At 42.0% G+C, this 72,089-nt stretch overlaps 1 protein-coding gene across 2 annotated transcripts; it reads right to left on the reverse strand.

Annotated features, from left to right (window-relative positions):
• Nucleotides 1–30,871: 30,871 nt before the first annotated feature.
• ISL1 (ISL LIM homeobox 1) lies at nt 30,872–44,444 on the reverse strand. 2 transcript variants are annotated; one of them, XM_074856611.1, is made up of 7 exons: nt 44,040–44,444; nt 43,819–43,927; nt 42,799–42,988; nt 39,534–39,793; nt 37,271–37,557; nt 35,682–35,849; nt 30,872–33,425 (listed from the first exon to the last, which is right to left on the reverse strand). In XM_074856611.1, exons 2-7 carry the CDS (start codon nt 43,844–43,846, stop codon nt 33,309–33,311), a joined length of 1,050 nt encoding a protein of 349 aa, XP_074712712.1. In that variant the 5' UTR covers nt 43,847–43,927; nt 44,040–44,444; the 3' UTR covers nt 30,872–33,308. The 2 variants fall into 2 exon arrangements, with proteins under 2 accessions (XP_074712712.1, XP_074712713.1); XM_074856612.1 differs by having other exon boundaries at nt 37,271–37,554; nt 43,819–44,444.
• Nucleotides 44,445–72,089: the final 27,645 nt, after the last annotated feature.

Here is a 72,089-nt window from a genome sequence, read left to right on the forward strand (position 1 = left end):
GGTGGATAAGGGAAGAGTAACCGGCATCATCTACTTGGACATGTGCAAAGCATTTGACGCTGTCCCACATGACATTCTTGTCTCTATATTGGAGACACGTGGGTTGGACCACTTGGTGAATAAGAAATTGGCTCGATGTTCGCACTCAAATAGTTGTAAGCAACAGCTCGCTGTCCAAGTGGAGAACAGTGATGAGTGGTGTTCCTCAGGGGTCAATGTTGGGATCAGTGCTGTTTATCATCTTTGCTGGTGACATGGATGGTGGGATTGAGTGCACCCTCAGCAAGTCTGCCCAACACCACCAAGCTGTGTGGTGGAGTCAACACACTGGAGGGAAGCGATGTGCGCCCAGAGGGATCTGGACAGTCTGGAGAGGTGGGCCTGTGCAAACCTCATGAAGTCCAACAGGGCCAAGTGCAAGATCCTGCACATGGGTCAAGGCAATCCCAGGCACAAATACAGGCTGGGTGATGAGTGGATTGAGAGCAGCCCTGTGGAGAAGGACTTGGGGGCATTAGTGGATGGAAAACTAAATATGAGACAGCAATGTGCACTCACAGCCCAGAAAGCCAACCATATCCTGGGCTGCATCAAGAGAAGTGTGGCCAGCAGGTCAAGGGAGGTGATTCTCCCCCTCTACTTCACTCTTGTAAGACCCCACCTGGAGTGCTGTGTTCAGCTCTGGGGACCCCAGCATAAAAAGGACATGGACCTGCTCAAGCAGGTCCAGAGGAGGCCACGAAGATCATCAGGTGGCTGGAGCACCTCTCCCATGAGGACAGGCTGAGAGTTGGGGTTGTTCAGCCTGCAGAAGAGAAGGCTCCAGGGAGACCTTATAGTGGCCTTGCAGTACTTAAAAGGGGGCTACAGGAAAGATGGGGAGGGACTCTTTATCGAGGAGTGTAGTGATAGGATGAGTGGTAACGGTTTTAAATGGAAAGAGGGCAGATTTAAATTAGACATCAGAAGAAATTCTTTACTGTGAGACACTGACACAGTTTTCCCAGAGAAGCTGTGGCTGCTCCCTCCCTGGCAGTGTCCAAGGCCACGTTGGACGGGACTTTGAGCAACCTGGTCTAGTGGAAGGTGTCTCTGCCCATGACAGGGGGATTGGAACTAGATGATCTTTAAGTTCCCTTCCAGCCCAAACCATTCTATGATTCTATGAAATATAAACTACATTTCACTTAGTTATGATATTCCTGTGGTAAATAATAGTTAGGATATATACTACTAAAAGACTTATTACTTCTATGCCCTTTCCTTTTCTTCAGTTTTTTTTCCCAAATAAATCCATGATGCCTTATAAGAACCCATCTGTGGCCCATAAAGTTCAGTTTAATATTTTAAAACATTTTACTGGTGGAAACACTAAAATTAGCCAAGCTTAAATTGTTCCGCTATAGATATCTAGGAAAACTTACCTTCAAACTTCATTTCAAAAGATGCTGGAACCTGTAAATTGACCTCACTAAATATTTTTTCTGAATACCTGAAACAAGACCATTTTTATTTAGGCACCTAAATGAAGATTTAAGCATCTCATTTGTGGCTCCTAATTTAAAATGTTAGCGTAAGTCACTTTACCTGTCTGAGACTTCACAGTACCAGCTGATCCTAACTAAAATTGGGGAACCATGAGTTTAATTTATTAACTGTGCTGCTCTGTGACTGGTAATGCCTAACCTGTACAAAAGTACCCAGCTGAAAACAGTGACAGATTTGGTTTGTTTCTGTTACCTCTGGCCTATATTTTTTTATGATAAAGCCAGAGAGATAGTGTTGCTTGCACCCAATCTGATACACAAGATATCTTCAGATCAAAACCAGTTTGATTACCATGTGTTTAATTTGCCTGCATACAAAAATGACAATGGGATAATTTTTACATGCCATGTTAATTTGTCATGTTAATTCAATGTTGGCACTAGTCATTACTTTTAAGTGACCTCAAGCCACAGTTTACACAGCATGGAGTAATATCTGAGGCTGAAACCATATTTAGGACAGAAGCTAGAATCTCAGTACTCTGTGTATAAACTGTGTTCAGATAACCATAAAATCAAAACTGGGTATCATTTATACAGATGCTGAGCAGGTATCTCCAGAAATCTGAGTTCATTCAAGTTGTGGACCCTGCATCAGTTTGGACCTTCTCTACAACATCTCAATTCCACATATTCTCTTCATACTCTAACTAATGTGCATAAGGATTTAGTACCAACAGCCAGTTTGTTGTTTATATCCCCTCATCTAAAATTTACCTGAGCATGGAAAAGTGAAGAAGAGTCTGACTAAACTCAAGTGAGCTTAACTTATATGGACTTACACATCACCTGCACGTTTGGCACCATCTCCTAGCACGATGCCAGAAAATGAGTCAAAAAGAATTCATGTCACTTTTGATGTTACAGGACATTTACTGGGTGTTACTTTTAACATTGTCTCCAAAACAACCAGAGGGCATGGAAGATCCAGGATATTCTCCTACCAACAGGTCTTTAAATATTCTTAAAGTGCTGTTCAGTTCTGAAAGGGAGTGATGTAAAAATGACACCTTCTTATTCTGCACATCCATTCCTTGTACACATTCAGCATTAGAGTCATATCTGCTCCCTGCAGAAACAAAATTTAAGCTCTACTGTGTTTTCCTTCTTTTAGTCTTACAGGGCATGCACTGCAGAAAGCAAGCGGGATCACCCTTCCTTTCCACATTTCTAACTATAGGCAAGTTCTGTGTGAGTCTGCATACACGTCACCAAATTCACAAACCAAGAATACTGTAAAGTATTGATATGATTGAGATCATAATTTTACCACCAAAACTGGAAGCATTTCTAATGAAATGTGATGCAGAAAGTATAAACTAGCTTGAGAACTACACATATTGTTCTATATAATAGTGGAAAACACTGTACAGAAAATATAGAATTGGAGGAATAATTCATAACCACCCATTTAAAAATTACATTAAATTACATTAATCCTGCCTGATGTGAGAGGAACAGTTTTATGTTCCAGGACAGCTGTGTGCATCTGAAAGTGTTCTGCCCATAGAAGTCAATGCTAGATATAGATTCCAAGTGTAAATAGCTAATTGGTCTTGTTCACTTTTTGGTTTTCTCTTTCTTTTTGTATTCCATTAAGAAGCTTATTAACAGAAACAAGCAGCTTTTCTTCATGCTAGGCAAGTCACTGAAAAGTGTTTTCATCAATTACACAAACATACACACAAAATCTGCAGTTAAGTCTAATTAGTTCATGTTCTGTTACAGGCTTAGTAATTATTAGCTCCTTTTTTGATTGATATTTTCAAGATCATTGCAATAATCATTATACAGAGCTTTTAAGGTAGTATTTAAGAATACAAATCCAACACAGACAATGTATTCCCACTGGTATTTAGGCTTGTTGCCAATTTGCATCCCTTCTACGATGCTGGCTTTGCACCAACAGAAAAGAAAAAAAAAAAAAAAGTTGATGCTTCAAAACCAAAATATAAGTAATATCCAGTATTTTATGCAAAAGTCATTGAAAGAATATTTGTAGTAACTTGTGATTTTTAAAATACAAGGAATTCAAGTACCTGCAGGTGATTTTTGACATTAAATATCATTCATCTTTTTAATAATACATTTAAAATATAGAGTGCACAGTCAGATAAACATTCTCTTAACATAATATTGCTACTTTAAACTGTGATTAACACAACAAAGATACTGAACAAAGACTTATGGAGAAAAAGACATAGAAACTAGTTTTAATAATTGCAACGCTATCTGGGCTTTGGAAAGTCTTTTGGCCTATTACCCTTGTTTCCTTACCTGTAACCCATCATTATCGCAAGGAGGTTCAAACAATGTAAGCTTTTATTGAAGAACAAGTGTTTTAAATAAAATTAAAGCAACTTGGGCTAAAACCTACAGCCATGAACTTCAGTTCCAGCCTTGTCTCCTTTGTTCACCAGCCAAAGAACCTTCGCTACCCAACATGACGCAGAGACATCTGGTGGCTGATGGACACACTGCAGAGAGGCTTTCCAGTCGGGAGAGCCAGAGGAAGCCCAGCAGTGACTCCCCTGGAGACAAACCTTCCGGATTCTCCTTTAAGCTTCGATGCTATGTGCCGTTGACCTGCCTGTACGTGGAGTCTACCAGCTATGTATGGCTGTCCAGGAGTCAGTGGTTTTCCTTTGGGTCCCCTTTGTCTAACAACCATCAATAAAATTGGTTGCGGTCACTCTCAGTTTCCTGTAAAGCTCACTAAGTAGAAAATGAGTCAAAACTCTCTCTAAACCAGCACCCAACAGGATCCATTTGAAGGCATCACAGTTTATTCCACATGCATATATCTTCCACTAGCATAAGTCCTTCTCTTAAAACATGTTGGGATAGCAGGTCATTCATGACTAATCTCCACAGACTCCTTCATCTCTGGAGTGGGTGTCTACGAGTTAAGCCAAAGGCATCAAGCATCAAATATCCACAGGAGCAAGAAAGAAGAAGCCAGACTTCAAAGAAAAATATGCACCTTCTCTCTCTCTCTGAATACACCCCTAGACCAACTCTGGTCCACCATGCTTTAATGCCTCAGTTCAGCCAATAAAATCATACTTGCCAGAAATGTAAACATGCTAAAAGACGTAACACCAGAATCTTTGGGGAAGCAAAATAGCATTTTTTAATTTGCAGAATGTCAAACTTACTTTGTTTTAAAGTAAAATAATTTTAAAATATGTTTATTCCAAATAAAATACAAACATTCCCATTTTTACTGTAAATGTAAAGTAGAGATTCTTAATGCAATCCCATACTCCACTGGACATAAAATCCATAGAGGTCTGTTTTCTTGCACACAGACCTTTGCTTTTGAAGTCTGTGTAAATGAATCATCAGTGCTAGCAGCCACGACAGTGCAGCACGAGGAGCTACCACAAACCCAACAGTTTTGAAAATTCAAGGGGTCTGACCACATTCTAACATGTCTTTAGTAAAGTATAGGGTCATCCTTCTCTGAAGTTTAACAAGACAAGACAAAATCCAAATGACCAGATTACCCCATCAAACTAATTGTTGCCTCTTGGGTGTTCTAAAGCTCTTTGGTTTTTTTTAGTTCTCTGTGTACAGTAAATGGATTGTAAAAACATAATTATCTTCTGTGAAACTAAATAAGTGACCTTTACTACGAAGGACTGCATATCTTTGTCCATTTTCTTAACAGCCAGACTATTAATGGTTCTTCTTGTAACAGACTTGTAACAACTCTGCTTTACACAGCATCAGGGTGAGGACAGTAAAGCAGAGACCCACTTATAGAGATGGCACAAAAACATGACTGAGCCACTCTTCCCAAGATCACAATGGGAATGTCAGCAATGGCTTCCCCACCAGCTTCCCACAGGGCCTAGGCAGACTTGACCCAGAATTACGGGAAACATTGTATTTCATAATATTGTCCTGCAGAAGACAGTGAAACTCCAGTACTTTCAGACAGTGATGCCTGGATCCCAAGCAATCCCTGGGAAAGAGAGGTGATTTGTGGGGAGCTGTCAGACCACAGGGCTCACCTCATCTCTAACCACAAACATAAAGAGGTATTCACATACTGTATTGAACAGAAATGGAACCACTCAAGCTCTTCATTATTATTTTTCAAGTTTGAAACCTTGATTTGATGAACCAAGGTTTCATCAGAAGGTACTCATCAATTTGATGAGTGCTGAATATGGAATCCTTCAGGCTCCAGGAAGGAAATACGCCTGACAAACCCCTTACCCCCATTCAGCCTTGCCCTGGAATAATCTTAGTAAAAGCATAAAAATACAATAACGGTGCTAAGAACCTTGTTTTTCATACAAAATTATTATTTATTCCCTTTTTTGTCCTGGTTTTAAGCCTTTAAGTTGTCTCCTGTGCATTAGCCAGTTCTCATTACTTACATTTCTTGCATGGCCTCCACAGGCTATTCAAAGTAATGGAACAAGGTCTGCTTCTTCCTCTTCATCACGCTATTCCCCAGCCAGTTCTCACCAGTGTGGGCAGAAGTCAGAAGGTAATAGGTGCAGTGTGTACACAGCCTTTCAGAGTGGCCTATCAGCTGCATATCCTGACTATGTAAAAATAAAAGGCTGCAAACACAGACATTTCATGGGAGAGAGGAATTTAGTTTTAAGAAACAGAGTCTACAGGTAGGAGCTTTTAGATTATTTATGCTCAGGACAGATTGTTCATTTGTTTGTAATCTATATATTCATATTTTGCAATTACTTTCTGCTGTTTCCTGGATGCTTCTTAATTTACTAGTGAATCACTGCCAATGATTCCCTTGTGCTGGGTACCTGGTAAGCCTCTTCATTTCTGTATTGAGCTTAAGCCTGTGGGGCTCCCTGGAAGAAAGCTTAACAGACAACATAGAGACTTTGTTCCTGAAAATCTGCATTTACACCTCATTTGGGAGATAGTTTGAGCTTGTATATATAGTGTTTTAGTATTGTAGGACTAGATTTTGACTCTCCAAAATTTTACATATCAATCTCTCTTCAGTATCTGAGTTTGTCTTATCTTTAGAGGACTGCCTAGATGGAAAAGATCTGTACAGGTAGAACTGTTTGGGGGCACAGGAAGGTTTGGTTCTTTCTGTATGACAAGCTGTTACAGAATAAGGGAGAGTGTGAGTCTGCAGTCACCACAGTCCTATGCTACTGCAGGTCCTTCTTATGCAGGCAACCCTTAGGGATATGGGTCAAATTCCTTTTGCTTTTTTTCTTTGTTTTTTTTCTATGATCAAGAAGATCTGATCACTGAGCTCTTCCAGTCTTACTTGTGCATGTGTTTTCCTGTGGTTACAAGTATCTTTGTTTAGGGAGGGGTCCTGAGTTTTTCAGTACCAATAGCTTTTTATAGTTTTATTTTCTGTTAGAGTAATGAAGACCAGTTCACTGAGAACCAGTTTGATTGTTATAACTTACTATATGTCTATTACATACAAGCAAGGTGGCATAGTGTTTAACAAAATATGAACCAAGATGTATCTCCATCCTGTCACAAGACTGATGGATATGGGGGATCTTTCCCGTGAGTCTCTACACCTACAGTTATCTCCAAAACAGAAAACAGCATACCAACCTCTTCTAATAACTAGAATCATTATTATCAATGAGCATTTGTTGTACATTTCTATCTCCTTTCAATCTTCTAGTTTTGTTTAAAACCATGGACACATCAAGCTGTGAACCTTGGTTTGAGAATTGCTTAATTTAGTTTGAATGAGATCACCTTGATGAAAATTGCTTCAGGTTTAGAAGAATTTTCGTTAATCACAGAAGTTGTAAGTTCCAATGGTAGCTATATGCACATCATTAATTTTGGGTTTGCATTCTTTTAAAGCTGACCTAATTGCTTCCTACTTCCACTGCAAATTGTGAAAGTATCATAACAAAAAGAAAGAGAGCTGTTACTCTGGACTCCAGGAGGCTTCAGTATGAATGGAAGTCTCAGCCAGATGAATTCACTATCTTCTACATCAGTATTGATACTCCAGAGTACTGCAGTCTTTTAGGCTTTTTGTATTCATATGTGAACCAAAGACCTCTGTAAACTCTTACGCAAGTGTGTAACATGCGCGCTGCAGCTGACTCACGTCATGTATTTCTGTGGCTTTTCCAACTTTCAGACTCACTAAAATCTAATGACCTCTAGCTCTTTTGATTGCAGAGGCAAAACATTCTTTGCTGGAAGTGATGGCCACCTGAGTCTGAAGATAACCTGAAATGGTGGCTCAGAGATGTGACTTTTACTAGCTTTGAGGTGGTTTTTACTAGCCTTGAGACATAACCATTACACTTCAGTGTCACCATAATTGTTGAATGACTGTTCATTTTTTGTCTAGACTGTCCTGGGAGTAAATTCTTGTTGAAGAATTAAAAATTTTTACATGGAGGGATTTTTTTTTTTTTTTTTTTCAGAAAAGGACACTCACAAAATCATGGAAGGAAAAGAAGGAGAGGGTACAAAAGAAAAAAAAAATAAAAGGCCCCAAACAAAGTTTTCTCTTTTTTTAGGAAAAAAAAAAACCAAAGAGATAAATTGCATTTGAATTTACTGATTTTAAAAAGAAAACCACATCTCAAATTACAATATCAAGTAGTAAACTTCTGACTTGTGAACTGAATCTAACCAGTTTATACAGACTGTGGTTCTTCCCTTGGCACCTTCTTTCACAGCATGTCCTGGGTGTCCACATTCTGTTGGTTTTGCTCCTAGTGGTTTACATATCTTTCTTCTGTCAAATGACTGGAGTTACATCCATCACATAACCAAATACAAGTATCCCTGTATTTGTGATTGTGATTATTATTACAAAACAGACATGTCTCTAGTCACAGGCTAGGGGCAATATGTCCATATAAGAGGTCAGAGCCCAACCAAAATAGTGCCTTTGTACTATAAAAAGTGGGTAGTTATTTCCCCATGTGGGTATTGCCTTAAGCAGCACATGGCAGCTGTAGAGCCCTGGATTTCTGCCATAACCAAGGCATAACCATTCAGCGTAGAATCTGACAGTTTCTTCTAAATTAGTCTAACCTTCCCCTGTTTTAAAATTCAGACATCATGAGACAGTAATAGGCTGTTCATTTCACTTGCTGTGCTGATAATTCATACATAATATAGCTGTTAATTTGGCGAGCTGAAGCATCAGTCATGCTGATATTGTGCACCAACCTCTTCATCTCCTTTGGTTATTTTGTGTTCCATCATCACTGAATATTTTTTTCCAACTCCATGTTTCATAATAGGAAGAAAGTGAGCTGAAGAGCTACAATGATTTCCATCTAAACTGCTCTTTTTTTGTCTGCACTACAAAAACTAATATCCCTTTGCCAACATTCGCTTAGACATTTTTCAAATCATAAGAAAGGAAATTATGGGAGTGAGAATACAAAAATGGAGCAAAATCCTCTTTTTACCATAAAGTGTGCATTGGAAATGAGTGAGTTTCCAACTGTTCAGAACATACATGTGAACAGTAGGAGACAATGAATGCTCTAAGCACTGTCTCCTGCCTGCTGACACAGTAGAGCAATCAGAAAAGAGAAGGCTGTTTGCCTTGTAAAAAAAAAAAAAAAAAAAAAATCAGTCTTTTTTGAGAGCCAGTAGCAGAGTTCTTTATTTTCATCTCTCCTGTGATGCTTCATAAACTCACTGCACTTTTAAAGTTACATACATCTACCTTTTCCTCTGTGTTTTCTGATCCTGGGATTTTCCCTGGAATAGATAAAATTCCCAAAGCTGAAGCCTTTAATGATGTCATTACTTGCACAAAGAAACATGCAAGGAGTTCTGTCAGCTCTGTTACATTTGAAAAAAAAAAAAAAAAGTTTCATTTTCTTTACAGATTTGGGTTTTTTTAACTACACACAGTATTTGCTAATAGGAGTTTTGTGAAGAACAAAACAAAGAGGAAGGGAGGTAGGTATATGGGAGAGAACACTGATACAACCTGCTCACAACAGAACAAGTAGTGTGTTCTGTATAAGTTGACATTACTCAAGAACTCAGATACGCAAAATATCAACTTCTGGAGTGCATTTATCTGAAGTTTAATCCAGGATACAATTAATGTTTAACCTAATCCAATTCCAAACCTTCAGAAAGCATGAGTCTAAGTGTCTCAAGTCTTGAGCTTACCATTAAAAATAACCTTTTGTTTTTTAGTGAATTTTTTTTTACTTTCTTTCTGTTCACCTTCTGGTTTCTAAATCATTAAGCCATTTCCATATCACATGTTGGTTTGTTTTGTTTTTTTCTACAGCCATAAGTACTAGAAACTGAAAGGTTTTATGACTATTTGCTCAGCTGATTGACTGGTTGAATGATAAATACTCTAGGGAAATTGTATAAAGCAGCTGGAGATTTAAGAAAAAACTTTGAATCTTGCAAGACGTGATATCACTGTAAGATTAGTGAAACTTCCTAAAGTTCCTAAAACTTCCATTCACTCAAGTGCTGCATTTTATTGTCCTAACTGACAGCATTTTAAACTGACAAAATATTAAAATTTGGCTGATAGTCCTTTGATGATCAAGTAATGGTAAACATGCCAGTCTTCAAGACAAAGTCAGCACATTCTGCAGAGACTGGAAAGAGTTCCAATGATATAAGTGGGCCGGGGTGAATCTAATACAAAAAGTGGCTTCTCCAGCCCAGGGCTCAGGTATTTTGCAGACTCTGTGTATGTCACCACTGAGGTACTGTCCTTCATACACAGTTGCTGAAGCCTTGAGTGAAATTCCATTTCAAGCAAAGAAATGTCACAAGACCTACCTGGCTTTGGCCTTGTGCAAGGGTTAAATGTAACACCTTGAACAAATCTCCCAGAGAGATAAATTCCTCCTTAGAAAAATTAGTGAGATAAGATAGACAGGGAGTCCTTTTTTAAGGAAAAAAAAGAAAACAAACAACAGAGGAACCAAAGAAACCAAATGAAGAAATACCTCCAAATGTATTCGAATACAGAAGTTCCTTTTCTTTCACAGATTGATTCTTCACTAAGGTAACCTGTCATAACCTCATCTTTACACAAGTTCTTTATGGTGATTTGTGTAATGAAGTAAATGTTATTTTAAAAAAAAAAAAAATAAGAGGGAAGGAAAATAATCCCTTAATCTAATAAAATTAAAATCTAAAAAAAAAAACTTTCTACAGTGCAAAAGTGAAGCCAGCAAATAATCTTGGCATACTTTTTCTAAAAGGGATGGTTGGTCAGTTAACTTTTCTCAGTTTCTTTGCCTTTAATTCACCTTAAATTCAGGAAGAAAAAAATGTGGCAAAAGTATAACCAAGGTTTCCTTATTCTCCAGTCTTGCCACATTCAGAAATAGATTCAACAGATTTAGTAAAAGAAAAAAGAAGAAAAAGGGATCAAAAGTTCTCCCCTGAGCCTAAACATCTTGGTGGGCCACAGCAGGTAAGGGCAATTTCTGTAGCAAATGGAAGAGAAACAAATTAAATAACTGGCATTGCGCTCAATCACCTCTGATTCACCAACAAAACAGTTCTTTATGAAGGGATCAGCTGGGAAAAGCAAGTGGAAGGAAGGTGGGGTGAAATCTGAGTTCCTGCCTCTGAACCACGCAGGTCCTGTTCTCCATCATGCACTCTCATCACAAGGGAATATTTAAATCTTTTTGCAATCTTATGCATATTCATACTTTTATGCTGATACCTATTTATTGGTGTATTCAACCCTAGTTATGGGGTCACTGCCACTTTAAAAAGATTCTCCAGTCCTCAGTCCAGGTGTATTTTGCCTTAAATTTTCTATCAAATATTTGCTTGTAAACAATCTGTATACAAAAATAAATGTACAGATTTAATGTTCAGTTGCAAAAAAGCAGGTGCATAAGAAAACCCACCCATCATGATGCGTTTCATTTTCATTATGCTTTTGTAGCCTGAAGCAGACAGTTTGAACTCATATTCAGTCATCCTGTTGTAATTCTGGTCATCTTTTGGTACTAAAATGAATAAGGTATCTAAATCACATGAAAATTAAATCTCTTACAAGTTATTTAAACATTCTTTTTGTTTATCTTTTTCAATAATGTTATTTTAAGCAAGGTTGAACAAAAGAAATTTGTTTTCTCCACCGGATTCAAACACCTAATTATGTGTAAATCTCAACTGAATTAAAATCTGATGTCATGGTTGGTATGGTCAGAACAGCTTATATGATTCATATTTTTGCAAAAACATAGAAAAGAGGACTAGAAAATTAGTACATCTAATAGCTGGGAGACAGCAAGCTGCCTTGGAGCCACTGTGGGCTTGGCAGCAGTGAAGGCCAGCAGCATCCTCTGGTGCATCAGCAAGAGAATCACCAGATCAACGGCTAAGATTATTATACTCCACTCAGTACTTATTAGGCCACACCTGGAAAAGTCTTCAGCTTTCATTCCCACATTTAGGAGAGACATTGAAAAAAAATGAAGGGGTCCAGTGGAGGACCACCAACATAGTTACAGAATTGGAGAATTTGACATATGAAAAGATGTTGATGGAATTGAATTTGTTCAACCTAGAGGAGAGAAAGTTCAGGGGGAATTTAATCACACTCCAGCAATACCTTAAGTATATTTATAGAGAAGATGGAGGTACTCTCTTTACAAGTGAGCATGGTGACAAGACAATGGGAACAAGCTGCTTTGGGAGAAATTCTCTTTGGATATAAGAAAAATATTCCTCACTGTGAGAACAATTAAACATTGGAGTAGGCTGCCCAAAGAAATGGTGGAAGCTCCCTTGCCCAAAGTACTGAAGACCTTGCTTAACAGGACCCTGGAAAACCTAATCTAAAGCTCTACTTTCAACAAAAGGTTGGACCAGATGATCTCCAGAGGTCCCTTCCAAACTTTTAATAACTTTTGAATGATTCAGTTTTTCTTTTCTTTGGTATTCTTACTCCACTTTTGAAGATCTTATCTTTTTCCTAAAATTACACTTTCTTTCTAAAATCAGAAAGGTATTTAAAGTACATGAGCAAGAAAATGTGTATGACGTATTGATGCTCAGTCCCTCTGCTGGATTTGCAAGAGCATGAAAGGGATATATTGAAAGAAAAATGAGAACATACTCTTTATCTGACTCAACTGTTCATGTAATTTCCACAGAACGGACGTATAATGAGGCTTTGAATTTAAACTACGCTGCCTCTCCATTCCCCCCTCCAGTTATCAGGCTGCAGCTTGAGTCACATTACACTTATACAAGAGTGGGATTACATTCCCCTAATGGGGCAGGATTAAGCCAAAGGAGGTGGAACAGCTTTCAAAGGAGCAACTTCAACACAGGGGGCCAAATTCTACTCTCAGTTACACACATGTGACTGTCACAGTGATTTCAGTGGGGATACTCAGGTGTAACCAGGGGTAGAGTGCCTTTGTGACATGGAGCAGATGTGAAAAATCCAATTGCAGATTAACCATGAGTATCTCATTTTTAAACAGCCACTTTATTGTGGTTGGCAAGCAACAAGCTTTAAATAAGACCATAATCTACTGCACTGTATTCAGAAGTAAATCTTTCTTCTATACTGGATTCACTTTCACCCTCTCACAACTGCTACAAAATGCAGCAAACCAACAGTAAAAGATACTGAAGACTGAAGGTGAGATTCTTTACTCAGAGCTTACAATTTCTCTGCTTGTTGAAGTGTTTTTCTCACTTCCATCACTACAGCACCTGAAGCATCAGGCTGTGTTCAGAGCTACTTTATATCCTTCTGTTTTAATTCTTGCAGCTTTAAAAGTCAAAGTCTCACTTTTTTGTCTTAGAGGAATTTTTAATTATCTGTACATTTCCGTTTTCATGTAAGTTAATGAGTGTAATAAAACTGTGATGAAGGTTTTTTTTATTTTAAAGTTCTATGTAAGCAGAGCAGATTTTAACATGACTCACAATATGGATCCCTCATTTAGAATAGACTAGACGGACTTTGCAGTAAACTTCATCAATGTCTGTACAAGAATGTAAGTTCAACAATATTAATTCACACCAGCAATTTGCCAGAGTGCTAATAAATTGTATCATGAGTGGCTGAGGTACAGTCATGTGGAAAGGAAGGGAAAAGCATCAGTAGAAAAACAAAGGGCTGACTGGAACTCTTCTGTCTAGCTTATCTTCTCTCTAGGATCAGCTCATACGATCTAAAAGACACCATCACATGCAGAGGCTCTCAGTATATTGTCCGTGTTATATGACCATATGAGCAATGCTGACAGAATGAATCACACGATGGGCAGTGCAGCTGGCTGTCACCCAAGACTGGGGAGATTTGTCTGTGCTTACAGGAGTCCCCCAGCCCCCAGAGACAGTGCACACTGCAGTGTCACTAATGACCATGCTGCAGAACACTGAAATAAAAGAGAAAAGGGGAAGGAGAATTAATCTGGCAATAAAGTAGGGATTTGCCCTAAATGAAAAATATAAATGCAGGCAACCCATGTAAACTTGTATTAAAGCTGTTGTACACTATTGAAATTATTCCCATTACATATTTTGTTTTCCTGAGAAACATTCCTGTAGCTCTTTAATCAAGTGATTTCACTACCACCTTTGAGAACTGACTGCCTCTACATGCTCAGCCTAGTGCTACAGCTTGGGAAGGTGAGAAAAATATTAGGGTAAGCTATACTCAAGCCATACTTGGACCACATTCTTAAATAGAAGCCAGAAAACAGTTGCTTCAGGTAATACTGTGGTTCTATAATTTCCATAAGCCTCCAGAGGCAAGCTTCATCTCTCACTATGCGTTAATCACCCAAAAGTTGCCTATCATACCCAAACCATCCAGGAGAAGAGTCAAGGGAGGTTAATTAAAACTGAAATATTAGGAGGTGACAAGAATCCTAGGTTTATGTTGATGTGAGGTTGTATCTTTTGAGAGGGGCCAGACTGGGACCTAGAAGCTGTTCAGTGCAGACTAACTTGCACCATTAAGTGTAGGATAAATTATTTATCCAAAAAGAAGACAGCCTCTTCACCATATTTTGCAGAAAACAAAAGGAACCATGCAGCTGTTTAAGGAAAACAAGAAGCACTAAGCTGTCTCCCTGCCAGGCTGTGACACGGTTGGTGTCAGATGCTCCTGAATCTCCTAGCATTTGCTGAAGCCATCTGAAACTGCTTCTCCAGTAGCATGCGGACAAAGTATCACATCCTTTCTCTGTAGCATATGATGAATTCAGATTCTGATTTTCATACAAAAAATGCAGAATACACTAGGTAACAACAGAAACTTAATACTGAATAATCAATCTATTTGAGAAGAAAAATAGCACAAGTGTGGAAGAGGAATATTAACTGATCATCTCTCTAGGGGAACCGGACAATGCATTCACAAATAATGGATTCTTTAAAAGGCAGAGAAAAATCATTGAGAAAATAATTTTACAAATAATGTTTGAATATTACTCATCTTAGCCCAGCTTCACACAGCTGTCACTAAAATTTACCATACCTGACTGCCCTTTACCATTGTGATTAACACTAATAAAAAAATCTAGTGGTGTTTTATAACCTTGTCAAAAAAAAAACCCTGCACAGGGCAAGTGGTTGAATAAAAATTTGCAGCACTGACTTAGAGTCATAAATATTACTGATTAATAAAGTGTGGTCCCTGTGATATACCTTTAATTACTCTTCCCACTGTTTTATTCACTTGGGGCTTGATTGTGCATGGCTGGAGTCACTGTCTTTTTGGGAAATACTGAATAAACAAATCTCAGTGACATTCATAATGCATAAGAACCACCAATGCCTTGATAGATTTAAAAATAAAAGACATAGATGTTTTTCTTGTACTTTTCTTTGAAATCAATTTTATTCATGCCATATCCTGGCATTCCCCACAAAATTTTTATGAAATGTGTAATTTTATCCAAAACATTACTCATGAAAAGAGTTTAGATGCTTAAGACATCTCTTCATTAGGACGGTGCAATATTATTCTTCTCAGCAAAGGACAAGAAAAAGCGTAAACTCCAGGTTCATGAAGGAGTCCGGTAATGAAAGGACTTGAAAAGTTAAATATTGAGCAATGAAGAAGAAAGAAAATAATTTCTAGAGATAGCATTTCTATCACCTGTACATGTTATATCTTTGAGACAGATTCATATTTTGGAGTAGTTCTCTTTCTTCAGTATGTACTTGTATGGCTCCTATTAGTCACTGGGACTCCACAATAAGGGGCAGATTTTGACTCACAGTTTTATTTTTGTGTTATAATTGGATTCAAAGATAGCAAGCCTGTAATAATTCATCAAGAATATGAATCAGGTCAGTGGGATGTTTGTTCTGTGATCATACTGGCTTAGAAGTTTTATTAAACTAATGATTTACAAAAGAACACTAAAGGAAGCAGTTTCATCAAATGAGCTATTACATGACACAATACTGTTAAAAGACAGTATTTAAACTGTAGGTTTTGAATGTTTTACATTTTCTTCAGATACCTACAAAACAATTCCAGAGGTGTCAAAGCCCAGAAGAGAAGAAAAAGGAGAATCTCTTTTTCAGGACAATAAGGAATCACTTGAGAGAATCATATTGAGACATAACGTGGCTTGGGGTCATTTGAGGAAATTGTCTGCTATAGAGACTTTTTGTTAGGTAAAATATTATACTTAAAGAGACTTGAGTATACCATAAATCCTTGTCTCTACTGCTTTGGTTCTGCTACAAAAGAAGTGCTTCTTTAAGAAGGCTGACCAGTGGTTGCAAAATCATAGAGAAAATAATGCAAGTACTGAATCAGGTTACCTGGAGAGCTGATATAGAAATGGGAGACCTAAGGAATTCTGTCCCTGTTCCTAGGTCGGTTGCCCTCTCTCATTATCACAACATCAGAAAGGATGTGTGTGTCAATATTGCACCTCTTCTCAGCTCCCTCACGTAGACTGAGACCATATCCACCTCCAGCAGGAGCAAACCAAGATGAGGAGAAAATGCCATTTTCCTGGTAACTGTAACAGCTGTTAAAAAGGGATCTATTCAAAAGGCAGGGTTCAGTAACAAACAGTAACTCACATAAATGCCACAGAATTGTTCTTAGTATATCTGTAAAGGGTCTCAGTGGTTTATAGTAATAGTGGCCTCTTATAAAGATTTTACTAGTTGAGTTCTAAATGCTATAATTCAATATATTTTCTTTTTTCTCCAGTGGGAATAGGAGGCAAAATGCAGTTTTCATTTGAAATTGTCTCTTGTCCTAGTGTTTTATTGCTGCAGTGCATGAGAGCATATTGTTGTAGTTAGTGCAGAAAAATTCCAGGCTAGAGGTAGCATTATACATACCATGATGGTGAAGAGACCAGATCCAACATCCTGGGTTTCATTCTTCTCTGAATTACTTTTAATACAGTCATTTGCTTGACTTGAAGGAATACAGTTATTTTGTTTTGGTGACAAAACCCGTCCAAACTCTTCTATATGCAGAATCCTATCAGCTTATGCCAGTTCAGTTCATACCCAAGTTCATATATTTGGACAAAATCCTGAATGATAAGAAGGAGGCGTTGCCCTTATCATGGTTTTTGAAATATGGTTTCCTTAGGAATGACCTTCACTGAGGGTACATTCTGTGCATACAAAGAGCAGAGTCATTAATAAATTATATACAATGTAGGACTTGAAAAATACATACAAGGTAGACAAAGCTTTGTAGTCTGAAAGAGCTGCATGGAACTGCTAATATATGATGTGACAGGAATGAAAAGTAACTGACCATACAAGAAGTGTTTTTAGAAAATCCAGTACCATTTGATTGGAAATAAAAATCAAAGGGAGAAGTCAACAAAATAATGTTACCTGCTGTTTTTATGGACTGCTAGAAATAAGAGTAGCAAAGAAAAGGCTTTGCAAAAGTGGAGGTTATAGCAAATTTTGACCTCCAAATTCTTTTTGAATTGCAGAGTTCAAACTAAAATTTCAGGGATAATTAAATGAGAATGATAGTTCATATATATATATATAAAAGGAAATATTCAAATAATGATTAAGGTGATTGTCTATAATGTTACAATACTATCACTCATTTGAAAGGATTTAGATATTTTACTACAGTGAAATATTAGATTTAATTTCAAACAGAATGTTTAATCTCCATTAACAGTTGTATAGCTTATTTGGAACAAATAAACTAGAATTATATGGGCTGAAAAAAGGTAGATCCTGGTCTTTCAAGGAGGAGAATTTGAGGAAATGTCAAGAACCATCACCTCCACTGAAAGACAAGGGTGTGATGTCAACTACCATCACTTCCGTACAAATGAGTCAAAACTTCATTTTAATAAAGAGGCTGAAGACTACAAATAACAAGTACTCAATCATCCTGACGGTGAAGTCACTAGACTGAAATTTCGTGCCAGTGACACAAGAATGAGTCCTGACCATGTTAAGAACTACAGCACACATCAGGTCCTTCTGTCTCTGGAAAAAGCATAAGAAAACAAGATACATAGAGAGTGACCCATGCCTGATAGATTCTTCTAGAGGCCAAAATTTGTCTGCATGAACTGATTCTGTTCCTTTTCGAATCTATTTACCTCTCAACACCTGTAAAATCATGTGACAGTGAGCACAGCATAGTTATTAATTATATGTTGTCTGAAAAAATCCTCCATATTGTTTGCTTTTATACTTGCTGCCTGATAAACTGGAATAGCTCAAGTGATAAACAGGATTTTTATTCTTTATATTTGAATTATTCTATACTATAATATGAGCCCATCATTTATGTTGGAAGAGCGTTCATTGTCTTGTATAATAATATTTTAGGCACTATCGCCTTTGTTGAGGTAAATGTGGTTTCCCTTTAAAAATATTCTGGGACTTTATAACAGACCTTTCACACTTTACTATTTATTTTACACACAGTACTGTTGTACAGTATTATTTTCTTTTGAGAAAAAAATAATATTAAATCAAAGTGGCTTTGTTACTAAAACTCCAGCATACAGAAACATAGGCACAGCACCTGTGTATCTGCTAGGAATTTAAATGTACTCTACTTTTACAAGTGTTTCCAACAAGAAAAAACATAAATGCTATTCACAGTTTTTTAAGGAACTTCAGTGCAGCCCAAGTGCTTGTGCTCAGTTATCTCTTCCTCAGGAACATCCAGTGGGTCCCATTTCCAGTCAGGCAAGTAAGATAATATTTATAATTATAATATTTATAACTGATCATCCAAAGTGGAACAGGAATGGTGGTGAATCAGTGTTCTATCACTCTTGCGAAAAGCAATAGCTTATGTCAGGCCTCACTGCCCGCACAGAAGGCAGCAGTTTGCTGAGGATATATGAAGTGTAACTGTAACTGGTCACACCAGTGTGTGGCTGCTCTCTCTCAGTGACTTTCTTACTGTTTCCTTACCTATAGTGGGACTCACCAGATACAGGATTTATTGTGCTGCTGCTGCAATACAGAGCTGAAGCATGTTTGCTGCCTGCTCCAGACAGAGGCAGAGAAATGCTGCTTTTGAGGGAAATAGCATTCTGGTTTGCTTAATGAAATAAAAGTCTCCATGGACATTTGTTTTACATTATACACTCTTACAGATATGACTGCATCAGACAGCTAAGGGATACTTCAGGGTCAAATTCTGATTTATATCCATCAAATTGTATTCAAACCAGTGGAATTGAGCAGTATGAGAGTAGTAAGTCACCATCTGTCTCTGGTAGATCCCCAGGCATAGAGAAACTAGAACATATTTGATTGTGTAGTTTTATTTAAAATACATCATATTAGTCTGCACATTTGAGTAAACTTGTAGTCTAACGTATCATGACAAAAAATTAATGGTGTCATAACACTGACAAATGATAGAAACACTGTAAATATTTTTTTAAAAGCAAACATTGTGTTCAAGTGAGAGCACACAAGCTAGCTGAAAGAAGAAACAGTTACAAATTTATTTAATATTAAAGACCAGGAAAAACACAATCAAGCCTTGCAGCTTGAAAGCGTTTCACTCAGTCCTTAAAAAAGTATCCAAAGCCTCATACTTTGATATTCTGCTGTATAATGCTATATCGGGTAGAATCTCCAAACCTCAGACAGACAGCCATCCTGTGGGAAAATGCCTAACTTTTTCTTTACAACACTGAATCTTGCTAGGGGCAAGCAGAAAGAATATTTTGGTGACTAAGTGTAGGATAAATTCTTTCAAAATGTCTTTGGGGAGGGTTAGCTTAGTCATTAAACATATGGTATTTTTAAACATCCTGGATCAGATCTTCAAACCATGCCAACTTCTTTGTGTTGTGGGTGTGGTACAAAAGACAAAAAGCTGCCCTTGTAGGTCTCATGAGCCCATGCTCTGTATGTTGTGAATCAGGACAGAGCAGCGTATCTAATCAAGGTAGAATGAGAAGAGGAACCAAAACTGCTACAGTTTCCTCATTTGCATTTAAAACTCTGTTTAGATGGCACTGAACTATCTTGTAGCATATCTATTACATAATGATAAAAACAATCAGAATGAACTCATAATCCTTAAAACCTAATTATCTGGAAAAAAACCCATGATGTTGCTCTGCTCTTCTGCCCATTTCAGTCCTTATTTTTGTTATCTTAGTTTTAAATGAATAATGGTGAAAATAAACCATTTCTTTACACATGCTGCTGAATCTTTGTATTGACCATGCACCTCCCACCACTACTTTCCATCAAATTTTAAGTGATCATTTTAAATGATCCAAGCAAGTTTCCATTAAAAACCCTGGTGAGATTCTTTTGCACCCTCTGATACAGTCTTCCATTGCCAAGAGATTTCTCCTAATATTCATAGAGTCAGTTGCATTACAAATTGCAATTATTATCCAAATTATACTTACAATGTGCTTTTAGACAAGTCTGCTTGTCTAAAGCTGTTGGTGTTTGACTCACTGTGTAGAGCTGAATAAAGCAAGGATTACCAAAGTTAATTGGAAGAGGTAAGAGTACATTAGATCTCTGTGCAAGGCCAAGTGCTTGCACAGGAACTGCTCAGTTGTTCACAAACTGCACTGAATAGTTGCATAGCAAGTAGGACAGTTTGGGAACTCCTTAGCAAAACAGTGGTATCCCTGATATAAATATGACAGGGAGTTTCTGATGAGCTCAAGAAGAGGAGACCATGTCTAATAGTAATCTAGGAAGAAACACAATGGTTACTAACAGTCTTTGGAGTGAGTATCTGGGATTACAGCTATTACAGATACAAATACTGTATTTCTAAAAATCATATAGATTCACCTTAGAAACTTAGAAAATAACTTCCTGAAGATGGACTCAAAACCTTATCCATGCCCATCTTTCTCAAATATATGCCTCTTGCTCTGCAGTCTCCTCTTCCTCACCCTCCCAAAAAACTTGGTCATGTCCAGCAGATCAGTGTATTCTGGCTACATTGACAACAGGTGAGACCAGACAATAATCACAGAAGCAGACACCTGGAGAAACTTCCTGACAAGTTGTTCTTTTCCATTTTCATATTGTGGCTATTCCAGTTTAGCACCAACTAGCACAAGTTGCAACTGTGGATGGATTGTGCATATAGATGCCCATGTTCTCATATATGCAGGCTACAAATGGTCTGCAGGTCAAAATTATACTTTAAAATTCCACCTGGAGACCAACCAGAGGTAGCAGATGTCTGGGAACACTGATCTCGTGTTCCCAGCAAGATACATTGCTTAGCGAGCAGACGTGACACTCTGATCGAGTTGTAGCACAGAGTGATGCTATAAAAAACCATTGCAAGAACCTAGGTGTCAGGGCACAGATCACAAAGCAAAGTCTTCATCCAAAAGTTAGTAACAAATGTCTCACCAGAAAATTATGGGGGAGTGTTGTGGGTAAGCTTGCCTTCCACCTGCTGAGATGGGATCACTTAGCAGCAGCCAGAGCCTGAGTAATGCTTCCAGCTTGACAGCCAGCAGACTCCCTGGTGAGCAGGGCAGGTACCAGCTCTGCCTTACCTGCTGGAATCTTCCTCCAGCCTGTGCCATTGCCTTAAGCCTTATGCAGACCAACCTGTGACCAGCAAGCTCTCAGACATTTCCAAGTGTCACCCACACACTGGGCAAGGCATTTGACAGCAGTGAGCAAGTTAAATGAGGCAGAGATTGAGGGTCCCCGTTTTCCCTTGCACGACCCCTGCCACACCTCTCTAACACTGCTAGGAAGATGGAAGCTGGCCACATCTTCCAGTTGGGCCCCTTCTGGTGAGTGTTGTCAGCACACTTGCAAACACCTCAGCAGCGGCTTTCCAAAGAGGGGTAAGGTGCCCAGCATGAAGCTTGGGTGTGATTTAAGCACGTAGGCCCAAAACTGGGATCTTCTTAAAACTTTGCTTACCTGATGACCATTCCCAGAGCCATCTGACCTCTGGAGAGGCCTCAGTTTTCTACATCAGAATTTCTCAAACACCCACAGCTCTGCATGCATGTATGCTGAGGCCTACCTGCTCCTTGACAGGCCACACACCTCAGACAAAACCCATCCTCCAAATAAACTCAAACTTGCTTCCTGTAACACAGGTTTCAACCATCATATTCTCATTTCCTCTCTCCAGTCTTCCCTGTGCTGTTGAATAACTTCAGTGGGTAGGATGGAAATGCCCTGCAACACACAACCACACACCAGCCGTATACATACATCTGACTGCCTTGGCTGGGGGAAGGACACATGGCTGCATCCCCTCAGGCATGGAGGGAATCTAAAACCAGGTCTGTCAAGTCCTAAGTAAATGCTGAAACCACTGATCATTTTTAGAGCAGGGGGAGCTAGGGCTTCAGACATCTTCTGAAAGTTAAATATGATACTTTGTATCACCCAAATTAAAAAAAGGGGGGGGGGGAAGGACATAAGTGCCTGCTATTAAGAAAGGGCCTGGGCTGTAAATTCTGAGAGAGATGACTTCTAGTAGCACAGCCCCAAAGAAGGGTAGCATCTGCAATATATCCCTCTGCTCAGTAAGCAGCAGCTGTTTTTCTGTGAACCCCACTCAGGAGCACTCAGATCTCCCCATCCACCCACCATGGTGTGAGATGCTGCTCCACAGCCTGTACCTCCATTACAGAGCCGGGTGTCCAAAAGTAGCTGTTGCAGCACATGCTCTGCCCCACTGAAGCTCACCCCCAGAGGGTGGACAGCCCTCGCTCTCTCTCAAGCTTTGGCCATGGTGCAGGCTCCCAGGCACACCAAGCATGGCACTAGCACAGAGCTGCAGGTGCTCTCCAGGTAGCACGTGGCACAGGTGCATTTATGGCCTCAGCCTGCACCTTCTCAGAAGTGCCATGCTTGGGCAGGATGCCTGCAGGAACACACTGGCTCTTTCCCATCACAGGCTTTAAACAGCAGGTGTCATGTTCTAAGTCTCACGTCCCAGCTTTTTGGACAGAGGCATTCACCTCGTCACAAAGCACATGCATGGATTCCACGATAGCTGAGGAGAGGGAGGAGACACAGATGAAGCCTCACCCAAGCCGGCCACAGCATCCTGCACATAGCTGGGCCTGCACCGCCAGAGCAAGAACAGCCTGTGCTGGAGGAAGGACTGAGGAGTGTGGGAACTCAGGGCAAGGAGACAGCCAGGGACATGCTCTCCCACATCTGGAGACTTCCAGGTCGCGGCCTGAGTGGTGCAGGGGGAGGAAGAGCAGTGATGCATTAAGGCAAGGGCAGGCAGTCACACTCAAGAACAGGGAATTTTCAGCTCCCTGCCCCAGTTTCCCTGCAACTGCTCTGGAGGCTTTCATAGAGAGGGAGAAAGCCTTGACTGAAACACAAGCCCAGGTCTCCACTGTAAGCTGTGCAAACCAGCCACCAATACTTATCTCAGCTGTAACAAAGGCATGAGAAAGTTCATCAGAGACACCTGATCTCTATCCATCATCAAGAGATCAGCTCTCATTGTGGTCAGTGCCTCTTTCTGTGCAGATGTGAATTTGAGGCAGCTCTATGCTTTGGGAACTAGTTTGCCACAGCTTTTTTCAGCAACCCTCCTAGAAAGAGAGTACCTGTCTAACGATCCTATCCAAGGACTCCTCAGCCTCTGCCGAAGCAGCACAAAAACATCCTTTCCCAGAGGAGCTCTGCTGCCTCTCACTAGTGGTGAGCCCCTTCACGAGCTCATGCAAGGCTCAGCTGCACCATGAAACAAAGGCTTCAATACCAGAGAGCATTATCAGGGTGTCATAGGCTCTGTGTCATGTCACAGGTAAACATGAACTGCCTCCATCCTCCCTTTTTCTCTTCCACATTGCCCTCACAATTGCATTGACCACTCTACTGCCCCTGTGAGTTTCACTGACCTAATTGGAAGCACTAATTCTTTGTTCCTTTAGACTCCACATTCACATCCACATTCTCCCCCAACTCTATTCTCTTTCATCCCCAAATAAGAAACATTTTACAATATTAAAAAAGGAAAAAATGAAACAATCAGTAACTAAAGAGCAACTCAGTTTAACACCACCTGACTGGAAGACATGATTAAGAATTGGAGCGGATAACTCACCATACTTAATTGATCATTAACTGGTTAATTTTTTTGTAATCTCTGCTTGATTGACAGCTGTTTTATGACTGCCTTTGGTCCAGCAGTATATTCAAATGTATATCAAAACAAAAAATACTTGCTGAAGTATAAGGCATAGAGTTATGGCAGACAAAACTCTGAAGAATAAGCATATTGTTTTAGTGACTATAATGGTCAGCCAAACATTTGCTGCTGCAGTACCAGACCTTCAGTTTTCAGCTTTTTTTCCATGCAGACTCAGTCCTTGCAGCATAAAACTTGTACTGCTAATTGCACTGCTGCTACTTGTCATGCTATTTCATTCTTTCTTCCCATTATTTTTTTGAGGCACTTGCTGAATGAAGAGACCAAATTCTGCTGTGGAATTTAGCAACAATTTTGCCATAGAAACAGGAACAAGAGCAGTGTTGAAAAATTATTTTGTGGAAATTTAACATCTATAGGATAAGGCTTTATGTCTATATTAGCCGATTATTACTGTAGAGTTGTATTAACATCACTCTGTTCTTTTATTTACTACTATCAACCATGTTGGTTACAGCATTGCTCTAAGGGCCTGTGAGGAGCATGGCTCATTGTATTAGGCACTGCACAACTGTGGAACAGTTGTAAGCACCCTCAAATGAATCCCTACTTGAATGACCTAATGATTTCAGAAAGAAACGTCTTTTTATAAACAAAATATTCACCAGGAAAAATAGCAAACTGACCAAGAATAATTCTGATTTGATAGTTGTAAGAAGTGGCATATGCCTTTCTTAAAATCTTCTGGGCTTTTTTTTTTTTTTTTTCCACTGTGATAATGATTTAGTAAGTTAAAAGAAAACTGCAAATGCATTTCCCTAATATAATCAGTTTTGAAGACCCAACATACTGTGGAACAGAGATCCCAAATGGTGAAATTTCACTTTCAGGACTGTTTTAATGACCAGTTCTTCTGCTCTGAAGTACCTCATAATAGTGTTGTTACCACAAAGAAATATGATATGTGGTGGTCATTGCAAAAATCTAAATGTTCTTGACTTTGCCACTATATAATTGCCAGAGATTGCTGACTTTGAAACAGGATGGGCTCAACTGAATTGAGGACACATGACTCTCTGAAAGTCCACTGAGGCTTTACTCAGAAAAAAAAATAAGATCAGGGCATAAAACAGCTGTGCTTTCTGGAACAACAGGCAAAGATGCCTTGAAAACTAACTCATTAGAAGAAAAATGATGAATCACAAGAACAGAGATTTAAAAACCTAGTATTAAAAAAATGTGATTAAGATGCATCTAATGTCTTGAAAATACTGCTCCTGTATGAACACCAGGAGTTAGTTGTTTCCCCAGTTTACACTAAACAGTAAAATCTGGAATGAATGCTGGACTAAAATACTTCCATTTAAAGCGATACAACAATTTGAGGTCTCTGGCCACTAGGTTTTCAGATGGAAAAGGCCCAGTCCTGAATAAGGTTATTTGAACTAGAAAAGCTCTGGCCTTTCAAGTGCTAAAATCATTAAACTCTTGTTGCAGAAAAAGAATCTGAGTAAAGTTAAAAAAAAACATTTACTATCAATTCATTTTCACTGAAGGAAACCCTGCAGTGAAGCACACTTCAAATCCACTGACTGCTGTATGTGAAGTTTGGGACCATTCTGCAACAGACAATTGGGCAGTTGCCTGGCTCAGAACAAGCCTGAATTTGAGTCACACTGGTAGAGACAAATCCTGTAAAACCTTCCTTGCTTCATAGCATGAAGGTGAAATACCTGTAAATTAGAACTTCAGAGCTGGTGTGGGGCTAATTCTTTAAGTTTTGCTAAGAGTTCTCTGCTGTAAAATATAATGTAAGTAATTTGTATGTATTCTCCTACCCCAGCATTCACAGTGTATGGAATTTGCCTTAGGCAGCACTAAGTGAGACAGGGAGTGGCTGTTTTATTTTGTAATATTCTATACACTCAGATGAGTTATTGGCTCCTGTTTCTGATTACCACATCAAGCAAGATGTTTTTACTGATGCACTGGTAGTTTAAGAGGGGTTTTCTCTTATAATAGAAAATTATGCAGTCATTTAAGACAAATATGGGGAAAAAATAGAATAGTGGGAAGGAAATTGCTATTTTCCCCTACAAAATCACAGCACTGATTTTATACCCACACGTATTTTGTCCCACAGGAGTTTTGACACTAACTTCAGTGAGAGTTAGATTTGAGGATTCGGAGCTACGCATTCCTGCTTCACTAGAGGTTGGCAGCAAATCTTTCATTACCTTCACAGAAGGCCCTGTGTAAACTAGAAAATTTGCTCCTGCAATTCCTGATTCACTAGAGTGGTCTAATATTAATTACTTCAGATTACTTATGGTAAACTCTTTGAGGACTAGGACCTCAGTTTGTGTCTTCAAGTTGGGGAAAAAATGTTTGGGCTCCAAATATTGGAGTATTTTTTTAAGTGTCATATATATTGTAAGATCTTCTACATATCATCGTAACTTTGTAAAAAAGGTTAATTTATGGGCTGTAGCTAAAACCTTCATAAACTTTTCAAGTTAATTCCCACCATATTTTACTTTATCATGCACAGTGACACGTCAGTATTATCTCTATATACCTGCTAAGTTTAACACTTTTCAAACAACACCTTGTATTTGTGACAGTTAAAAATAAACACAAGGTTTTACCCATGAGAAAAAAAAAAAAGAGGAGTACCAGGATCATGGTTAAGATTCCTTTTCTCGGAAATGTTGCTCTCTTGATCCTAAATTCCCTGAGTTATAGGGAGTTTAAAATGGTTTAAATGTGTTTGATGGAAAATTATTACAAAAGCCTTGCAATATAATTTGCTCTGTACACGAGGAAATTTGCAACTACTAAATCTATAAAAACAGCACTTACCCACAAGCCTTCTAAACTGCACAGAGAAAGAGTCCTACCCACTGGCAAATTTCATAATTCCACATTAGCAAACTCAATTACAATATCCCCTGCAAATAGCATATCAGTGTATCATAGTTAGAGCAATCAGCTTGCTTTCTTCCAAATGGGATATCATGGCCCTGAACTCAACCACACTGAGAAACAGCACAGAGTTTGGAGAGGAATCACACAGATTTGCAGCAAACCGTTTTGTGTTATGGTAAGAGAAGCAGCAGAGGTGGTGAATGGGCTCATGCACTGTTCAGAAACCTGGAAACCCACCAGCCACCCGCCCAATGTGCCAGGAGAGTTTGAAAGCTCACGAAAAGAAATGAATAAATAGAGTGATATCTGACCAAAAGATGCCACTTTCTCCCTACTTTCCAAAATGTTGCTTGCTATTGAGTTAAATGTTTTGATTGATCCCAAACGCCTCAAACAAGCTTTACAGCTTCCAGGACCCACAAGCTCAGCATAAAGCGACTAATACAGGAGGCAATCTTCTACTCCCAAAGAAGATCTTGTATCTAGACTGACTTCCTCTCTCTTAATTGATTTGCTTCAATCATTCCTTAGTGTTGGTGAACAAAAGTGAGTTTGCATATTTTTTCCCATTCTCTGCAAAACTTCAACAGGAAAAAAAAAAATATACCAGTAGCGACAAACAAACACACACACGCCGGGGAGCGGGGGGGAGAAAAAAAGAAAAAACAACACTCCTGACCCCAGCGGGGCTCCAGTGCCCACTGCCACATCCTGCCGCAGGGGTGGCCCTTCGGTGCCCGGGGGGCGACAGGGGCAGCTGCGGTGGCAAGCAGCGGGGTGTCCGTTTCACTGAGCGGCCCGCCGGTCACCCCTGCCCGGCGGCCGGGGGCGGGGGGAGGCAGGGCCGCAGCCGCGGCGGCCCGGGAACAACAAAGCGGACTGTAAAGCCTCCAGGTGGTGGGTGTATTTGTTGTCCTGTCTGCGAGGTGCGGTGGCTCCCCGGCCCCGGCAGATCCCAGTGCTGCTGTGGACATTAAGAAAAGTCTCTTTTGGCTGATTCCAAAACCAGATAAGGAGCCGCCGAGCCACCAGCTCTGTCTAGACTCCGGACCTCACAAGTCAAACGGGTTGTTTGGATTAGCCTTGGAGATCTACCGACCTGAACAGCCCTCCTAAAGAAAAGCCACAGTAACACCCTATTTTCCTCTTCCCATTGCCACCCGAGGTCTGCCCGGAGATAGGAGCTGAGCTCTGTTTTGGTCCGTGTCACTTAGTTCTGGAAAACTTTTCCGCCCTCTCTCTCTCCCACAAACACACCTTGCCCTGTTTTGTCTGCCGGGAGAAAAAGAAAACAAACAACAACAACAAAAAAGGCAAAGAGACACTCCAGCACAAATCCTGGTTTGCAACCCTCTCCTTCCTTCTCTCCCCCCGCCACACACCCCAGGGGATATCCGGAGCTGCCGGTAATCAATCCAGCTGCAACTGCGGCGGAGAGCGACCGGGCCGCCCGGTCGGGTTGCTGCCCCGGTGCTGCCGGTCCCGGGACACGGGACGCCCTCCCTGCCTCCTCTCCCTCCCTCTCCGGCCCCGGACAAGCCCAAAGCACTTGTTTGGTGACGCTTAGCCGCTGCAGGAAAATGCAACGAAACTCAAACGAAAGAGCAGCCTGGTGTAAAAGCCGCATCTCTCGTCTGCGATGCTGCGAGGGGCGGTGCACAGAGCCTGCCCCGTCCTGCGGCACGGGCAGGAGGCTCGGGGAAAGGCACCGATTAATTTTGCACCTCTTTCCCCTGGCTAGTGACGGCAGATACCGTGGAATATGGAAAGGTCGGTCATACAGACGACCCTCCCCCGCCCCCCGGTGCCTGCCTCCTTGGGAGCTGCTTTCTCCGCCTGCACTTCACAAGTCCCGGGAGGTGAGGAGTGATCCTCCAGCAGGGCCGGCACACTGGGAGCTGTTAGGTTTATGTTTGTGGCGCCTGAGCTCAAACAGTCATTCAGTGGCTTGCTCTGTTATCAAGAAAACAACAATCAGGAACAATCAGTAAACAGGATCTCTTTCCAGCCCCTTTATTAACTACTTACGGCTCCGCTGAAGCACGCAAAGCTTCCAGCAGCGGCACCTCATACCGTAAAACGCTGTCAGCGTGTCGGGCGTGCAGAGGGGGCGAGGACGGCTCGGTGCCCATGAAACCCGCCCGGCACCACGGACCCTTAGCCCGCTCCAGCTCTGTCCCGGGCTCTGCGCTGGGGCTGCGGCGGACCGTGGGCCGGCATCGCCGCGGGGGCCCTCATTCCTTCCCCGCTGCCCACTTTTGGGTGACCCAACATTGGATTTGTTAAGATATGTATGCATACATATGTATATAAAGGCAAGCACTTACTGGTTGAGATGTTCGGCTGATCTCAACGCTGGAATTCACGTCCCCGGGTTCTGCGTCTCACTGCTACATTGGCTGGAGATGCTGAGAGCTATTTAACCTGGTACAAATATTGAAATAAGAAGAGTTTGAATACTGGTCTCTCTGTGTGCAAACGAAATTCTCAGAGAAATTACCGCAGGCTTTAATGGACCTTATTTGACATTACTAAGAGAGGCTGCAGCAAGAGGGGAACAGGCAGACCTAGGACTGCTAATTGCCGCCCTCGCCCGTATCGGAAAGAGGAACCAGAGCAGGAACCTGCACAGAGCACTATAAGGACACTCATTTCATGAAGAGGATGTTTTCTCTCGCTTGCACAAATCTTCCTGCCAGAGCTCAGGAAGGGTGTTCTCCTGAAGGCGCTAGGAGGGACCGCCTGAAAGTTTGTCTCTATTTGCTCCACGGCGGATAATACTCAAAGGTTTGGGGGAGGGAAGAAATATGCCACAAATATATGAAATGCAAAAGGGAACCAAAAGCCATGAAAGAACCCTCTCCTCCCCGCAAAAGAAATAATCTTAAAATAAAACGATGTTTGTTTAGCTGAAGTTTCGAGGGGGCAGGCTGCGGTGTGACCCAGGGGCCGCAGGTCTGCGCAGAAGGGCGGGCCGGATCAGGGTGGCGGTGGCCGGGGGAGCGCGGAGACCCCCGAACGGCCTCCACAGAGGCGACCACAGCACTCCCTGGGAAGGCTGGGGGGGCTCAGGCCCTCCGTGAGGGGTGCAGGCACATCCCGAGTGGGGCTCCCGCCCGCAGCCCTCTGCAGAACCGAGGAATCGGAGCGCGGCTGCAGCCCTCCGAAGTCACGCTGCCCTGTGTGCTTTGAGGAGCAAGGCTCTCCGTCGGCAGCCCAAACACAAACCCCTGCCTCCCGGTGGGACGCTTATCTCGTCGGCAGCCCCAGCCACCGGGAGGGCGCGCCGGGACCGCGGGGCGCCGCGCAGCGCAGCCCCGACCCCGCGCAGGGCTGGGGGGGCCTTCCCCCTCGCAAGGAGCGACAGCCAAAATTCGTCTTCCCTTTCTGCGGGGCGCTCGGAGACGACAGACCTTCCCGTTCGGAAGGTCCTGCCCTGGGGAGGAGGGAGGGCGGATCTCAGAAACGCCCCGGCGTGCAGGTTGCTCTCCCGCGGGGTCACCCTCGCCCCGGCGTAACCCTGCGCCTCTCCCCGCGGAGTGGCCGCGCTTCCCATCTACACGTTAGAATCCAGGCCATAAAGGGCGAACGCAAAGGCCCCCGTGTGCCCTAACCTTACAGGTTTTCAGCGCCCATTAAGAACACACCCCCCACCCCGAGTCTGAGACTCGGTCTCCAGACTCCCCCTTTGACCCCCTGCCGTCAGTAAGCGACTCAAACAACTTACACGTTAGACCACCGGGCAAAAATGACACCCTTTCTCCCTCCCGCCCCCCGAAGCGTCGTACCAAGCCTCTGATCCTGCATGAAAACACAAGAGTTACTGAACACACAGTTTAAGGTAGATTTCATATTTATTTAAATATTTATCAAGTACTCAAAAATGTATTACACTTGAGCATACAAAATGAATCCAGTTTCTAATCAGGATGATTGAAATCCTTGTATTAGACTTTTAACCTTTTTTTTTTTTTTAATGTTCTCTGTACTGTCGAAATGGTTTGTCTCTATAGCTGAGTTTGCTCAGTGGTGGGCTGAGACGGTGAGGAGGGAGGAAAAAGAAGGTTATGTTAAGAAAACATTAGGGTTTGGAGTAACTGTCATGCAAACCAACTTGTCTTTGTCAGACTAAAAATCTCTGTATATTCCACTTGTTAAGGGTTTTTAAAGGGAGCTTTTGTCTTGTGCTGGCCGGGAGCACTACAGAGTACTTGGACTGGAGCAAAAACAACCCTTTCCTATTTTTTTTCTTCTTTCTATTTTCCCCTAAGAAATCGCCCACGTTTCTAGCTTTCACCACCCACTCCCCCGCAAATAAAAAAAAGGAAGAAAAAAGGGAGTGAAGAGAGGGAAGTCGACAGAAAGTAAGGAACACCATTCGTGCAATTTCACAGCAATATCCCCACAACCTATTCCTCCTGCAGCATTTTTCAATCGTTTTGACAGCAGACATTGATAAATAATGGTCATACTTGACTTGTTAAGCAAAAAAGCATCCCCTTTATCAGCTTATACTTAAAGTACAGGTCACTTCAACAATCTCAACAACGAGGCTTTGGTATACAGCACTTTCTTTTTATTATTTTTAAAAAATAATGGAACTCAGCAAAAAGCCTGAGCTCCTAGTTCTTTAGATGTCTTAACGTTATGTCAGATCATGCCTAGAGTAATATCACTTTTAAGAGCAAGGGATGGGGGGGGCGGGGAACAAGAGAGTTTCTAACGTTATCGATTGAAAGCTAAGGCATTCAACTAGCCCTGATATAGTTGTTGAAACGGAAATTTACAAGCTGGTCGTTAATACTTGCAATAAAATATCACACTCCTTTTATTCACTAACGACCTGCTTTGCATGCAATATTTTATTTCAGGTATTTTAGCTGCTAACTTGTAAATATTTAAAAGAGGGAACTTTGTTCATTATTTAATATTAATATTATTATTATTTTCTCTATTCCAAACGCTTATTTAGTGAAATAGTCCTGAAGATATAATAATTCTACATATGGCGGTTTAATTTCACATAATATTTAAGAAAAAAAAAAAAAAAAGGACAAAAACCACATAGAATTAGACATATAATTCAAAGACCACGGTACAATCTTTTCTTTTTTTTTTTTTTTTCCTTTTTTTTCTTTTACTTCAGCAAACAAAAAAATAGTCAAATGACATGAAAAGTGGCAAGTCTTCCGATAATAAATAATAAATTACTTTATAATTTTGCAATGTAAGAGCAAACAAAAAAAAGTGTTTTTTTCTTTTTACTTTTTACTCTTTTTTTTACTTTTTTTTTTCTTTTAAGAGAGAGAGAGATTGAGAGAGAAAGAGAGAAAGAGAGAAAGAGAAAGAGCGAGAAAGAGAGAGAGAGAGAGAGAAACAGTCGTTTTAACCAATGACTATACACATCTTTGGGGGAGGGGAAGGTTCTTGGACGGACACGTTTCAAACACAATCCCGAGACGCTTTGTGGCAAAATAGAGGTATACCTTGTTGCAATGCTTTTATAAACTGGTTTTTAAAGAGAAATTCAAAAACCTATTTTTAATCGCTTCAGACTTGATAGATCGCAACCAAACAAAATCAAAACCCCGCTACAGTACATGCTAGAAGAGACCCAGGAAACAACCCCTTGTTAAGAGTCAACTAAAAACAACATTGCAAACCAATGCAGCTCCACCTTCCTGCAATGAATCTTTCAATAATGCAGGGTTAAATCGTCTCTTTTCTGGTGATGGAAAACCTACTGGAGCTCCTTTTGGCAAGGCAATCACCAATATAGAAACAGCACCATTCGGATTGGGAGGGACTGGATAGAAAGTCCCTCTACCTTGGTTTCTCCCTAAGACGTGCAGTCAAATAAAAAGATAATTTTTTTCACTTTTTTTTTTTTTTTTTTTTTTTTTGAGATCCACGAGTACAAATCCTTTACGTTTTGAAAACGTCTTTTCGATCTTCCTCTGATCATTGAACAGCGCGGGGTTTGGGTTTTTTTGTGTTTTTTGTTTTGTTTTGTTTTTGTTTTTTTGTTTTTTAGTATTTATTCTAGTAAGATCCCATGATTGTCTTCACAGTGTTGCTACCATATTACCTTGTCTTTTCAAACATGACTCCGTTCATTTCATGGAGCGGTTTCTTGCTAGGTTCATTACAGGGTTGTTAAATACTTTTTCCCCCTAAATTTCGGAGTCCCAACGCGATCACTTTCCCACTCTCTCCAACAGGTACGAGGGTAAGGGCAGAAACAACAACACAGAAATCTGTATGAATGTTCCTCATGCCTCAATAGGACTGGCTACCATGCTGTTGGGCGTATCTGGCAGCTGAGAAGACATTGATGCTACTTCACTTCCAGTAGAATTGGAACCGGGTCCTCCTTCTGAAAAATTAACCTGCCGGGAAAAAAAAAAAAAAAAAGAAAAAAAAAAAAGAAAAAGAAGTTTTGTTTCAACTGTAACAATGAAAGAAAATGCACAGACGAACAAGAACGCAAAAATAAATACACAGGCATGCAGCCAAACAGCCTGATACATCTCCAGGGGAGGCTGTGTCACTATTTCTTTGTTTAGCTTCCCCATTGACTTCACAGGAATCTTCTTCAAGCCTTTGGTCAAATCACCGCAAAAAAAAAAAAAAAAAAAAAAAAAAAAGCAGGTTTAAAAAAAAAAAAAAAACACAAAAAAACAACCCACAAAAAAAAAAAGACGGAATAATCAAGCAAATAAACAAACAAACAAACCAAACTTACTAATGAGGCCTTCTTCCTTGTCTTGCAAGAGTGGCAATTCCAACAGGATGTTCTAGTCAATTATTTAAGAGTGCATGTGTTTTTTTGACACGAAACTGCAACGTTACTTTTTTCCCCTTTTGTGCACATACTAAAATAAACCTGGAAGGAGCATCCAGGAGCAGAAGACATTTGAAACAAGCCATCCTCTTTCGTTTGTGATGTGAAGCGGGTGCTATCTCTTTTTAACGAGAGTCAGTTTGATAAAAAAGGTCACACTTCTCCATCCTAATGTGCCCCGCGGCTCCCGTTAGTTTAGGAGCAGCGTTGGGAAAAGACATGATTTGAAGGGTGAAGCTTTGCTGATCCAAAAGCATTTCTTTGGCACCTATTTAGCGGGCCAATCCTGTGATTAAGGCCCTTTCCAGATTACAGACGTGCCTTGAACGGTCGATGAACTGTCTGTTCCATCTACAATTCTTTAACTCTTTTCAGTATCAGACATTATGACCCATATATATCAATGTTCATCTGTCTATCTAATGATGTACCTACCCATATGCATGTGTGTATTTGGACTATTCATTTTCCATTCCACAGGTTATTTGGTTTAAGTTGTTTTGTTGGTATTTTTTAGAACTAATTCATACAAAAATTCCCTGCATCAAAGGTTTTTAAAGTCTACTATTCTGTTAAGGCACAACAAGTAAGGCAGCCAAAGGAGATCAATTTTTCTTGTGTATGCTTGACAGCTTGATTAAAGCAGGAATACCAGTGGTTGCTCTAGAGGTAAGATGATGCAAACAGCCCTGCTGCTGTGCTACAGCTTCCCGAGCAAGCACGGTGTGCCAGGGGAGGAAAGCATGCTGCAGCCTGCCACGGGGCAAAAGAAAAACAATCCTGCAAGAGAGTGTGACACTAAACTGAAAAGGTCTGAAAACAGTTCTAGACATGGTTACAAACCTCTATCTTCCATTGTTCCATGTCAAAAATATGCCCAATGGATCAAAAAGGGACTATATGTTAATTTTTCATCACTAAGTATTATTTTGAATCACTGAAGAAACAAACATACACAACGTATCTTATTATTTTAAAGATCTGGTTTTAACACACTTAGGTAAGGAAATTGTCCTTAATTCACCTTGTTGGGCCTGTGTGATGATATGGTCCCATATGAGCTGCCAAATGACGTAGGCGTAAGGAAGTGAGTTAAGAACAGAGTTTATTCTAAAAGGTCTGTTTTCTTTCTGCTTAAGGCAGTTTATTATACTGTTTGAATTTTTCACGAGAATATGTATTAATAATTCTCTTTCTAAAATACAACATTTAATGTAGGTTTTATATTCTTGTGTGTATATACGTATATATAGATAAAGTTATATGTAGAGGTACATACTTAAAACAAGGACTTCAAAAACTTAATTAAGGTACTCACGTTTGTGCGACAAAACAAGGGCACAGGCTGACATTGTAATCATATATTTAAAATCCACCCTACAGTATAAAGGCAAAGTCGGTCCGAAGGTGGTAGAGATGAATTTTAGAAATTTCTTTCTCAAATGTACACACAATTAAATGACACGTGAAGAATATTATAGTTCTCTGTATAGAGATGCTTTCAGTTTTCAAGAGTGTGTGATCTGAGTTAGTCTCAGACCTGGGTCAGGCCTTATCCAGCTTCCACTCAACTCGGCAAGAGCTCTGCTGTGTACTAAGGTAGATTTTGCACCAAGCCCTATTAAATCAGTTCAGTTCGACACATTTACAGAGTGCCACCATGCTCACCTTGCAATTTCAGGAAAACCCGGCTAGTCTGGATTGCTCATCTCTCTGAGGGTATTCGGCACGTTCAGCGAATCCCCCCATTGCTCTGGCCCGGGTACAGGCTGGCCTGCCCCGGCTGAGAACCGCGACTTACTAGTTGCTGAAAAGCAGGTTGGTCTATGTCACTCTGCAATGCGAAGTCACTCAGTACTTTCCAGGGCGGTTGGTAACTCTGCACCTCCACCGGGTTCGCCTGTAAACCGCCGTCATGTCTCTCCGGACTAGCTGCCACCATCGGAGTTCCTGTCATCCCTTGGATATTCTGTAAACAGCCCAGCAAAAGATGTTAATGAGCTTGGTTAACTTTATTGTATATAAGCGCTGAGTCAATAAACTGCTTTCTATCTTATCTATACAGTCGCTTGTATTTGCTTTGTTAATCTGCTGTGAATGTCTTACTCTATTCTACTCTAGGTCAGCCTGTTTCTACCCGCTGCATTTATCACGGTGGAAGTTTACTTTCTTTCCCTTTAATCCTCCTATTTCTCTTAAGGCATAACCCCTCCGCCCCAAGCTTTCTTAAACACGAGCACTCTGTATCTTGGCTGCCGATCCACGGCTCGCATAAGAAACGGTTAATCATACTGCCTTTCTATTTTGCATCCAAGCTGGTTTTGTTCTGCGTGACCTTAACTGGATCGTATATCCACTGCACGGCAAACCTGGGGTACGTCAGTAACTCGTTCTTTCCAAAAAAAAAAAAAAAAACCTCAGCCCTCGCAGTATGCCCTGTGGTGCAGGCACTGTGTACAAAATAACTCCAAGCCTCGATGAATAGATTGTTCAGGCGGGTTAGTAACATCGTGTTTTATTGCATTCCAACAGGGTAAAATGAAACTCCTTAAATTCCACTTAACTAGGCAGCCTTATGAATTAATAGTCATTCTCAGGTCAGTCAATATACACAGGAAGAATAACAGACTCTTCTTCAAGTGGGCTAACAACAACAGGGAAAAAAAAAAAAAAAAAAAAAAAAAAAAGTTGGCTTAAAATGGAGACAGCCAGTTTGCTCTGCTGAACTCAGCGCTCTCCGCTTATGTGCATCACATGTGCATATGCCCGCAGACAAAAGCTCAATGTATTTTTGTGCGAGAACTATATATATTTTAAGTAACCTGTAAACACGATGGCAATTCCAAAAACTTTGGGTTGCATTTGTCTTTTTCTACAGTAAGTGCACTGACAGACACTCATGCACATTGTAGTATATAAAGTGCTAAGAAAATGCACCAAATTTCCCTTTTACTGACGGGTTTTACTTCTGGGTTTACTCCTGTGTAAAACCGTTGAAGAGGGCAAAAGCATTATTTTCCCCTCAAGGAGTCCTTTGCATTTGCAATATAAATATTACACAAGATTGGGCTTATTACATCCCATAAGCTCGGCAGGTCGCAATTCATGCTGCAGTGAAGTTAGTCTAATCCACTGCGTATCCTTAGCCCCACAAAAAGACGTTTTAGCTTGAGCTGCCTATATCGGCTTCTCGCTGTGGTCTGTTTTAATTGCACTGACAGTAGAAACAAGCGCCTAATAGTTAAACGGTATCATTTGCTTTGTTTTAAGGGAGCTCCCACAAAATCAAAAGCGTCAAACCGACCCCAGAGTCTGGCCGGGCTGTTCATAGCCCAGGCGTTTTTCCTTGGGAAGGAAGGCAGCGCACGGTCAGAGGCTGAAGCCACTTACAGTTTTGTCATTGGGTTGCTGCTGCTGGAGTTGCTTCATCATAATGCTCCTTTTTTTGTCCTTGCACCGCTTGTTTTGAAACCAAACCCTGATGACCCTCGGGCTGAGGCCAGTCATTTCTACCAGTTGCTCTTTCATGAGTGCGTCAGGTCTGGGGTTGGCAGCATAGCAGGTCCTCAAGGTGTGAAGCTGTTTTTCATTAAGGACAGTTCGGACTCGGGTAGTCTTCTCGGGCTGCTTGTGGACGTGGGGTCGCAGAGCTGGCTGTCTGGCAGAGATAGGTTCTGCTGTAAGGGAAGGGGAAGGGAGGAACAGGATCCCCATGAGTAGGAAGCAGGGAGCCTGCAGAGGCTATGAATCTAAGCTGGTGGGACAGGGGGAGGCGGGGGGGGGCTGTGATGAACCCTCTTTCAGAGACCACTCAAGCAGTCAGATCTATCGGAACTCCTGCAGCCTCCTCTGCTTTATGCACTGGTGGAGTGACAGGACTGACATTTCTGACTCTACAGATAATTAATTTGCAAAAACAAACCACCCCCCTAAACCGCTTAATGACAGAAGCTTGAACCTGTGAGACTTGACAGGGGAGGGCGAGTTCGCCAAGGTGTGCGTGTGCTAGGAAAGGAGGGGGAGGGTTTTATGTATTTATTTCCTGACAAATTACCAAAACAGATTTTTGACCCCCAAATTAATGAAAAAATACTTCTTAAATCAATTATAATTCGGGTCTGCCTCTTGTATACTGAATCTAGTTTAGCTTAACCAGAGACCGCAATAACGTACAACAGCTCCCGGCAGTTTGATGCTTCCAAATCAAAGCAAAACAAGCCAAATCCGCTACACTGTAACCGTGGAGAAAAATCTTGTGAGAGCCCAGTGTTCCAAAACTTGGGAGACGGAGGTCTATACTAGAAAGTGAAGGTGCTAGGTGAATTTGTGTCGACTTTTGATGAACACTTAAAAAATATGAGTGTTTCACCAATTCTTTAGAAGGCGAACAAGTCTAGCAACTCGTGGAAACCGTCAAGAAATGCAAATCTATGGGTAGCGTCATATCAAGAGCTAAAATATAGTGTGATTCTGCTATTCTTCCCTGTATTACATAGCTGTAGCTATCTAGATGTAATTTGACCCAGTCAAGGGAAAAATAAAAACACTACCTTTTTTTTTTTTTTTTTTTTTTTTCTAAAATTCTGGTTAGCTAATATTCAGAAATGCTCGCTTTTGTACAGTCGGCCTCCGGCTTTTCTGATTATAACAATAAATCAGCAAATGCGATGAAGACAATACGAAGGCTTCAAATCTTATCAGTATTGTACCTGCCGACACAATACGCCTTTTGGAGACATGCACAAACACGTTACAGGGAGCACACACGATCTCTCTAAAATTTTGCCTTGATCAGCTACAGGATTTTTTTTTTATCCCTATATGCAGATATGTCACCTGAAAGCCGCTCAGAAGCGGGAAACGAGCCCGTTTAAACATAGCTGTGTTCGTAAATAACCTTTCGAGTTACAGTTACTTGCACAGCAATAAAGCCGGCCAACCTTGCATTGTCCAGGCTAGTTTGCATCAGAGACATGACCCTTCCTAGCGCTAAGCATCTCTGAGTATCTGATGTACCCGTCGAGAACCAAAAGTGTAAGTAAAGCTGTAAGGCGGGGCGACTCTGAAGTTGCAATGCTGAGTTTTAAGACGAAATTCTCATCAAATCACATAAAACGTTTCAAGAAGGCAGAGTCACTTTAAAAGGCAATTACCGAAGATTAGCTTGTTGACAGTTTTAAATTACAGCCTAAGTGCTCGCCTGTAGTTATGAAGTCTATCTCTTTTCGGGCCCCGCTTCCACCAGCGCTCAGAACAGCTTCTCCACATGCTCCGGGCACAGCGGGGTCTGCGCTTTGCCACCGACCCTGCAGCGGCTCGTCCCTCTCCGGCTCAGGCTCCCGGGGGGGCGACTCCCGCGCCCGCTGCGCGGCGGGAGCAGGAGGGGCGCAGGCTGGCGGGGGTGCGGCCCCCTGCGCAGGTGTCTCCGCCTCACGCGTACCGCGTACGCCGGCGTCTCTCGCAGCAGCCGGACCCGCGGCAGAGCCCCGGGCGCGGGGCGCGCCGCCACCGCCTCTCCGCGGGCGCGCACGCTCGGAGCCGCCTTTCCGCGGGGACGCGGGACCTGCTGCAAGCGGCAGGGCCCCCTCTCCAGGCGCCGGGCCGGGCGGCGCCAAACCCCGCGGGCTTCCGTGGCGCCGGGTGCGGGCGGTACCTGCCATCTGCAGCGGCCGGGCGGGGTGCAGGGGGCTGAGGGGGTCCCCGGCGCCCAGGCTGGCCCGCTCCACCACGTCGTGGTCCGCCCGGCAGAAGAGGCCGTCCTCCCGCAGCGCGAATTCATCGCCGGGGATGAGCTGGCGGCTGCAGGCCACGCAGCGGAAACACTCGATGTGGTACACCTTGGCGCGGGCGCGCATCACGAAGTCATTCTTGCTGAAGCCGATGCTGCACTTGGCGCACTTGATGCCGTATAACCTGAGCAGGGCCCAGCCCAGAAAGAAGGAGAAGGGAGGGAGAGCACGGGAGGGGGAAGGGGAGGGCAGGGAAGGGCGGGAGGGGAGGGGGGAGAAGAAAGGAAGGGGAAAAAGAAAGAGAGAGGTTTTCACTCCTGCTCGTGGGCAGCCCCGTGGCCCCGCGTAGACGCGCCACACGCAGTCCACTAGTTAACAAGCCTTGAAAATACAGAAGCCGTAAGAGAAAAGGAATAAAACGGATTCGTTTGCTGCCGGTGCTCTGATCCCCAAGCCGTAAAAGTCTCTCGGAATCCGAACACACCGGTGGGCAAGGAGAGGGGGGAGCGAAGGGGCGGCGGGGGTGGAAGAAGGAACAGGGGAAGAAACAAAAAAAGCGACCCCTTTCCTTTCCGAGGAGATGCCGACCTCTCTCTCCCTCCTACCCCAGCGCCCGGGATGCAGACGAGGGGCCCTCCCTGCCTTCTCCCTCGCTCCTCACGGCGGAGGAACCTGACCTAGCCTGGCCCGGGACTGAAACGGGCTGCCCGGGTGAAGCGGGGAAAGGCGAGGCTGGCGAAGCTGCCGTCCACTACCCACGCACAAACGTACCAGCCTCACTAAATGGTATTATTTTTGCGAGGAAGCCACTCAGGACTTCTGCCGCTTAATGCATGCCCGGGCTACCGTCAACTTAGCCTCTGGGACGCGGCAGGGTGGCTCTGTCAGGGACCAGGGCTCTTCTCCTTTCCCCCTCTCACCAGGTTCACTTTATACAACAGTATAGGCAGACACACACACACACACCCACACCCCCACCCCTTTATATATACACGCGCTCACATATATAGCAGTGTAACTATCCTCCCCTGGCCCTAATAAAAGGCATTTTGGGTGCTTTGACTCCGCATCCTGCCCCTACCTCCGCCTCTCTGCCCTGCCTCCCCTGGCGTTCCCACCTTGAGGAGGGACAGGCAGGAGTTGAAAGGGCAGCTTCTCGCTGACAGACCCACACGGAAAATAATGGGTTTCTGGAGGGGGTGGCGCGTTCCTCCTCTCCCGAGGAGGAGAGGGGGACATTTACCCATCAGTGGATGAACATCAGTGGAGAAAACGCTCCAGCTCGGGTGCCTAGAAGTGCACCGTCCCTCGGCTCCCGCCGAGTGCTCCTTAGCCAGCTTCCTTGGTATTAAGTAAAATTAACATCTTCCCGCAAATGTACGGACACACGCACATACGTGTATGCACACGGTTCACAGAACTGTAAAAGCTGTTCCTAAAACTGAGCTAATATTCATCCCCACGCATTTCCTCACCAGCACACTCCGTTAGAGATACTGTCTGCGAGGTATGCTTGTGGGTAGACATGTTTCTTTACACACGTATTTAGCTACTGTGTCTACAGAGCTGTACTAAGCCTACATTCAGAGCTACGTGTTTCCGAATTATAAGGTTTTGAGAAGAAAAATCCCCAAACAGCTAAACGACAGAAGAACATAGCGATCACAAAGTGTATGCATGAATAGGTACAACAGTTGGGGGGATTGTCCACATGTCTGACAATTATAGATTGGCTCACGGTCTAATCCAAAGTCGACTTGCACATAACTCATATCTTACTTTTAAAATTGTAGCAAATTAAATGTGTTGTGTATTAATATAAAAGAGCTGCATTTTTTTTGTCGTTGTTTAATTTCGCCCGCTGAGTTCTAGCAGGAGGTAGGTGAACACCTCAGTCCAAACGTTTTCCTTTAATCTGAAATTAGTGAAAGGACAACGTTTAAAAGCACGGCTCCGAAGTGCGTTTAAATGTCCGGGGGCGGGGGGGGGGCGAAATGTGGGCTGTTTTTCGCCATGGTAAAACTTTGAAAATAATGTCACAACATGGCTTGGAGGAATGATCTGCTTATGAATTGTACACTGGAGAAGGAAAGACTCAAGTGATTTATTTCAATTCAAAATTGCAAAGAAACTAGAAAAGATATCTTAGATGGCTAGGTAGATACTTGCTCCCAAAACTGTCAGTAAAAAAATACTGACCATACCTCAGTGTCATACAAAGTTCTGTTTTGGCAAACCCAGTAGACGACACTGAAACGGATCAGCATGACCCAGGAGCACAAATAATAAAGACACTCGAAATTCCTGGTTTGGTTTCACTGTAGTGTCAGGTTTGGCAACTCTCACATTTTATCAGTTACCAGATTTTAATGTGAGGAAGGAAGCAGTTCCATTATCTAAATATACCCAATTGTTCGCGAACAGATGATGGGCAATTTGATCTGCTCTGTCTAATTCATCAGTACAGATAAGATAAGAAAGAAAAGGCAGTCAGATATCACCAAAGGGGTTAATATTTAAAAAGATTAAATGTCAGTTATTTTAGCGAAGAAACATTTCGGTTTAGGTTTTAACTTCCCCATAAAAGGATCCTTCATTCTGAAGGAAACTTCGGTTTTGTTTTTGTTTTCCTTTTGCTTTTTTGTTTTTGATAGGCCTAGTTTAGGGGGGGCAGGGGGGGGGGCGGGGGGGGGGGGGGAGTTGCCCGTGTATTTATTTTTACGGCATACATGCTTGAAGTGCCTTTCTTATGAATGCCATTATACCTTTGCAAAAACACAGAGAGATGCGTTTCTCAGATTGTGCTAAAAAGCGATCAGTTCAGTGCTGCTTATAATATCTACGCTATTGAAAATATTCTCCATTACCTACGATTTCCCACTTTGTTAGAATCACAGGATGCATTGCCAAAATCCTCAGGAGGGTCGCTAGGTAGTTCTTCTCAAATGTTGTTTTGTTTATACAGAAATTTACATTTGAATCTGTGGAATAAAAAACTTGACGACTCTTAACTTTTTTCCTCGCCTGTCTAACTATGGGAGAAATCACTTAAAAACATACCAATTGTCTTTTCACCCTCTTTCTCAAGTTTTTTTTCTCTTTCTGCCTCTGTTAGATTCATAAAGTAAAAAAAAAAATAATAATAATAAAAAAAATCTCACGAAGAATTAAACAACGTAAATGGCGTACCTGATATAATCTCTTTTACAGTAGGTTTTGCCATCCCTAACAAAGCACGTACAGGTCTCGTCCAAATACTGATTACACTCTGCACACTTCAAACACGCCGCATGCCATTCCAAATCCGGAGAAACCCTCAGAATATACTGATCGTGAATTTGATTGCCGCAACCAACACATAGGGAAATCAGGCGTTTTTCTGAAATGAAAATAAATACATGATTGACTAACCATTTACTCTCCTACAGAGATAAACATACTTCTAGTGTCGTTCCCGTATAGGGCGTACTCTGAGAGTGTTGTTTTTTGTTTTGTTTTCTTTTGTTTTTTTAAAGAGTATTACACTTATGGATGGTAATTGAAGTGTGCCATCAAAACCTTGCCTCGTTTAGAAAGGAGGCGGAACATATGTTAAAATGCAGATGTGAACAGTCTTCGGGGTGAAGGTCCTCATTTTGTAAGCCTTGCACGGAATCAAAACTCCAAACTCCCTCGTTTTATTTTTATTTTATTGTTTGCTCGTTTGGACTCTTTGCCTTACGGGGAGAGCACCTATATGTTTGATTTCATTTTTTAAGAGGCTCTGACTGGAACGATGAACGCGTGGCTGGGTGCGCTTCCCATTCAGCCCTTTGCCACAGAAGACGGGACTCGAAACTGCTAGCAAGAACAACATCATTACGGTTGTCACTTGCTCTCTTTTGCAAGTCTAATGCTAATTCCCCTAGATGGACTAGGTGCTGGAGAGTCAGACAGCCTCACCACAGTCTAGCACGAGGACAATTTAAGGCTCCGTGGTTGGAGATCCCATTTAAATCCTGTCTGCTCCCCAAACTTTAAAAGAGAGCAGGACCCCAGGCTATTAACATACAAGGCTACGAGGTTAAAACACAGCAAGCATGCAGGCATGGCAACAAAGGCACCTACTCTACCATTCACATGAAGTTCAGCTCTTTAGCAGTTCGCCTGCCTGAAACCATTACAATAGACAGCACATTTATTCCAACAACGGTAAAAATTCCGCCTTACTTTTTGGTGGGTCTCCCATGTCTCCCATATCTGTAAGAGGGTGTAATGTCCACAGTGAAATGGTGTACGGTTTCGTTTTAAGACCCCAAAGTAGGTTTGAGAGCTGTCGCTAAAAATACAAATAAAAATAAATAAAAAAGTAGAAGCAGTAATAACAAAAGAAAAAAAATAGAGACTCGAAATAATAATTAAAAAAAAAAAAAGGCAAAACAAAACACCACCGGCGTGGGAGACACTGTCAGGGCTGCGGAGAGAGAAGGGGGCGCGCGGTGAGGCGCGGTGCGGGGCGCGGCGCCGGGGGCGCGGCGGGGTCCGGCCGTGCAACGCGGTGCGGTGCGGTAAGCGGTGCGGTGCGGGAGCGGCGCGGTGCGGTGCGGTGCGGTGCGGCGGCGCGGCGGTGCCGGACTGGGCGCTGGCGGCTCGGGCACTCGCCTCGCCCTTATCTCTTACTCAAACTTCTCTGCTCCAACTCAGCCGGCTCGCCATTGGCCTGACGTCATGCGCGGGGACGTCACGCCTGCGCGGCGCCCATTGGCTGCGGGCGGCGCGGCGCAGCTGTTCTGATTATCATATTTCAGCGTCTGGCGGCGCGGCGGCCCCGGCTTGGGCTCTCGGAGGCAACTTTTCCTCGCTCCTCATTTGTATTTCCCTTTATACTTTCTTCTTGTCGCTCTCCTCCGTCCCCGCCGCTTATCTCCCGTCACACCTTTCATTTTCCTTCCCGGCCCCGCTCGGGCTCCTCCACCCCTTCCCCCTCTCGGGTTTGCCGTGCCGTATTTACCATTTCCTTTTTTTTTTTTGGGGGGGGGGGGGGGGGGTGGAGTGTGTGTGTGGGGGAGGTGGGTGGTGTTAATCCAACTATTTCCTTTCCGAGGGTTTATCTTTCCTAGGCGGGAGCCGCTGCTCCGGTTTGCCCAGGCGAAGCTGCTCTGAGAGGGGAGGGCGGGCGGGCTGGCTGGGCATGGCCCCAGCCACGAGATGGGACTGTTTATGTTTGTCCTCCGCCTACTTCTTGATTAAAATCGCAGATAAAAGCTTCATGTATTTCTCTAATACACAAGATCGAAGAAGGTACAAATATTTACCTTTACATTGACTCTCAACACTCCCTCCATTCTATTTATGTTTTCCAATCCCTTTTAGACCCCTTTTTTTTTCTCCCTCTTCCCCAATCTGTAAATAGAACCGCATCCTGTGTTTAGACGGTTTCGTAGGTTGGCTGGAATGGAGATTCGCGGAGAAAAGTGAGGAACTTCTGCCTTTCCCTGTGGAGAATCCCTTAAAATTCTTATTTAAAAAAAAAAAAAAAAAAAAGAAAAAGGAGGGAGGGAGGGAGAAGACGCGGACTCCGCCGTTTGCACGGCTCTGCGGCGCTATTCCCTGGAGGCGATGTGGGGACCCCGGACCCGCGGACGGGCGCGGCGCGGTGCCCGCGCTCCCCGCTGCTCACCGGCGCACGGCGCGCCCCAGCCCGCCCCGGCGGCACCGGCCCCCCCGGGGCTGCGGACTCCGGCGGGCGGTTATCTGAAAGCTTCCCTAGCCAGGCAAAACGCAACTTTCCCGTGGGCACGGATTTCTTTGTGCATGTTTTTCAAAGGGTAGGCTCCGCTTAGGCGGCACCGTGCCATTCCTGTAGTCTGTGCACGAAACCGTACTCTCTCCCGAGAGTGGTCACCCCAAACCCTTGTAATACTCCCCCGCCCCCCATTTTAAACGTCCCCTTTGAGTTTGTTTAGATCCCATTTTTGTGTTCCATTCCATATAGGCTGTTACACCGCCCTCATCAACGTAGTGTATAAATGCCCTCCAATCACTACTCATCATGAAAATATAATTTTTTCAAAGTCCTACTTTTTTAAAAGACAACCGAGTTTGGGTGAAAAAGAGGCAAAGCCATATTCACACGGAATATCTTCTGGCGGGGAAATCTGATTGCAATGAAACAGCCAGGAAAAAGTTCTGAAACTCGCATTTGCTGATGAGACAGCTACTAAACAACGGACCTCCTCAGAGTCCTAACTTAGTTTGCAAGATGTTTTCCTTTCCGAGGCTGAGGCAGCAAACACACCTACCAGCTTTATTTCAAACAAGAAGTGGGACCCAACGTTGCCACTTGTAGAGATAACTAAGCTGTCTTGAAATGATCTCAAGATAGTGTCAGGAGGTAAAGATATGGTTATAAGCGCACACACACACAGAGTTACTTTACATATTCGACGTTTAAATAAACAGTGGGAAAGGCCACTCTGCTAGCCGGTTGCTTCCACACCCAAGAAACTGGCGATCTACGTGTATGTGGGGGTGCTTATGTACATGCATATATATAGGAGAGACTGGGTATACTGGATTTGATAATTCTGCGTGTTAGGTGAGTAAACCAAAAGGTAATTATCAGCAATTACTGCAGATGCTGGCAGCTTTGGACGGCCTGGCACGTGTTCGGGGCAAACCGTCAGTAACGTCCCATTTCCCTTCAGCCGTGCCGCTCGTCCGGGCCGGGGGGCACCTCCGTGAGCCCCTCCTCCCCGCGGCCCGCAGCGGCCGGGCGCGCAGCCCGCGCAGCCCCCCGCGGGGCCGCCGTGCGCGCCACGGTGCTGGCCGTGCGGGGCGGGGGATCGCCCTCCGCCGGAGACCCGACCCCGCCCGGGCGCCCGGTCCGCGGCAGGCCGGGCCCCGCGGGCAGCGCGCGGGCAGCGCGAGGGCAGCGCGGCGACCTCTGCTGGCCGCGGGGGCGCTCGGCCCCGGCCCCGCGCGGTGGGCGCGTTTCGGACCTTTTGTGTCTTCCCGACCGGTACGCGGCAAATATCACCCTCTGCCCCCCGGCACGGGGCATGCCGAGACACACCGCCCCCCCCCCCCCCCCCCCCCCCCCCCCTCCCCCTCCTCCCCTCCCCTCCCGGGTGACCTCGAGGTCTGTGAGCTGGCCAAAGATCCGAGTCATTAAAAAACCCCCCAAAACTCCCCAAACCCCAGAGTCATCCCAATGACGGGTTTAATGAGAGAGTTTGAAACAGGGAAGGTGTTTTTCCGTAGTGCGTCCTATGCATTTTTTCCCATGGATATTTGTATTTCTTTTAAAAATTTGGCCTGATTAAAATACACCCTCTCACATCTCTGAAATAACGCACCTCATTTTCCACTGTTACATCTTTGCTTGAAAATAACTCAATCTGGTTTTAATTCTATTAACCCCCACCCCCTAACTTTTGGGGGTTTAACTACTACTTCTGGATGAGGTGAGTACATTTTAAGATTGATCTTTCCAAATGATGTGTAATAAGCGAGAAACCTGTCTCCGCCCCAACAAACCAGGATTGGGAAGAAAAGGAGGGCTTTGATCAAGGTTTTTTTCCCCCTCCTGTGCTACTGATTTGCTTACTGTGTATTCGATTCGCGTTCCCAGGAAGGCGAAGCTCTATATTTAGCCAGCATCAGAATCGGGTTTAAGGGAGTGGAATAATGAGTGGAACTGCCAGTTTCAATGAATAAGATGTTTAGAGAAAAAACCTGATGAAGGATTTATCTTTTATGATATCAATATACACGTGGATGGGAAGACATAAAACGGGATTTGTACATATTTGAGACAGATCCGAAAATATAGGTTAATTTTATTTTTTCCTTGTTTTTTTTTTTTTTTTTTGCCTTTTCTTATTTATTTACTTTTGGGAGGGGACTAGGGGAGCCTGCTAAAAGTCCGTGGCTCTACATAGCAATCAATAGCTTTCATCACGTTGAGGGGCTCAAATGAGATTATATGCATTCGAGGGAAGGGCAGGGGGAAAAAAAACCAAAACAAAAAACAAAATACAAAAAACAAACCAACCCCCAAACCGACAACGGCGATTAACCCTTTCCGTCCCGTAAAGAACTGCTATAAATTCAGTCCTGAGTTTTCTTAGTGACTTCCCGAAGGGAGGGGAAAGGGGAAGAAAAAATCGTCTTCGGGAAATGATTAAGGAGGTAGTGCTGGTTTCGGAAGGGGGACAACATTAGGGGCTGGGTGAGATGTCCTTGCCGGCCAGGGCTGGGGCAGTGCCGGGCTGAGGCGGCCGAGCCCCGGGCGCGAACGGGGCAGCGGGGAGCTCCCCGCCCGTCCCGCCAGGGCCCGTCGCAGTTACTGTCCCGGGACTCAGATCCGGGGACTCGGCCGCGGGAGGCAGCGAGGTCCCCACACGCACAGCGGCTCGGACGCCGGCTGCGAGGGGCTATTTTTGTCCCACTGCATGGCAGTGGCTCAGCGCAGCCTCGCCACTCGGGCACGCAGAAAGGCTTCTTCAGCCAGCTCCGGCTCAAAACTTTTCTTGAGGAGTTTTGGGCCAGAAAGATGTTTTGCAAGAAGAATCTGGGTTTGGGATCCCAGAGGTTCAGATCTCCCCTCGCTGCTTTGGGGGATGCGGAGAGGACACCAGGGTTGAGCCCGTGCATTGTGCCGACAGGGGAAAGGGGTTTCGCACATGGCTGAAACTAGAAACGACACAGCGGGGAAATCAATCACGAAATGTATTAGCTGCTCCGTGGTGTAGGCTTTGACTCATCTAGAGGTGTGCGATCTTTAATCTTCAAGTCTTAGCTACTGCATGTGAGGGAGAAGTGTACCGTAACAGCACTAAATCTATCTAAACACAAGAAAACCTGTCAGTGGGCTTCTGCACGCCCAGGAAACCTTCGTGACTTTAATAATACGATTTGGCTTACTAAATCGCCCTACCGCTTAAAAAAAAAAAAAAAAAAAAAAAAAAGAAAAAAAAAAAAAAAAGAAAGAGAGAGAGGAAAAAAGACATGCTTTCCCTCCTAGAGCCTCCTCGGAGCGCATCAACTCTGTCACAGGACTGGCCAGCGGCACCGGCCCCACTTTAATCCCGTCAGAAATGGGCACACTGTAACGTGGAGTGCAGGCAGGGGAGCAGGGTCTTTGGCAGTTGGGGGAAAACAAATCCCCCCAAAATTCCGAGGGGAGAAAAATCCCCAAAAGATGTTAAGAAGGTGGCAGAGCGCGGGTCGGGCCGAGAGGTCCGGAACGGGACTGGAAAAGCCCAATTTCCCCTCAGCCGAGTGCCGTCTGGCCTCAGCAGCAGCAGACGCGGGCGCACACGGCGGGTGAGGTGGATCGAGGATATTTATTGCTTTAAACTTTCCCCTTTGTTATCTTCTTCGTGTCAGGAAGTGTTCGAGGACAGGAAATACGGCGGCGAAATTGTCTCCGGGGTGAACAGAAATCTCTTGGTAGCGAGGGAATTTAGGGCCCGCTTTCCAGTCCTGGCTCTGGCGAAGGTCCCGCTGGGGGGGATCGGGCCCTTTCGTTCCCCCCTCGGGCCCTGGGGACCGTGGGGGGCCGTGGGAGGAGGCAGCGAGCCGAGGCCGGCCCCGCGCCGGCCCCACAGTGCGCCCGGCCCACGTCGGGGGACAAACTGCTGGGAGAGGGCGTATGAGGAGCAGCGGTAAAACGCTGTCCCCCACTAGTCTGTCTTGCCATGAGTGTGTGTGGGGGGACACCCTATTCCTATCCCCTCGTAAAGAGGCTCGTTCCCACTGGAAGTTTGCCTCGTCGAAATAACCTCAAGCAGCGTCCTGGCTCAGGGCTTCTACAATGGTGGCTTCTTCAGGAAGACAGCCCAGACCCGCAGCTCCGGAGTGTGGCTTTGGAAAGAAAAAAAAAAACCAAACCCCACCTAAATTATTAATAACGTCCTCCTCATCTACAACAGTAACATTAACAGCGACAGCACGAGTAGCAGCCGAGGCGAACGTGGGGGGCCGGTGCTGCCGGGGCCCACCGTCGCTGCGGAGGGCTGCGGGACAGGAGAGGGCTGCCCGCTCCCTGCCCGCTCCCTGCCCGCCTCGCCCGGCCGGAGAGCACCGGGGTAGCCCCGCAGGCCCGCTCGGTCGGCGGCCGCGCCGCCTCGCTGGGCGGCAGCGAGCGGGCGGCTCCGCTCCGCTCCGCTCCTCTCCTCACCGCTCCGCTCCCCAGCCGGCGGGAGGGCGCGGCCCGCTCCGCACAGCTCTGCGGGGGCGCCCGGCTGCGCGGGCCGCCCGCCCCGGGGCCGAGGCGGGGAGCGAAGGGCGGCGGGGAGAGCCGCAAACCCTGCGGTGCAAGCGGCACGGCTGCCGCACAAAGGGCTCTTCCTGCGGAGCCAAGGCGGCCTCCCGGGGCGGCGAGCAGGCAGTCACGGCTGCCACCCGCGCCTCTACCCCTGCTCGCAGAGACGTCTTTAACGTCTCACCAACATCGAATAGGCTGTACGGGAGACACGGCCCGGTTGTCCTTCCGAGAGGCTCGCTCTCCTCCCCCGCGCCTTACTGACCTTCGCAACAGGGTTTCAAGCGATGCAAAAAAACCTTAACAAGACCCAGCAACAGCAGCGAAGGGGAAATAACACCAAATAAATGCAGGAATAGAGCAACTAGAAGAAAGTAAATTTGACGATGGGTAGTGGATTACTTGTCTGACGGGCAGTGGTCTGCTTTATACCCAGTGGAGGGTATACCACCCGTCTTTGGCCATTATAAGGTATATTTATTGCTTCCCAAAAGAGCACAATAAAATTGACAGTCACAACCTGGAAAAAGAAATATGCATTTTAAATACACAGAGTTATCTGCGTGGAGATTAGACAGATCGACTTAATTAGCCAAAGAGAATAGCTACGTGTAAACACGAAGTGATGCCCTGTTAACTTAGCTGTTATTGCTTAGATCCTGAAAACAAATCTTGCAAAATTAATGACCAGTGAAGCAACAGGGAGACCCAAAAAAGAGACGAAGTCTAAACAGAGAACAGTTAGAACTCAGTGTACATAAATACCACAAGTTCAGTGTGCTCACATGAATATCCCTGCAATGCACACAGTTTATTATAGTTGTTCTGAAGAGAGGCTGCCTCACTACAACAGGGAAAAATAAAAAAAACCAAACCAAACAAGAAAACCCTTAACAAGATTTGCATAATGCCAACCCTGCAAGTTTCAAAACGACAGACACAAACTTGTTAAAGTGGCTACATACAAAATAAGAGAATCCTTAGTGAAAGTAATGCAATCAGCATGTTAGAGGGATGAATTCAAGACGGATCGTGACCCTTTGTGCAATCATTTCTCATGCATGAAAGCAAAAGAAGGGGGGGATTTTTATGTATTGTCCACTCTTCAATGGTCTCTGTTTTGAACAGGGCAAATAAAAGCCATCAATAAATCATAAATCTTACATTAAGAACAAGCATGCACAACATACTTACGGCTTAGCATTTTTTCCCGCTAGTGGGACATGTGCCATCCATTACTTATGAAGATGAAAGGTATATCGTAAAATACAGTGGTATTGGGTTATATATGTATGTAGATAGACAATCAGAGTATTAATGCAATAGATACCACCAATACATGTGTTACACATTTGTAACATTCATCTGGAGCGTATACTCATTATTAAAGCTACTTGTGGTTTCCTTTGTATTGCTCAGGATCCTACATTCAGCCCCATCTCATGAAGAGAAATGTATCCTGAGTAAATGTAGCATGAGCTTGAGCTGCCTGTCATTGTCTGTTCTCTTTCTCTATAGGATGTGCATTTCTGCTCGTATGTTTTTGTGCATCCAGATATTGACTTTTCCAACTATGTTGCACACAGCTTCTGTTTTCCTGTGTAAACAAACATGTACAGGGTGAACTCAGCATCTAAAGACCCTGCAAATGTGGTGTATACTTTAACAGTTTCACTGCCAAATTTTTGCAGATCAGGAATTTTTAAATGGTATCAACTTCCTATCTGCACATATAATATATCTGAACTGCAGATCAGAGGAAATTTGATGTCTTTACGATGATTTTCCAGTTTGTCTGTAGATTGCTATGCACTAGCCCACTTGGTTTCATGAAAGGTTGGAAAGGAAAGAAAATCTCTTTGGAAGAGGCAGGCCAGTAAATGCGTTCTAGCCCCAGGACTGTACTTGATGACACGTACTCTGGGCAATGCTGCAAGTGCAATCAGTAAAGAGGCCGTGTCATTCCCACTGTTGTCAAGAGCATCAAAATGAATGTGGAGGCCTTGGAAAGAGGCTAGATATGATCTGAAGACCATATGCATTTGTGTCATGTGGTAGGACAAAATCTGTATGTGAGGAGTGACTACAGTAAAGAGAACGAGGGCTGGGGAAAAGACAAAAAAGGGTGAATGTCAGTAGGAGTAGGAGAAAACAAAAATGTATGGAAAAATAAGTAGAACCAAGGAGGGGCAGAGGTGAGAGGCATGTTTAAGAAATTGAATGCAGTGCCATAGGAAACAAGTAATAAGGAAGAAGGAATGAAACTGATGGTGAAAAGAATGTAAAAGAAAGAACATGTCAGAAGGAGGAATGAAGACAGGGAAGATGGGGGCAGGGCAGGAAAATGAAAAGAACACAGCTTCTTTCTTGGAAGTGCTGTGTGTTTGTGTTTGATGCCAAGGCAGTGACAAATCAGATGCTGCCATCGATGACAATGATTTGGCACTCAACTGCAAAAGTTTTCCAGTCTCTCTCACAATATTTTTACTGTTATGGCTACAATTGGTCTTAATATATTTGACAAAACATGGCTATGTTTATATTCATTGTAACATTGTAATTGTTTAATTACTTGCCACTCTTGGATTTGCAGAGGATTTCTTTATTCTAAAAAAGAAAATGCTTTTTCTTTGTTTGTTTATTTTGTTTTTAAGAAAGCACTGCTCTTGCAAAAGAAAGTACTCCCCCCGCCTCAACCTCCCCCCCAAATCTCCCTCTCTCTCTGTCACTCCTGTAGGTCAAAGAGGACCCCTGCTCCGCATATGTGCAGAAACTAGCAGGCCTATAAAAACTTGATGTGAGTCAGCACTGCTCCATAAAAGGTCAACTGCAGCTGAATCAAGCTACTCTTAAAAGGCATCTACCACAGGGAAGAAATATGAGACAGACAGGAACAGTATAGAAAGGCATAGGTATTAATCAGAGCAAAAGACAGAAGGCAAAGAACACAAAATTCTGCCAAGCCTTAATATTTTTCCACTAATATGTTCAACAATGCCTGCACAACCTACACAGGCTGGCTGGCTAAGGTCAGGTTGATCTTAGCTATGCAAAAGGAAGCAGCTGTCAACTGTGGCACATGGCAGATGGAGAACTCTTATCAGATTTTTTAAAACGTGAAATTACTTTTTTTTTTTTTAATTTAGAAATTGATTTGCTGTGTGACATTAGAAACCCTAATACTGGCACCACATGTTGCAATGAACCATCTTCCACCTCTGTGTGACAAGATAAGAATGTTTTTATGATGTGTGTATATTTTGCCACACTTGGATTTTCAAAGATAATTGGGGTTGGCCTTATTTGTTTCAGGCCTCCTGCCTCTTTATCTAGACTGCACTATAAATATTACTCTGTCGATACTGAAACTGTTGGGTTTAACAACATTTGCTTATGTGGGAGAAAAGAAAAAACAGTTTTATTTCAGAAATTATGGCAGGAGGTCAGAACAGATGAGCAGAAAAGTCCTTCCTCTCCCTCAGATCTCTGTTAGATAGTTGGCAGTGTTTCTTGGTGGAGCTTCATTAACATGAACAGTTATAACACACATGACTCAAAACCTGAGCAAATAGCTAACATGTCAAGAGAAAAATAAAGTATGCCAGATGCATGAAGCACCTGTTTAGAAGCACCACTGAAAATGAAAATATACTTTATAACAAGGCTATCATTATTTGCTTTAGTGATAATGATAGTATTATGATCATCTGTTGACTTCTCAGGGTCTCAAACACTCAACACAGTCATTACCTCAGGGACTTAGTCCTTAATATCAGGATGGGAGTTGTGGATATCTGTGCACAGTGGGGATCTGCAGGACTCAGTCAAAAGTTTTTATCCAAACAACATGTTGAGGCAGGCAATAATCATTATACCCATTTTACAGCTACACTGAACTGTCCCTCAAGTGAAAAAGGGTAAAATTCTACTGCCATTATTGTCAGAGAGAGGCTTGTTGGTGATTTATAGTGCAACATCCTGAAATATTTCTCAGCCTTAAGAATCAAAGTAACACTGTCTCTGCACCTTTACTTTTCAGCAAACTGGGTGTGTTACAAAGGTATCTGCATGTGCAGTATTATACCGGGGCATTAACTTTAATACCTAAGCAGACATAAACCCAAATATTTTTACACACATTTTCATCTGTGATCCAAATAGATCTGCAAATCTTACACATACTCCTGCCTGCTAGGAAGCAGTTATAAAGTGAAAAAAAACAGAAAATTTTGGATAGTATTTTCTTCCTTATGTACTTTATGGTACACATAAATGACCTTTGACTCTAAGGTTATTTATTATACAAGTGACTCCTTATGGACTTAAGAGCTCTTTTTAAAAAGTGGTTAAGCATTTGCCTATTTTTAAGGACTCAAGTCAGTCCACTGTCATAAATGGCCTGACACATAGGTTTGAAGGTGACTTCCTGAACCTTTCAATCATTTACAATATTTCTCACATACTGTTATCATCACAAAGGATCAATTTTAGTTGTTTTGGGTGAAATCTTGCCTCTACTCTTAAGAACTCTTATGGAAGAAAAAGGAAGGACTCTCAGAAAGTCACCAACTTGAACTGTTAGTTGACTTCATGTCTTTCCTTCTTTTGGAAGAAGTGTTTTGGTTTATACAGGTTGGCTACATCATTTTGCATCTGCAGTCTTCTGTAAATTTAAGAGCCCAAAAAGAAAAGCAGACATACTTCAGAAGGGCTGCTCTTTGATTTAAGGAAATAACAGAGCAATGATTTCATGGTCTTTATGAAAGTCAAGAAGATATTAGGCAAAGGTTCTTGCAAGCTACTTCTGTTTTATGAATGTGTTTCAGCTTCATTTTGTTATCTTTTCTTCCTGTGAGTTACTCCTATTTAATACAGTTCAGTGGAAGAAAAATGAATGATTGAAAGTACATGAACACAGCTTAGATTAATAGGATTATCTGAAATAGCCAAGTATGACAGTCCAGAACCATAGAAACATGTATTTTGTGGCCTAGATGTACAAATCCTTACTCACATGATCAATGACATTGATGACAGTCAGGCTACAGGTATATGTGGTTTTATTCACTTAAATCAGGACATCTATTGCAAAAGTTTCAGTATAGAGTTCTGTTGCAGAAACCTTAATTGAAGGTGCCATTTTGTTCAGGTCATTACAATTTTCAAATGAGAAAAAACCCACATGCTTAAATATTTTTTTCTCTCTGACATGTACACTACATATGGGGATTTTTTTTTTTTTCCAGAAAGTAACAAGATTGAGTATATAACAGTCATTAAAATACTTTTCATCAGTGGGAAATACCTGTCTAATCTATGTCTGGTTACTGAAACAAAATTTATATAAGCTTCATAAAATTGTACCTAAGACAAAACCAATTTCAAATCAATTAACAAAAAGCACTATTATAGAAAAGAAAATGAGCCCTGGAAATTACTTATAGACAGTCAAAATACTGTTGAAAATTGAATTCTTAGGTTTAAATCTATATTAAAAATGAAACATAATTTTATTAATCCTTTAATATCTTCCAATTCATGTTTGGATGACAGAAACAAAATGGAAAAGAAATGGAGGGAGCAAGAAGTGAAGTGGAATTAAGTGGAGTTGTACACAAACTATAGTCTTTTTCATGGAAGGACTATCTTGTGACTAGTTAGTGGTAGTAGAATCATATATAATTAGGAGTCAAACTGATAGAGTAGCAGATTTACTTTAGTAGCAGAATCCTAAACAGTGAGTATAGTTAAGTTTTAATTCCTTTTTTTTTTTTTAGCTTTTTCTGTCCTTTTTAAAAAATTTCTATCAAATATGCAATTAATCTGCCAACATAAACAAGATCTTTAGAAAACTTCCAACACAAAATACACATATTTTTCCACATACTGTAAATATTTGCCTTTTATGATAATCCCACTACCCCATATTATTCTTAAGAAAGTTTTGGATTGCTAAATAAGCATCTTGGTGCAATTATATTTGGAAACTTACAAAATGTGTCCAGTGCTTGTGAATAGAACACATATAAACTGTATAAGTCTACCAACTCACTAATACTACCATTTCAGTATCCTCTGTGCAACCATCAATAAATTATGACTTTGCAGCTAGATCTTTAAGTGATTAATTGCAGGCTTTCACAAAGAAGCTTGCTCCCCCCCCCCTATATGTCAGTAATAGAGCTATTACATTCACAGACAAAAGAGTGTGCTGATACAACATTAAGCTTGTGAAACTAACTTAAAAGCATGGCAAGCCTTTGTTGCATATGAAATGCTGAATATCTGAGACAATATGCAGTTTGTTTTGCTTAGGTAATGCAGGGATATGCAGACAAACTCTGAAGCAGAAACAGACAAACTAATTGTTATGACTATTAATTTCCTTGTTATTAACATCGGTTCCCGATCCCTGCAACTGAGCCATGGAAAAAAAGTATAAGGACTGTGTCACAGAGTTGCATTTTTGGGACTGACTTTCATAAACACTACATACCAGGGTCAGTCCTTAGCTTAAAATTACTATTGACCGATACCTATTGATTATGTTGTAAAGGTGAACTGAATCCTGATGTGAATGTGCTAGAGGTCATTTCCCTGGTGAAGTAATGTCTAAATGTTGACTGTATATGATCTATAACTTGCTGAAATACATAATTTTGTATCAATTTAAAAGTAGATATAAAAGGACTTGCAAAAAGTTGAGAAATTGACAAATACTGCTGCATGCAGATGCTTGAGAATCTGTTCAGTGCACACTTTGAGACTGGTGTATGTCTTTCAGACCATCCTTCAAGCTCCTATATCTTGGGACCTGATGTAAGTATGCATAGCCCTTTTTACAGGACTGTCGCATGATGTGTGCTCCACTGGAGTACAGTGATGCTCTGGCCACAGAGCATCTCTTCAGCATGTCTTAGGGTCAGCTGCTACTCAGTTTTCTGTGAGTCTGGCTGAATAAAAAGCTTAACAGCTTCTGTGCATCACTGACAGGAATAGGGCCAGAATGGCCCTCAGGGTATGCCTCAGTACATTCATGATGGATACAGAAAGGTACTAAGGCAATAGGAATTGTCCCTTCTTTAAAAGCTGTGGTTCTGGTTGCCTTGAACATCACCAGAGATACAATTAACATTACAGTCCCCAGTGGGAATTAAAGTGTTAGCATGTTTGCCACCATAAAAACACCATAATAAAAAATAAGTCTACCTCAAACCTTTTAGAATCTATAATAGTGGTGAAGGGAAGGAGGGGAAACAGAAATGGCACTAAAAGTGACTTTTTGAAGATTAAACAACATTCATGAAAAGAACGTGGAGGAATGCAGGTTTCCTGAGTTCCATGTTATTGAATATCTCTATACACTATGTGCTGAATATGCATGATCGTAAGTAGAATGAGGGCTAGATCCAAGCAAAATGGTGTAATTACAGCAGATTTACATCTTGTCCTCTAAAACTCTGACTTTTTTGCGAGGAAAATCTGGAATTCTGGGTGAGGTGCCTCAGCTTGCAGGGGTGGGGTGAAGTACATGATCCCAAACGCATGTCCACCATAATACAGTTTGCCTGCAGTCAGCACGCTGATCGAGATGCATAGAGTTCCTGAGTGGAAAGCACCTGAAAACTATTAGGTCTTCAGTCTTTTCTCTGTTTATAGCTTTGACTACTTAGCCATGACTGTGAAAAAGCACTTTAGACTGTCTGGGAGTAATAGCTCAGTGATCTCACAGACCTTTTATGAAAAAGCAGAGCAGAAGTCCCTGTTAAAAACAAACAAAGCCAACAGAAAACAAAGCAAATCACAACATGCTGCTGTCAGGTCCTGTTATACAATAACCTAGACATTACAGGGCTTGGCCCAGATGTACCTGAGAAGGCTCAAGCAGACACCTTCCATGTCCCATCAGAGAGCTCCTGTCACCTTGCTATTATTACCCTGATGGGAGCAGGGGACAGGGAAAAGGATAGACATCTTCCAGCTGCTTTGCTGAAGGTGTACAACTGTGAAGAAGAGATGTGCCAAACCAGAAGGCAAGAACAGGAAGAGACATGATTCTGAAGCTCAGTGACAGGCCACTGACCTGAATGAAGAAAAACCCAGGCTGTGATTTCTGTTTCAAGGCTTATAAACACATTTTGTTAATGGATGCTTCGTATAGTGATTGGACAAGGAGCTAGAAATATGGACTTCTCTGGTCTTCAACCCGCAGATTAAAGAATCATGTTCCTCTGGTCCTCATCTTTTGGTCCTATAAATCTTAAATTCTTTTCTAATCTCTGAAGAAGCCAGTTAAAATATCAGGAACGTTGCACACACATTAGCACAGCTCTGTGCCCACTCAGGGTGAGCTCAGGTGACACCATGTGGAACTGGGGTGGACATGCCCTAAAGTCTCATCATCTGTGTGCTTAGTTAAGTGTTTGTAAGAGTGCCATATACTGGATCCCAGTAATGTATCAGTAAGAACACAATAGAGAATTAAAAGAATACTTTAAAACTGAAAGGTTCCTATTACTTGTTCGCTTATTGACTGTCAGATATTTCCGAGAAATAATTGTTTGTCAGTGACACTTAGCATTGTTTCTCATTGTTTGTAAGCCAAGACAACACAAATGTATAGTGAACAACCAACAACAAAATACTTTCAATGTGACTTTGGAACAAATAAGTATCTGTGCTATGAGTGTATGCAGATTTTTTCATGAGTATCTGTTTTACATTAATGAATGCTTGGAAACTGTAGCAAGCAATGAATAGAGTGTAGAGAAATCCCATGACTGCATCTCTTTCCATTCTCCAACAAAACTTCAAATGCAGCCGAAATGTCAGCTGTGGATGGTGTTAGTGTTACCCCACAGCTCTTTTGTGCTGATGGAGGGATACAGCTAATGAACATTATTATAAGACAGATCATTATTTCCTGTCCTTATTCTTCTTTCTGAAAAGCATCCTTTTCCTCCCTCCTGATCTTTCTCTGCCATTCACACACTCCTGGTCTGCTTGCATCTTCCATCAATTCCTTTTTCTTCCCATTCTTTTTCTCTGTCTCCTGTAGTCTCTCAATGTCTCTTCAGAGCATTCCTAAATTTCATTCTGCTTTCTGTCCTTTGGGAAATGGAGGAGAGGTAGTGAGTTGCTAGAAAGGAGTCGGAGAAGGACTACAGAATATCCACCTTTGCTCCCAGTCTACACATCTCTCAGAATGAATCTTTCCCCTTTATATCAGAGGACGGGAAAGGTGTTTCTCAGCTGCAGGCTGTTAAATGAGAGAGGGGGTGTTGGCCTCAACATCATTAATGGCTTCCCAGACATCTCAGTTCCATTATAAACACCAATTAGTCTGGTGTTCTGCTCCTCAGCTCTTCTTTTTGTCTCCCCCAGCCTTCCCTTTTCCCTCAGATAATGGAGGAACTGTTAGGAGTTTCACAGTCTCACAAAGACCAGTCTTATAACCCATGAGTTTTAAGGGGGAAAAAAAAAAAGTGTCAAATTTTAATCAAACTATCAGTCTGCACTGATTTGTATTGGCTCACATTTTCAGGGATGTCTCTGTAAAGAAAAAGGACCTCTTACTTGACATGGATGCTACTTTGTCATTTAGAACATTTCAGAACCAGTATTGACTTTGTAGGTCATCAGAGCCATCTGGGGCCTGATTCTCTAACTGTTTTTATCAGCAGTTAATGGTTTCTAGGACTGAACATGTTCTATGCAGTGAATGGGAGTAGTTTTACACATAATATTAGATACATATCAACTAAACACATCTTGAAGACCTCATAATTTTTTTTCCCCTTTCTTTAGAAGGCATATGGCCGCCCTGAAGTTCAGAATTAACAAAGCACATCTGCTCCTGGATTGCAAGGTAGCAGACATTTCCAGCCATTTCTATTTGTTTAAGAAATTGTAGACTTTATTCTCATTGGTCTGATATGGACCTTGTGCAGTTATTCTTCACATTATAAATTCCACTGGATGATTTCAGAGATTTCTTTCTGAGGTTGCTTTGAAGTCCACTAACAGTATGCAAGTGGTTCAAGCACAATTTCTTACCTATTTAACATTGCTGTCTGTAAGGAGTACATTATCTCTTTTTCCACAGACTTCTAGTTTGTTTGCAGGTCAATTAACGATGCCAAATTTAATCTATAAATTCCTACCTGGTTTGAGTCAATCAAACAAGTTCAGAAACAAGTTCTGCCCCTACTACAATTTCAACAGCTCTGAGCTTGTTAGCTCTCTTACCATTGTGTGTGGCATAGCTCTCCTCTTCTGATATGTGGTAGGACTCCCCACTCCCCTGGTCCATGGTACAGGCTCTCCTCAAAGAAGGCCCACACCATAAGGTGTTATGGCGTTGAAGTATCTTTCCTGCTGTTCCAGAGTTTGTGATATAGGACTCTGTCCAATGATCTGACTCTTCTCTTTCTGTGGGTTTTATGTTTAACTCCCTTCCTAAAGGTACATGTGTGTGTGTGTGTGTGTGTGTGTGTGTAAATTGGAGTTTGCTTCAAAAACTTTCCTATTCCCGTCTCTCATCCATTAGAATGAGCAACTGGAGATAGGAGACCACAACCCCATTCAGGAGATCCCAAACAAACTCTCCACTCTGATTCTCAATGTATGTAACAGAAACTCCTCCACAGAATGTTCTGTGATGCCTCACAATCTGAAGTTCTAAGTTTTGGGGATAAACCCTGATTTATACATTTAATGTTAAATTTATTATGTCGGGCTTATTCCCTAACCCCAGAAATTCTTCTGTGCAGCCCAGACTAGATCAGCATTGACACATTGACCAGCTCTGTTCTATATATTTCCTGGTGTAATCTGTCCAGTTGGCTTGCCACCGACTTCATTCCCTACATTCTCTGGAGCTGGTGAACCTTACAAGAAAGTTAACAATTTGTGCACATTTATTCTGCAACGTGAGTGTTTGGATTACAGTACTGGGGACACTTTTTATTGAGGTCCTGACTGTGCCATGTTTGGCCTATCATGCTACTCTAGTTTATCACCAAAACTGAATGGGATGGCAGGCTGTAGTAACTTCCACTGCTAGAGTTAGTGAGACAAATTTTCTGAGCATAGATTCTTGGATTCTTGTGTGTTTGTGCATATGCTACATAAAGTAGAAACTATCTGGAATACATGAAACTACAAATTAATTCTAAGCAGTAAAGTTTTACTAGATTTTACAGAATCACAGGATCATCTAGGTTGGAAAAGACCTTGAAGATCATCTAGTCCAACCTTTAGTCTAACACTGACAGTTCTCAGCTACATCACATCGCTAAGTGCTATGTCAACCTGACTCTTAAACACCTCCAGGGATGGGGACTCTACAACCTCCCTGGGCAGCCCATTCCAATGCCTAACAACTCGTTCTGTAAAGAAATACTTCCTAATATCCAGTCTAAACCTTCCCTGGTGCAACTTGAGGCCATTACCTCTTGTCCTATCACTTATTACTTGGTTAAAGAGACTCATCCCCAGCTCTCTGCAACCTCCTTTCAGGTAGTTGTAGAGGGCGATGAGGTCTCCCCTCAGCCTCCTCTTCTCCAGACTAAACAACCCCAGTTCCCTCAGCCGCTCCTCGTACGACATGTGCTCCAGACCCTTCACCAACTTCGTTACCCTTCTTTGGACACGCTTGAGTAATTCAATGTCCTTTTTGTAGTGAGGGGCCCAAAACTGAACACAGTCATCGAGGTGTGGCCTCACCAGTGCCGAGTCCAGGGGTAAGATCCCTTCCCTGTCCCTGCTGGCCACGCTATTTCTGATACAAGCCAGGATGCCATTGGCCTTCTTGGTCACCTGGGCACACTGCTGGCTCATGTTCAGCCGGCTGTCAATCAACACCCCCAGGTCCCTCTCTGACTGGCAGCTCTCCAGCCACTCCTCCCCAAGCCTGTAGCGCTGCTGGGGGTTGTTGTGGCCCAAGTGCAGAACCCGCATTTGGCCTTATTGAAACTCCTACAGTTGGCCTTAGCCCATCGCTCCAGCCTATCCAGATCTCTCTGCAGAGCCTCCCTACCCTCGAGCACATCAACACTCCCACCCAACTTGGTGTAATCTGCAAATTTACTGAGGGTTTCAAAAAATAGTATGGGTAAGAGGGCAGATCACACACTACTCAGTGCAGAAATATTTTCCAGAAGAAACCTAAATAGGATAGATGACTCTATTTACCCCGAATTTTCCAGAAAAATGATGATGAAACTGCAGTCCATAACTGATCCAGTAAGTGGTACTACTCAGGACAATACATGAACAGAGGTTAATTAGTCCAAGCCAGCAGTAACAGATGATTGGAGGAGTCTGGAGACAGCAACTGGAAGTAGATGGCAATACTGTCTTATGCCTCAAAGAAGGATTACTGAGCTGAGGAACATCAGGGCTATGTACAAATTTTATTTAGCAAAGCTGGGCTGATATTTCAACAGCCATCTAAGCATGACTACCTGACTGTTTTATGCAAGTGTGTGAAGACAGGCGGGATTGTATGGCACGGGCTCATCAGTAAGATGGCAATACTGCCTTATGCCTCAAAGAAAGATTACTTCAGAAAAGTAAAACAATCATCAAATTAAAGAGTGTCAAATAATAGTATTTGTATAATATTGTGTATTAATGTGTATTGTAATGTGAAAAATGATATAATGAAAAATTGCTATCATTGGTGTGTTCAGAGTATTTATTAGTTTCTTAAAAATCTGTTGCTTAATCAATAAACACTGTAGTGTCTTAAACAGGTTATGTTCAAGACTGTAATATAAAGAAGGAAAATGGAACTGGTGAAGTAACAAGTAAGCAAGAAGAAGGTAACCCATGAAGTAATAAATTACTAGAAGAATACTTCAGTTGCAGCAGGAATGAGCTGAGGAACATCAGGGCTATGTTCAAATTTTATTTAGCTTGAATGTTTAACATGATACTTTCTTTGGTCAAATGGTATGAAACCAATATTTGTGTAGCACAGCTTTAGTAAGGTTCAGCCTTTTTGGAGCACATACAGCTCAGATTTATGCTTTTTACCTACAGTTCTGTTATTTTTTCCTGAAGTTCCTTGCCAGTTCAGTTAAGTTACAAAGGACAGGAGGAGACTAATTTTCTTTTGATATTTGTCACAGGTGAATTACAAAGAGAAGTTGTCACTGTGAGGTTAAGTAAAAGGGTTTTATTAATGATTAAATGATGATCCAATTATAATTAATTGATGACTGAATGATAATCAAATGGTGATTAAGCAATAACTGAATGGTAATTAAACTGATTTAACAATGATTTGACAATGATTTAACTATGATTTGACAGTGATTTAAGTTATGATTTAAACAATAATTTAGATGGTGATTAGATGACAGTCAAACACTCTACTACTTACTACACTTCTAATCCAATAGCTGGATATATAAATGTTGTTCGCATGTAGTATAGTTTTAATCCTAGTGTAAAATGTTGCTTACCTCATTATAGACATCAGATACTGGGAAAGGGGTTTCGTAACCTTGAGGAGTAACCTTGAGAGGCATCCCTGCTCAAGGGGAGATCACCACTCTGCAGCCTGCTGCCATACAGGAGAGCTCAATCGACTCAAGTGGCTCCAGATATCTATAGTGTAAAGTGATTGACTTGCAATCAACCCCACCTTTGGTGTGTGTAATGCAGTTGTGCAGATGTAGCAGTTTTAGTTTTGTCTAGTCCCAGCTCAGGCTGGTACTGCTAGCTCCTGATAAGACATGGCTTAGACTCCTTGGTTCCTGAGAAGGCATGGTTTTAGCACTGTTCTCAAAGTTTGTACAGCAAAGGCTGGTTTCAGTCAGGCCTTCTTGTCAGTGATGCCTGAATCAAAACACTGCTCACTTAGAGTGGGGGCATCTGTCACAGTATCCTTGTGGAAAAAAATCAATCTTTTCCCCCTCCCCACCCTCCTTTCTCCACGAAGTCAGTCTGATATGCTGATAAATATTTGGAGTCCACTCTGATTTTAAATGAAGGCAGCTTCACCAGGTGTGGTATACATTGTATACAGCATAGCATAAAAAAGTGTTGCTTAAATTTACGATTAGTTTTGATATTTCCTTCAGCCAATTACCAAGGAGCCACTGTTTTTAAATGGTGCACCAACAATTAGGTTTTAACAGAATACACTTTCGTTCTTTCTGTTCACTTTAGGTATTTCAGATTTTAAGATCTTGTGGCTTTAAACTTCTGTCTGTAACCAAGAAAATTAAAATCTCTCCGTGTGTAAAAGCCAAGATCCTTCTCTAACACTGATTCCAGGAGTTAGTGCCTAAGTGAAATACTGTGTGTATCAGTAAAATCCTGAGACCTGGCAATAAGGTTCATCCAGAAATTCTGAACTGCAGCCAGAATCAGCATAACTTAATTAAACCTAATTCTCACTGCATCTCATTAACATTAGTTTGCGTTAGTGGCTTTCCACCGTTAGGTGTCTAAATATCAGAGTTTTCACTGTGTTTAAAAAACCTGGGGAGTCAGACAGGCAGAGTACAGACTGAAAGGTGGACGTCTGAGCCATGCTCTGTGATTTACACATGGGTTTTTCTCTCCTCCCTCACACAGAGACAGAAAAAGGAGACTTCAGGCTCCACAGGTGTGAATCAGCCCATCAAAGTGAGGGCAGGAGCCCCATTTCTGCTTCTGAGCTCAAGGGAGACACAAATAAATATACTAGAAAGGTGAGGATGGTTAGACAGGAGTGTCTCCAGTGACTATATTAGAATTGATTTGGCAAAAGGCCTCACAATTCCAGCAGATATAGAGATACATTTAAAGAGAAACTTCAAAATTTCTCTTTTTTCCTTTCCTTTTCTCTCTTTTTTTTTAAATTTATTTTTTCTTCTTTTTTTCCTCTCTCTCTCTCTTTTTTTTTTTTTTTTTTTTTTTTTTTTTTTTTTTTTACTACAACAAGGACAAAACCTATAAGCCACCCAGACAAATTACAGCTAAATTTGAGGGAACTTTTCCTGTGCCACTCCAGTCTCATCCTCATTTTTGTTTCTGCTGCTGTATATTTTCATTTATGTGAACGCAATTTCCTTAAGAAAATGTTTACTTAAGTTTGACAGTTGGCAGGTTTACAGAACTAAACCAAACTAACTTCCTCCAGAACAGCACTATTTTGCATGTTCCCTGGTGACTCAATAATGTGAAATACTTTACTTGAAATTCTAACTAAGTTTAAATTAAAATTGGTTAGGTTTTTAACAGGAGATGAAACATTTTGTTGCCTCTTTCATTTCAATGTTATATTTGTCAGACTGCCTGATCAACCCAACATCATTTACACACTCTATATTGCTATGTTTTGTGGGTTTTGGCCTTGAGACCTTAGAAAAATAACCCCCACCTTTCTCTACTTAAAACTATCTCTTCTTAAGTTTAGGGTCACAAGCTTTCCAAAGAATAAATAAATGCAACAATCTTGTCATATAAAAGTTCACACCTTCATGGTGCAGAAATTTTTCTAAAAACATGGCTAGACACGAACATTTGTATACAGATTTAGATTATTATACTATAGCCTACATCTAGGGCTAAACTGTAACTTCCATTACATTTCTACAGCACCACAGCTGTCCATACTGTTAGATGTATCTGAAGAAGTACAGGCACTCTTCAATGAGCTTGGGTTGTTCATGCAATGACCACATCTATCAGATGTGCAGCGGTGTGGGATGTACAGCAGGGTGGGAAGCATGACCCATGGAGGCACAGCCCAGAAGTCTGCAGTGAAGTGCTGTCAAGGCTCACATGTTAAGGGAAGAGGCAGTCCAAGGCTATTGTTTTTCTCTCTCTCATGCTAAGGATAGGGAATGATGTTTCAGTCCCTGTGTATGATCTTCATAAAGATGTAGAGAGTTTTTCAGCCATGCAGATGTAAAAATATGTTTTTCCACAAATCTTTGAAAATTAGGCTTTGATCTGGCTCATGTATAAGACAAAGTTGTAGCAATGTGCAGAAAAGGTGGCATGTTTCCAGTAACTCTATGGAGTAGTGCCATTAATTTACCATTTAGAGGTACAGAGGGCTGGCAGAGAGTGTTCCAAAGAAAACTCCTCTTTCCACCTCCTCAGGCCTATTCCAAGTTCCTCATGGCTTCTGCAGGTAATTCTGGTCTCACTGTGATCTTGTTTCTTTTAGCTTGGCATCATAGATGAGATAACTAGTTATTTCTAATTAGATGACACTGTACTACCAGCCCAAATGATTACTGGTTTGATGTTTTAAGGACAGCATCTTAAAGATGACACTATTAACAGCATCATTTTAATACATGCAAGACCAAAAGTAAATCTGTAAGAGTATGTATTATTTCGGTGGAATACATCCACATTTTTATATGGGAGAAGAATATGAATACAAATTTATTTGCTAGGTTAAAATGGTTTGCATTGTTAAAATTCAGAGGAAGTCCATTTCAGTTATAAAGAATCTACTTTAGATCTGCCACTTTACGCATTATGCCTGTAGGCATATAAGGCCAAACATCATTTGGTTGGGTTTGCTTAACTTGTCTTATATCAGTGAGGTTGCTGCAGATGTAAGAATTGGAACTAGCTATAAAGTCCTAAAAGTTTAATTCTCAGGTCTTTGCTTCTCAAAAAAATCTATTCAGTTACTTCATTTAACAACCTGTAGCATTTTCACGCCGATCATCCATAGCTGACCATGACTTTTGATACTTTCAGATCCTCTTTTCACTCTGTCTTGACTAGAACTCATGGTTTTGTCTTAGCTTCCTGAAGCAAAAACATCTGAAACACAAGTGTTTTTAAGGACAGGTTAAAAATTACTTAAAAAAAGTTAGCTTCTACTGTCCTTTTCTTTTTCCTCCCATTTGCTTTCATGGCTGTCACTCACAGATTTGTTTCATCATCCAAGAGTGTCTCTTGTCTCGTGTTTCAGGAGGTTTATGGCTGACTTTAGTCACTCACACAGACACCATGCCCCTCTGTGAAACTGCTTCAGATCTATTCCTGTAAATCTAATTGGTTCTATCCTTGATTATTGCCTGTGCCTTTCTCAAAGTTTCTGGAGTGTAAAATGTTCCTGCCTGTTTTCTTGTATAGACCAAAAAATATATGCTGTTATCCCATTGAGCTCTTGTGTGGATTTCAAGAGGTCCTCTCCAGAGACAGTGATCACACAGTGATCTCTACTACCTGTAGACAGTCTCTTACTTTAAGACATGCTGATGTTGTTTGATGCCACCAGAAATAAAAGGTTAAAGCTGAGGTGAGTGGAGAGCAAAACACAATATTGCCCAGGGCATGTTACTTGCGATATTTTGTTTCCCATGGGACAGTAAAGGTTGAAGAGAATTTTACAATCTGCATCAAAGTTTCTGGTAATAATTTATTTATAATTTGTTTATACATATTTATAATATATATATATTTATAATTTGTTTATAATTTTGCTCCTCTGTCCTTCCCAGTGGGGAATAAGTTGAATAAGTATTTTGCGTTATCAGTTTTACAACAGCTGATGAATCTCCTGTATCACCCCTTCAACTTTGGAAAGTGTCAAATCATGCTTTCTCCTGCTTCAAAGTTGCTTCAAGACTGGCATTAATCCCAAAACTGGCGTTAATCCCTATACGTCAAAATGCTTTCTCTGGATATGTGTTCTGGGGGAAGTGTATCACCTGATCAGGAAAGAGATCGTCAGTTTCATGAGTCATGTTTGCTGTGGGAAAAGAACATCTGTAGCAGGCCTGGCTCCCAATGGTCCAGATCAAGGAGGCTGTTAAAACATCCCACAGAGTCTTGCCTGTGCAACAGTTCTGGTTTGTGTGGAATCACAGTTTGATATATAGACAGTTAATATCTGAGCCTTGCCACCCAACGTGGAGTCAGAAGAAGCCTGGGATGAGCTCCTGGATCCCACTCTGCATTCATAATTAAGTATAATGGGAATCCTGTTGCTGCAGGGAGGTGACTATTTTGTGATGTTTTTCTGGATTCTTCCTGTGAAACGAGACGCCTGCAGGATTTCGCTTTTGATGAGGAAATAGCTCTTTGGTTTTGCTCTTGTATTTCTGTCTGGAAAGTCTACAGCTTTAGTGTCATCCAACACTGAGGGGACAGGCAGGTTGTTTTAGGGTTCCCTGGCAGAATGATGACAGCACTAAATTGTAGTTATAATTAAAGCTTTATTTTCTTAACAGGATTTTATGATTAGTATAGCACAGAATTTATGATTAGAGTGGCACAGGATTTCTGCAAGCAGAATTGAAGTAATACAATCTATAAGTAGCATAATACAGAATTTAAAATACAAATTAATTTATGGTTTCTCATCACCTAGATACTCAGCAGATCATGTCAGATCTTAATACATGGCTTACTGTATCAAGGTAACAATCACAAACCAGACTTTACTCAGTTCTTGGAGGAAGCAGAGGACGGTGGAGGTGTCCCTGGCCATGGGTCTCACTGTCCAGCAGCGGTTCTGGTCCAGGTTCCCCACTTAGGACTGTAACTGTCTGATTCTACAGACAGTGCTCTGGGTGCCATTACATTGCCCTGTTCTGTGAAGGGATCATCACCACCACCGGATTGGCCAGATGCCTGGGACCTTCAAGACAGTAATCAGCCTGGAGATCAGAAGCCTTGACACTGGCAGGGAGGGGAAGAAGAAATCTGTTTGGTTTGTCTACTTGGTCCACAAGACCTCCAGGACCTGATAATGAGGGAAAGAGAACAAATATGTGACCCACTTGGTCACAGAGAATGGCTGCTTGCCTCATAAAATGGTGTTAGTTATGCTAACCTCATTACCAGGGGTTGGGAGCAGGGGGTACTGGTCACATTTAGTCATCAGGAAGCTCCTGAGAATGGACTAGTTTGTGTTCCAGAGCCTCTGTCATATTATTTATCTTTTGTTTATTTGGTTGTTTTTTATAAAAGCTGTCTTACAAGTGTGGGGCTTTTCATTTTATCAGAGTATATGGCATAATCCAACCTCATGTAGTTCATTTACATTGAACAAAGTGTCCCAAACATGGACTTTATCACACTGTGGAGACAAAAGGGAACCAGTGGTCTCTTTGCGAACTTTGTTACTTCTGTCTTCAGTAGATAACACATCTGGGTCAGAAAGTCCTAGAGCTAGAATGGTGTAAGAGGCTATACATTTGCTGAATTCTTACTCTTCTACAAAAGTCATCTTATGACTTCAGATTGGCACAGGGCATGTGGATAGATGGGCTTTGATGACAGAATGACTCTTACAGCCATCCTCACACTTTTACCTCCAACCACAGCTGTTACTTTATTAATCTGGATTGCTTTGGAACCTCTTCAAGGACCACTGTGTTAGATTTCACAGTGAAGATGTAAGGGGGGAGTAGATTGGACAAGTAGAATCCAAGAAACTGCTGGTCACATTTTCAGCACACTCTTTATGCCTGGCTACCTGTCATTCGTTGATCTGGGTCCCCAAAGCCTGTCATCTGTTTGTATTTTAGCCAATCTAGTGTCTTCACAGACCTCCACAGAGGCTGACAGCATTGTTCATGGGTTCAAAATCTCTCCTCAAGAGATAATGTATGCCTAAATGATCACAGGCTCATGGTGTTAGTCTGTTCAGTGATTTATCTGAATACCTGCACTGGATCTATCACTCCTTTCCAAGTGGATAAGCACCCCTCACACAAATTCCTCACAGACCTAAAAGTGACACTAATCTGCACCCTTTTGAGGAGCCTGATATCTGTTCTTTAAGCTTTTCAGAGTATCTCAGAAACAGTTCCTTATTTCCGAAAACAAGCTTGTCTGAAAACAAGAAGTGAATCATCACTGAGGAGCCATGTTGCTGTAGTGGTCGCCCAGTCCAAAGCAACCAACATTGCTGCTGGACCCCGAACACACCAGGTGCAAGCAGAGGGCTTCAGGTTCCAGGAATGCATACTTTCTTGTGCATGGCACAGATCAGACATTACATTTGCCCCATCCCAATACATAACCATAACACCTTAATTTAACAGCACACATTAGTGTTTATGTTCCAAGTTAAAACTTTTATTCTGCATTATTCAGTAACAATAATACACAAGCTGGCATTCCAGAATCACACAGAATCACAGAATCATCTAGGTTGGAAAAGACCTTGAAGATCATCTAGTCCAACCATTAACCTAACACTGACTGTTCTCAACTACACCATATCCCTAAGTGTTATGTCAGGACTACAGCTCTTGCCACTTAGTCCCCATGGGTACAGCAAGGACACTGTAAGTACATATAATCCTGCCAGTTTCTATCAGTAAAGCAAGGGTCAGAGTGAGTAAAATACTTTGATCTGCAACAATTTGAAAGACCCTCCACTGTAATAGCAGTGAAATGCATTTTGCACACCTGAAAGTTAATTACCTAACACACCCCAAATGTTCCAAAATGCATCACATCCATTTTTAAATTGGTAGAAAGCTTTGTTAGAAAACCTTTTTCTTAAATGGCATAAACATTTTATATATATATATACACACACTACATATATATATATATGAAACCAGATTATGATTACTTACCTCTGTAATTCCAAAAAAGACTGTCAATATACTGGTTGGAAACACTCAAGAAAATCAACATCTATATTTCTTCCTCTGTTTAGGAATAAGTTATGTTTTGATGAAAAAGAAAATATGATAGAGCCAGCTAACCTTTCAAAGACAAAAAAACCTCTTTATATTTCAGAACTGGCAAAATTTTGACAGAACTATTTTTTTTATTATTATTATTTGAGGTGTATGTTCAGCTGGAAAACATCCTATTCAAATGCTACTAGTCGATACTATACAGAAACTGAAATGACATTTTCAATATATTTACTGAACTCAAGCACTCTAGTGCTTTTTTTTTTTTTTTTTTTTAATGCCATTGAAACAGGTAGTAACTATGTAACAAAGGAAATAATTTGCTTTGGCTAAAATTCCCAAATCAGTCTCACAACCTTCAACCCGTGCAAACCCTTGTTTTAATTTCATGTAAATATGCAGTTTATACATTTTGTATATAATATGTGGCCTTTAGTACTATATTTCAAATTACCAGCATTTCAATAAACCAGTGGAAAATAGAACCATCTGCAATCTGTAGGCTCAGCATAGAAATAAAATTATGTTTAATGCAACCGTGAAACTGTGGCATTCCAAAAATGGCATATTGCAATGTGTCCTAGAGCATTAGATATCCGTTAATCTTTTAGCAGCTTTTCGAGCAGGACATCTCTTTGAGCATGAATGCTTGTTTCCAAAGAGACCATGCCCTTGTCTTAGGGGGAAGGTTCTGAAGACTACTGAAGAAATTTGTCAGGACACCAGATTTATTATCCATCTCTTTTTCAAAATGTACCATGTAATCGCTAATCTCTGGAAAACTTTGATTTAACATGTCATCTAAAAGATATTACTGTATTATTACTAGCACACTAGCCAGAATGCAAAATACAAGGGTGTGAGTAGAAGAAATGTGTCCCAGATTTTCAGACATGACTGGCTACAATGTCCTGACACAGCAGCAACACTGGCACCTTCCAGTCAAACTGTATCCTGTATGTTTAACTGTATTATGTCCACTAGCATAAATTTCAAGGACTAAAAAGCTGAAGCTTTACAAGTATAGTTTTAGAGAAGCAGACATTGTGTTGAGATAAAACATCTATTACAGTAATTTCAAATGCCTGCAGTTTTTACACCCTTAAAATCTTTTGACTAGAAATAAAGATCTGTAGCAAATTTAAGCCTACTGTTAACAGACTTAATTTTTTTACACAGTAGAAGTTATTTTTGCAAACATGCAGGATCCACAGGCCACCGATGGAAAACCACTACTTGTCTATCCAAGAATTATGGCTGTATGAGACTTGATCCCTGGAACCCTGCAGCATAGTATCAGGTCAAGAGATTTCAGAGAAAGAAATCAAAATGGTAAGACACTACTTATTCATGATGAACTAGGAATACCAAAGTACGGTGTTCACCTCTTCTTAAGCAAGCTGTACATGTACTGCAAGATAAAGTATATTGTCTATTCCCCTTGTAATGTGAATTAATTTCTTCCCATTCTTCCAAGAGATAACGATAAAAAGAAGCATCATGTCTTTTTCAGTCCTGGCTACAGCATACTCATTTATGTTTAGTCTTTACAGGTGTCTGCATAATCAGCTTCACAATATACTTCTGTTTTTTTCCTT

This window comes from Strix uralensis, chromosome Z, assembly GCF_047716275.1.
Source record: "Strix uralensis isolate ZFMK-TIS-50842 chromosome Z, bStrUra1, whole genome shotgun sequence".
Classification (NCBI taxonomy): domain Eukaryota; kingdom Metazoa; phylum Chordata; class Aves; order Strigiformes; family Strigidae; genus Strix; species Strix uralensis.

What these genes read in the sequence shown, in the direction of transcription:
- ISL1 (XM_074856611.1), bottom strand. Translation starts at nt 43,846, where the DNA reads ATGGGAGACATGGGAGACCCACCAAAAA. An exon ending in CCGGCCGCTGCAGATGGCAG is followed by an intron (nt 37,558 to 39,533) that starts GTACCGCCCGCA and finishes CTTCCCTTACAG; the next exon opens with CAGAACCTATCTCTGCCAGA. An exon ending in AACCTGCTTTTCAGCAACTA is followed by an intron (nt 33,426 to 35,681) that starts GTAAGTCGCGGT and finishes TTTTCCCGGCAG; the next exon opens with GTTAATTTTTCAGAAGGAGG.